Source organism: Chenopodium album, chromosome 13 (assembly GCF_948465745.1).
Source record: "Chenopodium album chromosome 13, dcCheAlbu1.1, whole genome shotgun sequence".
Lineage (NCBI taxonomy): Eukaryota > Viridiplantae > Streptophyta > Magnoliopsida > Caryophyllales > Amaranthaceae > Chenopodium > Chenopodium album.
This window is the reverse complement of record NC_137846.1, coordinates 25,820,669-25,892,757: the sequence shown is the minus strand read 5'-3', so window position 1 is coordinate 25,892,757 and position 72,089 is coordinate 25,820,669. Positions and strand designations below refer to the sequence as shown.

The following is a 72,089-nucleotide window of genomic DNA, read 5'->3' as shown; positions in this document are numbered from 1 at the left end:
CCCAAGCTAGCCTCCTACTATTTCAAGGCTATTCTTGGAGAAAGACTAGGTCATACAAAATCCATAGTGTTCAATGAATCCACATAGTGGGATTAATATAATAAACATGCTTGTAAAGCTTTTTTTTTTTCTTTTTAAATAAATAATTCAATAAATCCTCATAAAATTCCTCTTTGAATAAACCAAACTTCATAATAGGTTAACTCAAAACTCCTTTTGTATTTAATTTCAACATGCTTTAAAATCAACCTTTCAATAAATACTTGAGAATTAAATCTCATATAAACAACTTTTCAAAATCAATAACTCTTCCTTTGAAAACCTTTTATTTAATTCATCAAAATTTTGCAAATCAATTTACTTAATTCAAACCATTCAGAACATGATATGAAAATCAATCCTTTAAAAATACATTTATTAAAACAAATATTAAAATCAATACCTCCAACCATACTTTATTTCATAAATCATAATTCAAATCAATTTAATTCAATCGCCAATAAATCATATAAAACATGCCACTCAAACAATCACTTTCAAAAGTATCTAGCCACCTAAACGTACCTTGATTCCGAATCTCAATCAACACTTCGCACTTTCAAATTTCAATCACGAATACACCTTGCAATTAACATAACCATTAGGTTATCACAACATAAACCCAAATCTAATGTGCATGGACTATAAAACTCTTTTAAAATAATAATTTAATATAAAATTATAGCTTTGAAATAGGTATTTGTATTTTAGAAAACTAACCATGAAGAAGATAAAAAAAATAGGATTAAAGAGAATTGAATTTTTGTTGGAAAGAATAGACAGAACTTGCAGAGGCCATAACCCCTTCAATATAACTCCGAATTGGGTGATTTTTGAGCCTAACCTCAAGGAGTTTTTGAGAGCAACAATCTTTTGTGATACATCAAAACCCCAAAAACTGACCAGAAGTGCCCGAAAATTTGTTTCCAATGTGTACGGGTTGATTATGTATGAAAAGAGTAGAAAGAAAAGTATGAAAAGGTTTAGGGAGAAGAAGAATAAGAGAGAAGAAGAGAATTGAGTTTTGGTGTGAAGAATATGAGAGGTATGAGGGGGTATTTATCAGATCATGAATGAAAGAATTATGATAAAAAGAATTAAGGAAATTACTTGGAGAAGAAAGTTAAAGAATTGTGGAAAGTTTAATATTAAGGTGACTAAGAATAATTAATTTAAGGAAAGTGTTTTGTCATGAAAAATAATATGGCAAAAGATATTACTTGGGAATAATCAAGGAAGATATAAGGTAGGAAAATAAGATGATAAAATATTTAGGAGATGGAGAAATAAAATATTTAGGAGATGGAGAAATAAAATCTATTAACTATTACTAAAACAGACATTGTTGACATCATCATCCCTTAAATTATCCTACGTGTCATTCTCACATTAAAAAATTTCCCTCCATTTCTATTGATGATGACATTAATTATTGTTTTTATTTTAATCTTTTTTTTTTAACAATTATTATTTTAATCTACATTATACATTTTTTAATAAAAAAAAATTGTCACTCATTTTTACACAGATGATAAAATTAATTTTTTTTATGCATAATAACAAAATTATTTCATATGCATAATAACAAAATTATTTAAATTGTGCAACGCACGAGTCTAATCTAGTTAAGGAAAATAAGAGATTTTAAGGAGATAATTAAAAATACAATTTACCAAAATAAATCACCCAAAAATCCATCATGGTGGCCGAAAATTTGAGCTTTCCTAAGCTCATATTTTTGACCTCCCTTTAGATATTGGAAGTAATTTTCTAGTTTTAAGGAATTAAAAATAATTGTGTAAATAATATTTATTGTATAAAATAATTAATTAATAAAATATCAATTTTTCAATAAATAAAATAACTAAGAAAATCAGATTTTCTATACATAGAAAATCCGAAAATCATGGTAATTAAATTAGGAATTTTCGGCCATCTTAAATAAATAGTAAAATATAATTTTATTTAATTAAAATATCCGGAATATATATAAACAATCCGGTTTTTAAATAAAATAAATGGATAATAAATCTTATCCAAAATCTAAAATAATAATTGAGTTTTAAAATACTTTTGGTGCCAAAATTTAAATATCATTTTGGCTCCATAATTCAAATAGTAAAATAAATAACTTAAAATACCCTTTTTAGAAAATACTAATTAATTAATTAATTAGAAAATACGTTTCAAAAATACGGATTATTACAAATCTTCTCAAAAATTAAGATCTTTTTTCAAAGAAGTACAAGTATTCAAGACATGTATAAGTACTAACAATAAAAATTACTTTTCAAATTCAATTCTATTCATCGAAATTGAAATACTTTAATTTGAGTTAAAATCAAGTTTTATAATATTAGATTATTTGTTTAGGTTACTATATTTTCATCAGTTATTACTATATTATGTGAAAAATTAGCACATAAGACATATTAATTAAGGACTATGGGAAATAAATAATAGGAGTAATTGGTACAAAATTTTCAAGTAACAATTTATCAGTGGTCAAACCAATTTTTTTTTTTTTTTTGTTGGAAACAATGGTCAAACCAAGCTATTAATATTTAGCAATAACAAATATTTATTGTTCAGTGCATCGTTGGTTATTAATCTTCTCCTTACTAATTTTTTCAGTTTTTGTTACCGATTAATTACGAAATTACAACATTTAACTTATTTTGTCGTCGTCTTGCTTGGAAATCTACATTTCAACAAATTTTTGACATTTGAATGTTCCTTGAAGCTTCAATATTTAATTACTAAGATAAATTATAATGTTACCCATTATTGACGAATCTTATGTCCTTTTGATCTACAATATTTAATAATTCATTTGGAAAATTTAACCATTTGGGAAAAAATTTCTCCATTAAACTTAAATTTTAATAGATACAACAAACAATTGGCTAAGGACGGGATAAAAGGAAAGACAAAAAATTAACAAATCCACAACAAAACAAATTATTTAACCTTAACTCATTGTTCAAGACTAGATTCAATTGTTATTTTGAATGTAAATTTTGTTGATTAAACCCAGACAAAGCATCAATTATTGTGACTGAACATTGAGAAGGAGACTAGTATTTTCCAAAAACATAAAGCATCAAAGAAGAAAGGATGTTTAACAGGAAGAATGTTGAACAACATCTAGGCAAAAAAATAGATGAACAAAAAAAAAAAAAATTAGTTCTGGAGCCACTGCTAAAGATTTTCGGCGACAAAGATGAACAAAAAAAAATTAACTTTTTCTTAAAAAAAATGATAAAATAATTCTACATTAAAATCATGAAACAATTTCAATTTTAAATTTTAGGGTTTTAAATTTGGGTGAAATCCAAACTGATATTTTGTTTTAATTGAAAGTGGGCCCCAAATTGCTGAATAATGAGATTTTTACAATACATATTGTATTGGGGCTACCGCATACGCATACAAGCATTGTATGTGTATCCTTTTCCTTTCAAATCAATTGCATAAAACTCCGTGCATAAAACAAACTCCACTCATATCTTATTAAAAAAAAAAAAAAAGAAGCTCCATGCACTTACATAATATTTTTACATGTGCCAAAATAATAGGTGTTTGAGCTGAGTTTGCTAAATTTTAGTTTTTCAATGTGGATATTGTTAAAGGCAAATGTTTATATGTAGCCCTAAGGGCTACATATAAGAATTAATATTGTCTAGATTCTTTTATATTTTCAATATAAAAAATGAATGCTAATAAAAACAGAAGTAAGCAATACAAGGCACTTATTACCCTTGTAATTAATTAAAAGTTGCACATATAGTACCCCATCAATTACCAATGTTAATGACTCTATTCTATTCTATTCTATCTCTACAATTTTGCCGCCTAAAATTTGCTCTGATTTTTCATCCTTCTTCAATTACGTACTTTCCATGCACTTCTACAAAAGTTACCTTAGGTAACACCAAATGGTATCTCTTTGAAAGTTAGAACCTTAAATAATTCATAAGTAATACTTTTGTAACACTTTGACATTATGTAACAATTGATTGTAACATTTTGATATTAAGTAACACTTGATTGTATATTAAGTAACACTTTATTGTAACACTTTAATTATTGGTATCAATTGGTTATAAATAAATAAATAAAAAAAACGGGCTTTAAAGGGGTCGAACCCGTACCTTAGTTTAAGGACACCGTTTTTTCCCAAGTATCCCCAAAAATAATCAGAACAGCTCTCATTTTCAGCTCTCATTCTTCTCTCTCTATCTCTCTTGACTCCACCGTAGGCCCGGCCATTCTCTAGCTCTCTCTCTCTCTCTTTCTTCTCCCTCCTCACTCACAAGTGGTGGCGATGGTGGTGGCGATGGTGAAGGTGGTTGCAAGTGATGATGACGGTGGTTCGAATTCTAGGGTTTCGATTGGTTGTCATGATGGTATGAGTTTCTTCAAACTTTCCCCTTTAAATTCCAAATTTGGGGCTCTTTTGCATAATTACTCGTTCAAATCTTAGGTTTGTTAAATAAAGGTTTAGATCTTTAGTGTGGTCTTACCTATGTTTACCAGAAGTCTGGTGGTTAAATTGGTGATTAATTAAGAGTTTCACAAAATTTGGGGGGTTTTTATCTCTCTTCTCATTTGCAGTTTTAATCGAGGTTTGTTAAATTAGTATTTGGGTATTTAATTTTTATCGTCAAACTTATGATTTGTTGATGATTGAGTATTATTACAAAGATTATGATTTAAGTAATTTTCAATTAGTTTTATTGGGGTTTATATGGACCAACTTTTTTAATAGTTAATAATATTAAAGTTTTGTGAATTCTACTTGGTTTGAAGTGCTTAGTCCCATACTGCTGTCTATCCTATTCTGGCATGAGGAGAAATTAATTCAAAATGGCTATATGATTGCAAAATTAGACATTTCCATGATTGCAAAGTTAGGGTTTCAATTCCCTTTCTCTGATCTTGTTGATAATTTCTTAATTTGTGGTTGAATTTGCCTATTAACATTTTTAATTTCACTATTTTCATACTGAATTTTGCATGCATCTGAATTGTTTGAACTTTGAAGTATTTAGATGAGTTTGGAATTTTTATTTTTGCTCTTTTCGATTATTGTTGATTTGATTTACCTTGTAGTTTGATCTTTGTTAACTAATCTAATATGTACAATTAAAATATCTTGTATAGCGTGCTATAGCTTTGCCAAAAATGGTCTTTTATCTTGAAGGAACTACCTCAGTTTAATGGTAGGAATATATGAGAATTCTGCCTGCATTTAGAAGGGTAGTATTTGCATAAAGGCTATGTCTTGAATGAATAGTAGACTGTCTTAACGAAGAACGATGAGGAGAGATGACAAGAATTATATGGTAAATCAAGACATTCCCTTTTATGCTAATAAAATATTTGCCCATCAATGCTCATTTTTTCTTCATATCCTGATATCTTAATTGAGGAGGAATTTACTTGTTAACTAACCACCGTCCAACATGTAACATTCTAATTATAAATTTACAAATCATAGAAGAATGCGTTATTTGCTTTATTGAGTATTTTATTGTTGTTGCCTAAGTAAACTATCGTTTATCTTTAATATATTGTTTGTTGATGTCAATACATACTCATTATCCGAGTGAACTACAATAAATTACTAATCTAGCTCTATTGATTGCTTTAGAAGTCAATTTTGTTGAATCTGAAACCGAGTTGTGATTAAATAAAGAGGGTCCAGGGGACCTCAAACTTGCTGAGCACACTGTCTATTAAGCTAGAATATTGTAGAACAATATGGTGTGGTTGAGCATGATTGACAAGATTAGTATTCCTAGCATTATCTTGTTATTGGATACCTCCACTCTGACTGTCTGACATTAGTAGTTATTTAGTATTAGATGTAACCAATAACCTTTTGGAGATATAATGGAATTAATTAAGGTTTTGTTTTACTTCTAATATAATTCAGCTTAAGTGTGCCCATTTTTAATTTTGACTTGAAACATGATAACTTGCTAAAAGTTCTTGACAGCTCACCAGTCTACAAAATTTTGTGTTATTCATAAAAATTAACCTGATTTACTCTTTTATTGATTGCGTCTAGATCAAAATGTACTATGGCATAGGCAATAATCTATTGATAAAGTTCAAAGATGATATTATAGACGAGACCAGGTCATATTGCTTCTTGCCTTTGATTTTGCTGTCATGATTCGCGATGTTATGATAAATGATGCTCCCTCCGGTTTATGAAACGTATGATCTTGTACATCCTCATTTATTCTGCTTTTTACATATTATGTCTTGATTCTCTACTATTTTTCCATAGTTGGAAGTACAATAAACCTGGTCATCTTGTTGAAGATTGTTTAGTACCTAAACCTTGCCTCCAGCCTTTAAATTGGACTTAAATCTACAGTCAGATGCTCTATTTTTGTTCCTGTCTCTCTCATTTTTTTCTTTTTTTGGCTTTTGTTCCACCTCCTATTCATTCAAGACATAGCCTTTATGCATACATCATCATGTCAACATTTAATGTGCCTAAAACCCCTGTTCATACAATATGTAGGGTGCAGTTAAGCCGAAGAGACTTGTATTCATATCTGCAAAACTTCGTGAATTATATATATATATATATATATATATATATATATATATATATATATATATATATATATTGCTGCTATATTGTGGTTCATTGTGATTGCATATATACTCTTGTTTTTAAACAGATTTTTTCTGCTCATTGAGAATTGTGGATTAGTCACATAATGTATGTGGTCTTTTAATTGTGGCAATTTCCCTGTACATGTAAAATAGTGCAAAGAGAATCCAATATCTGATTTTTGTTCTATTAATTTGATATAGGCTTTTTGGCAGTGGTGAGTGTTGTCAAAGGTTTTTGAAGCCTAGGCTCTAAGTCATTTTGTACAGATATGATAAGTTAATTATGAGCTAGAATTTTAAGAATAACCTTAATCAATTCGGACTATTTTCTTTAACAGAATTCAGAGGATGTCATAATTAAATTCAAAGTTGCATTCCGAGCAACTGAGCAGCAAAGGAAATAAATTGCTTGTTTAATTTGTAGCTTGTTAAGCATTATGGTTGTAATGTTCTAAGCTGCAAATGGTGGTCAAGTCTCCCAGTCCCTCCTAGAAGACGGGGGATTTTTATAATGATGCACTCACTTAAAAATTTAATCTCTTTTGCTGTTTTTTTCTTCATAAATATAATCTCTTTTGTTGTTGAGGTGTCATCCCATCCAGAATTTATAGATCATTTTCCCGATGTACACTCTAATGAACAAGAGCAAAATGAGGTAATGGTTAATATATTCTCTGTTAGAAAGCGCTAACTCTTATTATTGCGTTATTTCATTTTTGTTCTAATTGTCTGCTCTACGATACTTTAACACATATATAGGATCAAATAAATCAAGATGAAGGATTGTGATAGCAAGTAATGATGCCACATCAAGCGTGCTTGCATAAACAAGGATTAAAACTTTCTGCTAGTTGTTCTGTTACGGCTTTGGCTGTATGTTGCTGGTTGCTGCCACTGCTATCTGCTACTATTGTTTGCCGCCACTGCTATCTGCTACTGATGTTTGCTGCTACATTCTGCTGTCTGCTGTTATTGATGTCTGATCTGTAGCTGCTGACGCTGTTACTATTGTTGTCGTTCTGCAAGCTAGCTGCTGCTATCATACTGCTACCGCGCTGACTTTTTTTTTTTTTTTTTTTTTTTTTTTTAAAAAAAATTTTGGAGCTTTTTCTTATTTCCTCACTTTTTCCAAGCTAGAGACCAAAGCTAAGTTTCTTTTTGTTTTGATTATTGCATTGTTTGGCCAAACATAAAAATTGGTGTTTATGAATATTTTTTTGTAAGAATTATGAAATTATTTTGATTCAAATTATTGTTGTCTATCATATATGTTAATTTCTCATTTATGGTTATGTTGTTGTACATATTAATAATATTTTTATATTTAAGATAATAATAGTAAAAATAAATGTACCTATTAATTAATAAGGTGTTATATTAGTTTACAAAAAGTGATACATAATGTCAAATAAAAAGCTACTAAATGTTAAAATATGATTGAAAAATGTTACCTTATAATTAACAAGGTGTTACATTAGTTCAAAAAAGTGATACATAATGTCAAATAAAATGTTACTATATGATTGAAAAATGTTACTAAAGATAAGTGTTACCTAAGAACTAAAAAGTAACAAATTGTTACATAAGAAGGCTTATAGTAACTCCTTTGAAAGTGTTACCAGATAATACGCAAAGTGTTACATAAGACCTTAGGTAACATGGGTGAAAGTATCACCCATAAAATTGTTACCTATTGTCTATGATAACACTTTTACTACTTTCTGTAACAATTAATAGGTGTTACTTATGGTTAGTTTTGTACTAGTGATGGAAATATAAAAGTAGAAATTTATTATGTATGCAACTCAACTCATATATATTATATTAGAGACACATACTCGTTCAATTATCCATGCCCATCAAAACAACGGCTTTCTATCAATTACTTGTGAAGGAAAAAAAAAATGAGCAAGAGGTGGAACATTGAAGTGCTTTGAACCATATTGGTAACCCTATAGCTGCAGAAGTAGGAATAATGGCACCCGAAATAATATTGTTTCCATAAAGTAGAGACCCGGAAACAGGGTCTTCTTGTCTTACATTGGATTAATATCCGAGTTTTAATAAAAAAAAGTTACCATGATAATTGATATTTTGAAATTAATTGAGAAAATTTCGTGATACGTATCCTCCCAAAGAGAATATATTTGGCTTCAATGGAATGGAAGAAGGTGCTCCATCTGCTTTCCTCCAATAAAAAAAAAAAAAACAGCTCGTGATTTAGGGATTAATCATTTATTCACTTTGAAGCTTTAGGTAATACTTGATAATACGCAAAGCTGAATTCCAATAAAGAGTTTTTCAAATTAACTACACATTACTATGACTCAATGAAGTGAGAGAAGGGTGATACATCCTCTCAAAAATTAAAAAAAAAAGGGTGATACACATAGGATACACATGGCGCACATGTGGCACCAAATAAAAAATAAAGGTGACACATGGCGTTAGGATGTTATCTCTATAAGTTTTAATAATAATATATATATAGATTGTAGTGAAGTCAAATGTATTTGATTTTTTTTATTTAGATGGTTAATTAACAACTCATCATATTTATTGCTCTGCTCCCCAAATGGAAATTTTGGGGGTTAATAGCATGCTAACCAAGTCACTTTTAGTGACACAAGTTGCTTGTGAGCAATCTGATTTTCCCACAAGTTCTTTCAAGCCAGGTCGTGAGATTACCACTATTCCGCTTCCATCTTCCTCGTTAAAGTTTCACATGGTTTCAAGGGATACCCGTTGTGTTTTTAGCCCTAGCTTCAACTCCATTTGCATTTCGAAAATCACTGCCAACTGTGATGGCACGCTATCTCTACGTTGTATGCAAGGTTACTTCAATAATCGAGGGCCAACTGGAAAAGAATCTACCACCTTCATATATAGTTATTTTTATTTCGTTTTTAAGATGGTTTGTGGCTTATGTAAGGGGTCTAATTAGCCTCAATAGTTTAGGTTGCCTTATGTTGTATTTGGTTACCTATTTTTAATTAAATGCATTCTGCTGTTGTCAAAAATATATATATATATATATATATATATATATATATATATATATATATATATATATATATATATATATATATATATATATATATATATATATATATTGCTCAGCTAAAAACCATTTTTATCTAGTATTAAATGTTGATATGTAGTTAATGACTTGGTGTTATTAAGTATGTCATAGATTCCATTGAGCTCGGACTTAAATTTACATTTATGATATGAATTATATATTTTTTATGCTAGCCCTAGGGCTATGTATAACAAAATCCTTGTTAAATATTATGTAAGTGAGATTTGTTGGAATTTAAAATTTTAAAAAGAGAGGTCGTAATGGGATATTAGTTTATCTCTAACTATACATAAGAGAATGGGGAAGGAATAATAAAAACTTGGTGCCCAAATCATGGTCTACAAAAAATGCAATTTATTTTTTTTGAAAATGGGTAACGTTATATGTAGTCCAAGCTACAAAAAAGCATTAAATATATTCCCTTATTCAGTTTTAGTTTAGGATTGCGTGACAAAATCACATGCAAAACAGTGTAATTAATGTAGATATTTCACTAATACTTTCATCTTTTAGCTTCTCATACATAGCTCTTAGGGATATGTGTTTTGGGTGTTTTTGTCCCTTGGGAGAGTTACAGCTCGAGGACTGATCCGACTACGCCCGTACCTGCAAAACAACGGAGACTCCGGGTGGTAGGAGCTCCGCCTTTGACGATCAAGTTAGTACTTGAATGTGGGTAGGAGAAGGTGCGGAAAATGAAAAGTGAGATCTTTTCGGATTCCGAGATCAGGTGCTTCTCTGATGGAAGAGAATGTAGGGTCTGCTGTAATAATTAATTCCTGTCCCGAAAATGGGGGAATCTCCCTATTTACAGGGTCATGGGGGAACGTGCCCCTGATTAGGTCACTCTGACCTAGCTCTGCGGGGCTGTGCCGTATTACGGCTTTCTCGGGATTTGGGCCCTTGAAGGCTGCTTTTTTCTCCCAAGCTCTAGGAGGGACACGTGTCAAATGGAGACTGGTCCAATTCGGACCAACTAGAGTATGACACGTGTCAGGACTTGATTGGCCCACGCGGCATGGGTAAAATTTCCCAAAACAATATGTATAACCTTTTCCTTTTAAAAAAAAAATAAATAAAAAATAAAAAAAAATTTTGCTTAATTATATGAGTTTCCATATATTTCTACAAAATTCTAGTACATTGAAAAATTGATGGAAAAATTGTGGAAGAGCCTAAAAGAACTGGTGAATTCTCATCTATAAATATTGGTGTTGGGCATTTTATTATGACATAGAAATCTTCCAAAAATAAAAGACGTAGGGGAAAACTCAAAACATAATTAATAATATTAATAAAATAATATTTACCATATCATAATAGTGGCTTTGCTAATTAAAACTTATTGTTTCAAAAAAAAAAAAAAAAAAAAAAAAAAAAAACTTACTGTTTCAATTTTTATGCATTTTTTCATTAAACATCTATCTTGATAAACAATACCATTAACTCATGGTTTATTACATGATTAGCATCTAAATAGAATCTAATATATATATATAAAGGGGAGTTTTTTCCCGAGTTTTTAGAGAATCTAATTTTCTCGGCGCGCCATGTAGGATTGTAAATCTTAGGAGTAGCCAATTAAATAAGAGATTATTAATTTCTTTTAGAATTAAATAATTCAAATGCCACGTAAGCAAAATTGGCGAATGAGATTTTTAAGATTAAATATTAAATATTATCTTTTAATATTAGGAATTTTATCTAAATATATAACAAATATTAGCTCATTAAAAAAAAAAAATCAAACAAACCGTGCATCGCACGGGCTTCATCTAGTACTATATAAAATTTCAAAAAAAAAAAACATAGATGAGAAGGACATCAAACTCGATGTCAAAAGGCTTAGTTAGAAGAAGGCATATAACAATCTCGTGCAATAGGAAAAAAAAAATTATAGTATTAGTAGTATTCATTACAATCACAATATGTTCATATAACAACACTATTATTATAAACACTTATAATCAAATCAGTTCTATTAGTGTTATACAAATAAAACACCATTCAAATTTCTATGGTGCTTTTTTTTTTTTTTTTTTCTTGGACAAGATATATAGTATATTAAATGTTAATTTAAGAAACAAAGATAAATTTAGAATTTGTTCTTTAGAGATAGTATGAGTGGTCAATAAACAAAGCAATCATTGTTTCGTCTTTCCATATCCTCAATTGTATATTTATGTTTTTGAGAACTTTAATTTTTTAAATTCAATCATACAAGAATTTTGGCATTGATTGAGATACTTGTCATTTTTGAATTAAAAAGAAACAATACAAAATAACAGCTTGAAAAAGTCTTATGAAAAGGAAAAAAAAAACACAAAAGTTTAAAAAAAGCGGGTTTACAATAATTTAATGAACGGCGGTGTTGAGCATGCAAAAGTTTTATGGAGTATTACAATTTCTATTTTTCTCTCTTCTCATGGTTTCTATTTGATATTTTTTTCCTGCTCTTCTTCTCTCTCCTCTGCACTTCTTCTTCTCTCTTTCTCTCTCCTTTGTTCTTCAATTTCCTTCTTTTTTTTTTATTTTATCTTGATTTCGTAACATAATTTTTCTATTTTGATCAATGAATCATCTTTCTACAGCCAATTTCGAGGTATGTATGTTCATCTAATTTTTCACCCACTACGAAAGCCACCGCCGCCGCGAGCTTGAGCCTCGTTAACAGAAAAATTGAATAGAAATTGATAGTTCATCTTTCACAACAAATCAAGTAACAATAGTAGCAATAATAACATATCAAAGTAGTAGAAATTTCGAATCAAAGTAACAGAATATTGGTTACTTTTGAAAAAAACAAAAAAAACTAATGAGATTTTGATACTTTGTTTTGCAATTTGCATATGTAACTTAATTACTTTTGTGATAAAAAGGGTCACTTTTGTGGAAAAAAGAGGTCACTTTTGTGAAAAAAGAGTCACTTTAAAGGTCACTTTTGTGAAAAAAGGGTCACTTTTATGAAAAAAAAGGGGTCACTTTTCGCAAAATGTTCGATATACAATAAAATTATTGAAAACCAGGGGCATGCAAAAGGTTTTGAAAAAAAAATGACTGGTATTTTATTTTCAACAAATTGTATAAGTTTTTGAAAAACAAATTTAAAGAATTTTTTTATATATTAATAACAATTTGTATAATTTTTTTTTAAAGAATTTAAAAATAAAGAAAAAATTAATTCAATTTTTTTTTTTATTGTAATAAAATATAAACATAAAATAAGATAGTATCTGGCAATCTTATGGTTTACATGATGAGAAAATCCAAGTTAATCTCCTTGATAAACATCAAACGTTTATCAAGTGGCATAATTGTAATAAAAATATCTTGAAATCCGCAAAATTAGAGAAAAAAAATTATTTTTCAAGCCAATTGTTCAACTCACATGATAAAAGACATTTGATAGAGTGAACAACTTTTTTACTAACCATCGTTAGTGTCATTAGCACTTAAACTCAAGGTGAGATAAGACAATTAAAAGTATCCGTACTTTATTCAGTAAAACTTGATGGGGTTTCTTGCATAGGAGAGAGAAAGACAAAGGTCATTAATGGGGTCTTCTAGTTTTTTTTTTTTTTTTTTTTTTTTTTTTTTTCTTGCTTCACCTTATTAGAGAAAATTATTTAGTTTCTCCATCTTTGCTGCCATTGTAGATTTTTTACTTGCTTCGCCATTAATGGAAGAATCTCACAAGCAAAGAAAAAATTAGCTTTAATGGAGAAATCAATGTAGAAGGGAAAATTCCCTTACCCTTTAAGGTTAACTACACCATTTATTTCTCCTTTTTTTTTCTTAGGTTTTTTCATTTAAACAGCCGAAAATATAGTGCATGTGTCAATGGTAATTCAACGCCGATGAGTAACCGACACGTTCACGAAACAACAAAAGTTCATAGGAAACAACAACGGGGTAACAACAACCAAAAAGAGAACCCCAATTCGCCCACCACACAGTCAATGACCACGAAACACCACCACCTAAGTTTTTGCAATTACAGAGGAAATTAATTATGGTTAAGGTTTGGAACCTAATGACATTCATTTTTGGGGCTAACATAAGTTATAAGAAAATCATATTGCAATAGTGAATGGATTGAGATCATACAAATATATACAATAAGTTATGTTTATATTGAGATCATACAAATAGGGTTTAAAAAATATCCAAAATGAATGAATCAAAGTATATTTTTCTATCATTTATAATAATTAGGCAAACAAACATGCTTTATTGGCGTAATATTAGATCCTTATCAGTTAGCTTTTTAGGTCACATTGCTCTCGCTTTTTGGGTTTAGTGTATAATTAGAAATAGAGTTTGCTATCATTGAAATCTTACAACTTTTATGGTATTAAATTTCAAGAAACTATTGATAACCTAATATAAACAACATAGCCATGTATTCAATGAAAGAAGCCACTAAATTAGTATAATTATTTTCCAAAATGCACAAATGCAATCATGGTGACTTAAATTTCTACTTTTCACCAAGTAGCATTGATCTGAGAATAGCTTCAGCCATACCTTCTGCATATGGAAATAAATGTCCTGCCCCTGCTAATTCATGGTATTGAATCCATTTAAGTTTTTGGGCAATGTATCTTTGCAACGGGACAGGTACAAGGAAATCGTCATCACCCTGCCATAAATGTACTGATCCTCGTTTTTGTTCAAAGGGATTTGTTAGGTTCATTGGACTAAATTCCCAACTCCCAAATCCAATCATCATGTCACGATGGAGTGACTCATATTCTCCTTGTTGCTTCACTTGCTCCTGTAAAAAACAATTTTCTTGATCACCTTAGCTATATTATCCTAGGATATCAGATAGTCTCCCTGGTAAAGGTAGTTACTAAATTGACATCAACTAACATCATTTTCCAAGTCCATAGTGTTTAACATGCATTAGAAATAACTACTAATCTTGAAACTATAATATCCGGTGTATCTAATTTTGACGTTATAGATAGATATAAATCATATGCAAATCCAAACCCAAATCAATGCAACCAAAGTTATACTTTGTACATAGTTAATCTAAAGCAAGAGAGAAGCTAGCTTTACCATGTGATGGGCCCTAAGTTTAATCTTCTTGCGTTTAATTTCAATATCTTGTTGACTTAATACAGCTTTTCCAGCAGCAACACTGGAACCAGGAAAAAGCTTTTGAGTGTTCCACCAGTAAGTAAGCCAAGGAATGTAGTGAACAACCCTTTGTGCCCATTGATCCTCTGCCGGTTGTCGTCGAAAGGCTTCATTAGATAAGCTCTCAGGGAAGCCACTCCACCAGTAGTTCACAACTGGTGTTAACAACACTGCTCCTGCTAGCCTGCAACAACATACCAGAATACTATTTCATGAAAAATTATCCACATATAGTATGACCTTACATCAGCATAAGAATATATGTCCATTTCCACTGGATAAAAAATAATAGAATAAAATCCTTAGGTGTTGACACAATATAATAGATTGTGTAAAGTATAGATCATTCAAAGGATCACATATCATCACATCACGTTAACAACCACATCATTTAAGGCGATAAGCTGAACATAAGACAATGAAGTACTTTGTATTATTTCTTTTGATATAGAGTGTGAAACCCTAATTTTTAGTAGTGAAAAGTGAAGATAATAAATTAGTGGGTCCTTAACAATTATAAAAAGTGCAAACTAAATTGGGATAGATGGAGGGATGATGGTCTTTGTGTGTCCAAATGGTCGATAGTCACAGACTGTTTGTTATCACATATAAAGTTAAGTGCATCAGCCTCCATTACCTCAAAGCAAGACCACGCACCTTAAACGGAATAAGAATATTAACATTGATGTTAGTATCCTATCATTATTTATTTATTTTTTTAGGTGAGGATCCTGATTAGGCCCTAAACCCTGGGTAAGGTAAGAGAAGCTATGTCGCCAAGTACCCTCACTTAGTAAGATTCGAACCTTAGACTTCTATTATCTAAGGTAAGTCCCTAACCTAGTGAGTCAACACTTTGTTAGTATGTCCTATAATTAATTGAATAAATATATCATATACTTTCTACTCTATACCTGAACTATTCCCGGGTAATTGTTCTGCCTAAAATTTACAAGTCTTTACTCTCAAGTAGGAATTTTCCAAAACCACACTTTTTGATTGGTAATTTAAGCTTGATGTGAGTCCATTGGTATAAGGCCAAGAATACTTAGTAATATCCCCGTCAAAAAAAAAAAAAAAAAAGTTAAATAATATCAGACAAAACATTTCAAGAAAGCCTTTAATCATAGGTACAAATGAAGATATAGTCATTTAAGTGATATCACTTACAAAGTGATAGACTAAAATATCACATCATTATATTAGGTTGAGTCTGAGGTGCTCACAAATGTCTCTTGCGGTACCATCACATAACTTATTATCAAATTGGAATTCTACTACAAGATAAGATATAATGATGAAGGTTTTGGTTGGGAACTATTACTACCTCCGTTAAATGTTATGTGTAACTTTGAGTGGGTTTGCGGTTACCAATGCAAAACTTAAGGGGCAAAGATTAGTGAAAGTTAAGGAAAGTAATTAAAGGTATAGGAGAGAGAAAGTAGGACCCTCCCACATGCAACTTGGTGGGGAAATCAGTCCTTTAAGGAGGGAGTTTGTTTTCCCTCTCAAATTTTCACCAAAATTTCAAATGGTTTGAAATTTTTGGAGAGTTTAAAATTCCCTCCTTTTTTTTTAAAAAAAAAAAAACAGGTAGCATTCATTTTGTCTCCTGCATTTATAGCAACCATTCTCCATAAACTCTTCTTAGGCTTATGGTCTGGCAGTTACCAAGATGGCAAGATAAACTCATAAACTTAATATGTTGGTGTTCTAAACTTCTAATTATCTGATACAATTTCATTTACGTTACAGGTTAAGAAGATGTATGAACATTTGCCATGTTTTAGTTGTGCTGAAGATATGCATAAGAGAAACTTGGTTACAACATGCTTACAGTAACTCTTATTTAGAATACGCTTATTTATTTTGTATTTTAGATAACTATAAATGATAAATTTGTGTTTGTGAATGCATTTGTGGCGTGTTCTAGATGGGTTTAAATCCTTGCTAAGTGATATGAATGGTATGGTAATGCATGTATGTATCAAGGGAAAAAGGATATGAATGGAATATATTGGTACGAGATGATGAAACTAAAAACATATGAACTACATATAGGAGAAGGGTGGGAGGACTTTGTTAATGACAATGAAATTGATAATGGGGATACTATGGTTGAGTATTAGGGTTGTTCAAAACTATCCGAGAATCCGAAAATCCGATCCGTATTTGATCCGATTTTTTGGATATCCGATCCGAAAAATCATTTCGGATCGGATATCCGATCCGAAAAAACGGATATCGGATACGGATTCAAATACTGATTTTCAAATTTTCGGATATCCGATATCCGAAAAATATCCGAATATTATCGGATATCGGATATTTCTTTCAGATATCCGAACTGATATCTGAAATTGTAAGCCTGATATGTATATGACAATACATCAGTACATATAAAATTTTCAAAAATATTTTTATAATAATATTATAAAATAATTTTTAGTGCCCAACAAACCTAGTGAGTTCTCAGTTCTCACCTACTTCCGCCTCTTTCTCATCTCTCTAAAAGGAACCCTATATTCCAAACTCCGCCGCTCAGTCACTCAGCCACCTCTCTGTTTTTTCGGTGATAACTGAGTCTAATTTTGGTTCGTAATCTTTGCTCTTTGTTGGTCTAAAGTCGATTCCTCGATCTTCTGCAACCCCTGAATACATGGGCCTAATTTTCTTTTTTAATTTTCGATCTTCTTCGTTCAGTCGCCAATTTGTTGGTTTGTTCTCCGTTGCTCAACAAATCACCATTCAACTCTCCTCTGGTAATTAAAAGATTATAAGGATCCATCTGTTGGGAATTTTGATTTTTAATATGTGTATGTGTCTCCTCTATTGTTGGGTTTGCTCACCAACTTGTTGGTCTTATCGCCAAACTAACAAAGAAGGCTGCTACTGTTATAGTTTTTTGTATTTGTGGTAATTAAATAGACTTTATTAGTTTATTATGTATGCCAATTAAATAGTCTTCTAAAAGACTACTATGCTTAACGATACAAAAAGCAAAACATTTAATGAGATTTATACAATTTTCATTAATATCGGATAATGGATATCCGAAACATCCGATCCGAATGATTTCGGATATCGGATATCGGATATCCGAAATTTTCGGATCGGATTCGGATATCAAAATCTAATATCCGAAGGTTTGGATATCCGATCCGAAATGTGATTTCGGATCGGATATCCGATCCGTGAACAGGCCTATTGAGTATTATGCTTTTGGTCGTTCATTTTACACAAGAATTTTTTCAGCACCTATGGTGAAGAGAGGACATGCCACACTGAGATAGGACATAGTAGTGTATGGAACCCAATTAACAGAGAGTAAAATGGTATTGCCTTTTTGAGAGGCAAACTTCAGTGGTTGTGGCTTTTAAAGGGTATACTTTGATAAGGGTGTGTGTGTAAATATATATGAGCCAAAACGATTCTCAAAAAATCTCTTTAAAAGAAAAATCAAAGTCAAAAGGACCCTAGGAAAATTCCCAACCTAGAAAAAGGACATCAAGCACAAGCACAAGCACATCACAAGTTTGTGTCGTTCCACTTCTGACACACTTGTCTTCGATTAAGATGAAGCCTCTGATGATCCTCAATTAAGAATTCAATTCGATTAGTTACTCATTCTACACATAGAATTTTATTAGAGGGTAAACATTAGAAATTGTACCCAAAATTATCATAATAATACATCTATATTAAGTTCATATTATTTTTTATTTTAAAATTTTTGCAGACTTATATCTCATGTACCAAAAAAAGGTGAACCCAATAAGGAGTATTATATGTGAAAGGTCTTCAAAGTTATGAAGGTCATATATAAATGTATTTGCAAAATGAATAAGAGCATGGAAACTTTGTCGTGGAATTTTATATTTGTTTCTGCTCTCATTATGAATTAAACTTAAAGTTGAGTAAAAGGTCAATTTTAGATATGAAGATTAGGCCAACACTTTCTAGTAGGTAGGGTTAAGAGATGCTCATTGATCATGCAATGTGATAGTTTGGTGATTTCATTCTAATTGTTGCTTTGTTTTCAAACATTTTCGTTAGTAAGTAATACAAATATAACTGCCAACAAGAACATATACAATGCACTGCATAAAAATTAGATTATACCTGTGGGGAATATATCTGAGGGAACCCCAAAATGCATGTCCACCCATGGAATACCCAATCAGATAAAATCTGTTCCCTAACTTTAACTGGTCGGCTAGCTCTTCAATATCGAAAGCCATGCTTTTCAATGTTCTTTTTGGATCAGGATCACTTTCTCCATAACCTGGCCTGTCAAATGACACTATATACAATCCCAACTCTTCAACGACTTCCTGCGAGGAGAGAAAGGGGGGAGGCTATAAGAGCCTTTCTTGTATTCAAATAAAAAAGGACATTTTTCTAAAATACATTAATGGCAGGAACTCTTCACAAGATAAGCGAACAAAATAAAGAATAGTTTTTTCTTTCAGTAGTAATCCTATGTTAGAGTTTGCTTTACCAAACATTCAAGAGATTTTGCAAAAATACACAATAAAACTATATGTAATAAATTTGCAAGAGTGATATGCAAATCAATGAGATGAACTGGGAGCACTATATCTGACGATGCTGTAACACTATTCATGACAATGTATCGACAATGAAGAGGATTATGTAAAAGCTAAAAGCATGAGTTTGGATATATTGATCATGAATGATTTTTGGAAAATCCATAACATTATTTATTTCAAAAGAAAAACCCTTTACTAAAACATGTTAGTTCTCAATAGTGAAATCCGACATCTATCATTAAAAAAAAAAATCACAATATATAAGGTATAATATACCACATCACTTAAGCAGTCCAATTTATGTGGATGATTAATTCTTTAAAACTTTTAATTTTGATATTGTTAAATTAAAAAAGAATTAAAAACATTGGTAATAAGAATAACCGAAAATTTACCCAAGGAAGATAAGCTGCAACAGCTACACTATGCCTGGAACCACCAAAACCATGAATAAATATGATCTTGAACTTGGCATTCTCCTTTGGTACACCAGTTTCTTTGTAGGCTAAATATCTACTATCCCTCAGCTTCACCCTTGGTGCAGTTATGGGTGGTCCACCTAGAAGCCCACATATCCGTGGTGATGGTGGCAAGTTGTACTGAAGTATACTTGTCACCACTATGACGATGAGTACGATCACTCCAACATTCTTCAACATGCCTAAGAATTTTTTTTGGAATGTTAGGCATATACTACAAGTTATATTAGGCTAAGAGATTTTCTTTCAACTTTCTTTGATTCACTTCGTGATTTGGTAGTGTAAAAAGGTTCCCTTACTTATTTGGATATGATGCATTGGAAAAATTTCTTGCCTTGACCAGCTAAGCACCTAGTTTGAGTCTATGAAAGATTAATGCTTATAAAGATGAGACATCATCAACACAAAATGCCTTCTCAAATTGCTTTAGCCTCTCTGACATTACTGCAAATAACTTGGTTGTTTTCTACATTTTTTTCCATCTGTACACATTACACAAACTTTCCTTAGCTTATTTCTATACAGTATACACAAAACTACAAACCTAATAATTACAAAATAAGAAAAGGGAATTCAAGGGCAGAAAAATCTGAATAATTACTACTGCATGAATCACAGTTACTTTATTAGAAAAAAAAAACAGCTTAATGAAATATAATAGGTACCAACAGTATGTGTAATAGAAAAATTTGCTTCCAGAGATGTGCAAGGGAATTTACTTACTATCATCATCATCATTATTCATTCCCATATATGAAAAAATAACTAAAGTATCATGACCATGACTATTATTTACTCGGGAGGAAGAAAGATGAGGGTAAGGATATTAGCTTAGGCCAGAAAAGAAGTCAAGGCTCCAACGAGTGCTAGAACAAAAATACTCTGCATTGATGAAACAACTTACATAAATGATAACAAGGTATCCCAAAAAAATTCTTGTTGACCAGGGAGGCGGGGGGTGGGGGAGACATTAACAAGGTAATATATAAAAGATGCAATAGCCAAAACCAAAGAAGTGGAGGCTGCTGAAAGACTACCTGGACCTCCTATCATCTAGAGGCACAATATAACAGAAAAGGCAGTTTAAAGAGGAACAAAAAAAACTCAAGCCAATGACCATGAATAGTGTCTACAAGACCACAAGGCTGGTCACAACAAGAGTCATCACTACATAAGAAAATGCTGGGAATATTAATTGCTTCTTGGCAGAGGCAAGGCCATAGAAGATTATGCACCCTTCCATAATATAATGCAAGCCAAAGTTGTTCTTGAGGCCAGGAATAAGCTTGATCCCCAAAATTTGGTTGTCATCTTAAATTACACACAGCTACAAAAGACTCTTTCCAAAGCTATTGTTAATTCGGTCCCTATATAACTAAAAGTAATTTGGGTATAGGATAAGATTGCTAGAGATTAGTATGAAAACACTAAGATTACAGCTAGAAAGAGATAGAAATGGCAGCCAAGGGATAGATTGTATTATCAAACAGAGTATTCAATAATAGAGGGCCTTCTTTCAAGAGGAAGGTGCTCTCCAAAACAACTTTCCTTAACAAATTTCTGCATGCATTCCCCTTGACCCCAAACTCCTATTAATACCCAAAAAATAAACCAGCTAACAAACTCTAGAAGCTGCTAGCAAAGGGAATCAAAATAACAAACTCAATAACTAACTTATTCATGAAGTACTACTTTACCCTCTCCCCAAAACTGATTTTCTAACAACTTCCCTCTCATCAATTGTTAGTATTCTTGGGACTTCTTGCCTAAGTGAAATGGATACCAGGCTTGGGCTGATCCCTTGCAAAGATACAAAGTGATCAAGACAAGATGAATGGAGTGAGCATGACTGGGGTCTTGGAGAACTTGAGGGAAATGAATAGGTGCCATTATAAATAAATAATTAGTAGTCCAGAAAATAAAATTAAAAAAAAAAAAAAAAAACCAAGTCATTGCATTTGCCAGAAAATGGAATAATTATTCTCCTAACTATAGGTTTTGTTCCATTAGCATCAACGTAGATATATAAGTCGTACTACACACACTGAAAAGATGTTAATTTTAACTTTTTGTTGTACATTTATAATTTCATATAAAATTGATGCTAATATAACTCTCTCATTTTCAATCTGTCATCCCAAAAATCGACTTAAGTGTGACAAAACCGTAATATATAAATAAGTGTGACAAAACCGTAATAAATAAATAAAATATAAGTGATTTTTTAAAATATTTGATACTTTTAATTGAATAGGAGATGACGGATGACCCTAATGTAAGTGTGTCAACTAAAATGAGAAGGACATAGGCCTTGTTTGGTAACGAGCTTTTTGAAAAGCTTTTGGCCATGTTATTCACTACATAATTTTTCTTATTATCACATCATAACTATCTACTCCTTCTCTATATTCACTTTCATTTTGCTTAGTTTGACTTTGATTACCCTAGTAATACATCTCCCTTAATCTAAGCATGCCAATGGGTGTGTTTAACACTAGCTTTTAAATAGCTTTTAGTAGTTTGACCTAGTTAAACAACTACTTAATAAAAAATAAAATAAAAAAATAAGGGCTTGTTTAGCACCGTTTTTATTTTCAGTTTTCTAAGTTTTTGAATACAAAAAACCAAAATAAAACAGGTAATGTTGAAGAATAGACATCCCAAAATCACTACAAGTAAGTGTCCCACATTGGTTAAAGAAAAAATAATTAATCACTTTATAAGGCTAAGGGGCTACTCCTCCTATTGCCATATGGTTTTGGGAAGAAATCTTCTTTGGACTTGTGAAGTGAACTTTCTCTCTTGGTACGGGTGCGGCGCAGACTCGTATTTAACATAAACAAGAAAAAGGTTTTTAAAATTTTAATAAGTTTGATTGGTTTTTGATTCATTATATAGAAAACAACAACGATACCAAACTTACCCTAAGTGTTTAGCATGATATTGGTACAATAGTGATAGGAAGTTAACAGCTAGTTTATCGAACACTCAATACATCAATTGCTTATCTTTGATAGCTAACAACTACTAATGGCTACCACCACAACTAAGAACCACTCCCACAACTATGTTTTGCCAAAAGAGACCTATATCTAATATATTAGCCTACCTAATATAGCTTTAAAACTATTTGTTTATTTAATTTTTCTTAGTCATTTGTGGCTTTCTTTTTAGCAGGATGAATTTCAATAAATTCAATCAGTTTTGGTGAATACATCAATTACTCCATAACATGCATACTAATACAAATACCGACCAGAAAATTCGCTTAAACTGTATCATTTAATTTTGTTAATAATTAAGCTACAATGAACAAACGAGATTAAAGTAACCAAAATGTCAATATCATTGATTGGAATGTATTGCCCAGTAATTTACAATGGTTTGTTTGGAAACCAGATTTTCATTTGAAATTCTGGATTTCTCTCAATCAACTTGTTTGGAAACATTTAGAATTTGGAATTGAATTTGACACAAATCCAACCCTTTAAACAAATCTGTCCATTTTAATGAATTTGAAATCCAATACCAAAAGCTGTCATTTCAAATTTTGGAAAGCTCATATATATGTTTATTGCTGCTGTTTTTGTTTTCCCCTCCTCTCTTTCATTCTCTTCTCAGCCACCATTAATGGAAGCTCGGATTTCTTAACTATGCTGGATATCTTTTTTTTTTTTTTTTTTGCCTTCATGTACATCTCATTTCTATCCTCCATTAAAAATTGAAGGTAATTATTCATCAAGTATAGCAGCACTTCTTTTAATTACCTTGAAACAATGTCGAGATTATCAATGTCGGCACCGACGAACACGAGGAAGATGACGAAGCAAAGCACATTTGAGGAGAGAGAAATTGAATTGAAATGTTAGAATATAAATTCTAGAATTTCCCAAACATAATATTTGGAATTGAATTTTCAGAATTCAAATTCTAGAATTGAATTCTTTCATTTCAAATGAAATCAAGGTTTCCAAACACAACCTTAGTGGAAACAAAAAAAACAGTAATTTGAAAAAAAAAATAAAGGCTGATTCTTCTATTGGATGGCAAAATAATCAAATTCAGCAGTTAATCAAATTCAAAAGGGAAGAGGAAAAACCTTATAAAGATGGATCGATGAATATGATGCATGGCCAAAAAGATATGAAAGTCAACTCAAAATCTCACTTGTACTTTGCAGAAATTTCATTTTTGAATTTTGTTTACCGGACTGCTCAAATAGAAAAGAAGTTGAGCATATATGAATAACCATTACCCATTGATTTGCCTTTTTAATGCAACATTTTTTATAATAATAATAAATAATAATAATAATAGTAGTACACCCCAACACACACAAACGTCTTAGTTGTTTAGAACATGTTTTATTCACATTTTAGATCTAATAGTTTAGATAAATTTAGTTTAGAAATAAGTTTTAATAAGGGTTACTCAAGTTCAAATTAAAACTAAAATAAATTTTACTCCGTAATAAATAAATTTTAATAAGTTCAAATAATCATATCCTATCCTATATATAAAATGAGAAGGGGGTTTTTGGTGATAAATTTCACTTTTCCAATATACCCCTCTCATATTTTCTTTCTTTTAATAAAAAACTTCCATCCTTATATATATATATATATATATATATATATATATATATATATATATATATATATATATATATATATATATATATATATATATATATATATATATATATACCATCTTGGTTATTAAAAAAAATAAATAAAAAAAAACCTTCCATTTGGATAAAAATTAAAATTAGGGAATCAAGCTTGATAGATTACCTACATGCACACGTACGAATTGCGTGCGTCTCTTAGCTTGTTTTAGATAAATTCAAATAAGTAAAAATTTCAAGTGAATATAACACATCCGTAAGGGGTATTTTATTCTACTCTGTATATGATCTACAACCTCCAAATTTTAAGAGAATTGTAGTGGGATTAGGGATGTTAATGAGTCGAGCTGCTCGTGTATTGTTCGAGCTCGACTCGAGTTCGGATTCAGCTCGAGACTAAAGAGACGATATAGGAGCAATGCTAAACTCGGCTCGAAAAGTTCGCAAGAGGCTCGAATTATTTTTTTAAAATTGTATGAAGTATATGTTTTCTTACATTTAAATAAAATTAATAAGTTAATAAGCACAATAACAACAACTCACTATTATACTTGGCTAATTTAGGCAAGTTATGTGACATAGATTACGCATTTATGGGACTAAATGAGCCTAATTTCAAAATCGAGCTTATTACGAACCGAGCTCCACTTTTGAGCACTCAAGCTCGAGCTGAGCTCAATTTTCAAGGCTTGATGAGCCATGAGCTCGAGCCGAACCTCGAACTTGAACACATAAGCTTGACCCGAGCCTACTAGTATTCGGGCTCTACTTGGCTCATTAACAGCCCTAAGAGCAAACACAATGGTTAACCACAATCTTTTGGTTATTATTTATTTTGTTAATTTCTCCATCTTCCACCTTATCTATAACCATTTTTATACCCATTTAATAACCAATATATCCCAATAGTTAACCATAACTTTTTGGTTATACATTTTTTCTCTCCTACTTTACCCAATCTCACCCCATAATCTCTCTCTTTCTCTCTTCTAATTTAATCCAACCCCACCAAAGACAAATATTAAAAGCAAAAAGTAGATTATTTTAATCTATAACCCAATGTTGATAACCAGTTTATTGTTGTAACCTGGTTACTACAGTTTTTCCATAAAATTTTCTCTCTCCTCATTTTTTTTTATTATTTTTCCACTTTCTCTCTCATAATAACCAAATAATGTGGTTATCCAATAGGTGTGCTCTAAGTAAGACATATATGTTAAAGGCAAATATATTATAAATCCATCCATAAAAATGCCCAAAATTGACTAGCTTCCTAATCTGTGGGGTATTAACCAAGTCATGAAATTAATTAAAATTGATATTCATGATCTCAATTTGTAAGTCTTGACCCAAAGAGCATTTGAACTCGTTATAGATGCACTCATTGACACCTTGAAATTGATTCAACCCCATAAATTTTAATATAATCCCCTGGGTACTTGAATAACGTAAAGTCGTAAACTGCTTTACAAAAATTAACTGCGAACCCACCTCAAGAAACATTATAATCCAAATTTCATAATATGTATAAGTATCAAAAGGTTTAATTTTATGAAACTTGACAAAATGTTTCCTCATTTATTCATGTTATCACTCTTTTTTTTTTAGGGCTATTAAAATTAGCTCTTTAGTATCATTTATTAATAGATGGTGACATTAATAGATGTTTATAATTTAACATGTACTATTGTACTACGTAATATCTTTGACTTAAATCATACTGTTAGCTTAAACGAAATATCTTAACTTCTCAAATATTGACCTGCTTTCAAGAATGATTCAATTCATCATTTCATCATAGTTGAATTTAAGCTCGACAAATTGGCCTCAAGTCCTCAACATCCGAATCTATTTTGGGTGCATCCAGCACCCTGAACATTGACTAGTAGCAGGCACACCACCAACTTCTTGCAACATACAAGGAATCAAACCTTGTTTGCTGGAATATTTTAACGTTAAAATAGGAGAAAATGCGAGCATATATTCCTGAAAAGTAGTATAATCATATTTAAACCAAATTCAACCATGGTAAATCCAAGAAACTCATAAAGCAGTACATTGTCCTTAAAAGGGATGAAATATGTAGATTTTACGACTGTTATTGCTAAGAATGGAAAAGAATGTACACGAGCTCCCCCACACGACCTTCAAGTTTAAAATGTATACGGAAAATGACCATTAGGCCACAACAAAAGGGTGGATCTGCCACTGGCTTCAAGTTGCAGCTTCAGGCCTTCAGCTATCTTTTAACAGTGTGGTTCCTGAATACTAGGCTTCTTTTGCAAGAGGAACATGATCTCTTTGAAGCAAAAAATTGACAAGAAACGAATCCAAAATGATTTGCAAGATAACAATATTTCGTAAGCTGGGCTAATGTAGAGCTGAAAACAAGATTTATGTGAGTGTTCCCTCAAAAATAGTAATGTGAGTGAGACGGAACACTAAGCAACCTGATTTAGATGTGCTGCAACACAAGGGAGAATCAACAAACCAGGAGCACCCAATGCACCACCAAGCTGATCTACAACTGCTACCATAACAGGCAGGGTTTTCTGCCAGCCAAAATACAATTACAATATCAAGCTATAAACAAAGATAACAGCTAAAGAAGATGAAAATTTTTATTTTGCCATCAATTTTAAGTCTTAAATGCTTGAACTTTGAATTGAAATTTGGAAAATTCTCATTAGTAGGCTCATACGTTTGCATATTTCCATTGGTAGCCACTTTGTATATAAATTATCTTTGGTAGCCTCGAACTCTTAACGTTTTCACTTCCGTAACCATATTTAATATAAGCCGTTATGTGGGTGTTAAAATTTAACTGAATTAATTTTAATTTAATTAATCTTTTTTTTTTGTTTCAAAAATATTAATTTTTTTAAAACACCCTTCCTCCCACGCACTAGCTCAGCCACCTCCCTCACCTAGTCCCCTCTCCCCCTCTGCCAGTGCTGCTACTGCGGCTGCCGCTGCTGCTGCCCTTCCACGCCCTCATTCATCCCTCCCCGTCCCCCCTAATCCACCACAATCACCTATACACCAAGAAATCACCTCTTTTTTCTTTCCTCTTTCTATGGAAACCCTCAAAACCAACGATGTTTTTCTTTCCTTTCTTTGGCTGCTCACGATCTTCCCCCATTCAACCATCATCATTCGTCCTCACCGACCATCTCCATCAGTTAGCATTATCATCAAAAAGATCAAAAACCTTGGTCTGGCCAGCTAGCTGGTGTTGCGGGGTTAGCCAGTTAGGTGCGCGAGGGAGCAGGGGCTGGGGTGTTCAGGAATTGGGGCTGGGGTCATCGGGAATTAAGGCTGGGGGCGTCAAGAATTGGGCGCCGGTGGGAGGGGAAGCTTGGGCACCGGCACCAGCGATGGCGGTGGAGGTGGAGGTGGAGATGGGAGGGGGTGGCTGCGCTGGTTAGGGAAAGGGTTGTTAAATTTTAAAGATTGATTAAAATATGATACAACTAACCTTAGTTAAGTATTTTTTAATTATTATAAAAATAACCTCGGTTAAATTTAACAGTCAGTTAACGGTTTTAGCTAACTAAGTTTATGGAAGTAACTTTTTAAAAGTTTGCGGCTACCAAAAATAATTCATATACAAAGTGACTACCAATGGAAATATGCAAAAGTACGAGCCTACCAATGAAAATTTCCCTTGAAATTAAAAAAAAAAAAATAAATAAAAAATTGAAAATCATCTTCAATTCTAAATGAATCTGAATTTAGAAAATTAATGAAAAACTTACCTGGCTTGCAACCATAAGCAGCACAATGGCGTTTTGTTTGTTGTAGAAGACAGATTTACTACCACCAGAGACGGATGATAAAATCTTTAAGGCAAGAGCATTAAAAGCTAACAGAATGATGTGCAGGAGACTGCAACACAAACACGAGTCCTTGTTTCATGATCTAAAGGACAGCGAAAATCTCATGCACATTATATACTCATGTTGTCAATCTTCTCATGCATGACTAGATGGGTCAACCCTAAACCTGGCTATTGGATCACTCATTCCTGCATGTCCAGCTAGGTCAGATTCTCAGATCATTTTCGAGTGAGGGGTTCTTCTGTTTGGGTTTGGTAGTTTGGAGCAGATCAGTTAGGCTCAGTTAAGTTTCTAGAATTTGATGTCACACACAATCTAACATTGTTCAAGCATGATTGCAAGTGATAATATAGCTCTTTAACTCATTTTGTATAATAGTAAAGTAATAATTACAATGGAATCTTGATATTGTCAGATTTTACCAAAGCACAATATATAAACTACCTATGAATATTCTAATGAGCTTACTTAAAAAAAAAAAAAAAAAAAAAAAAAAAGTATTCTAATGAGCTTTCATTTTGAGGGAAATCATCATTTTAGGATTTATAAATTTATTTCCATGTGGTAAAATTGGTCTAATTAAGAGTATGAGCAGAAGACTGAAGGATGGAACAGCAACCAGGTGACTTATACAACCTAATGATTTTTAGCTGATTAGATTGACTAAAAACACAAGGGAATAGAAATATTATAGTACATGCCCAGAAGAATATACACTCTATTCTAAATTTTAACATCTTAATGACTCAAAACTTATGGAACAATGAGGTGAACAGGTGACTGGCCTACCGCCTATATTTAGTGTATGTTCCGCTTCAGTCTTTCAAAGTATCTTGTCCATCAAGTTTATCATTGCAAAAGATATTACACAGATGTTACACTTTGCAAATGATGTATAATTTCTGTAAAACGAAATCACATTACAAATCATAAAGACACATATGTCATCAACATTTTAGCAATTACTATTAGTAATGTCTATCCAGTAAATATTCAACTTAGCAGCAATAGGTTATGTTCATTTCTGTAAGTCAGCAGCAAATAGCAGTGTAAGACTTTATGTAGTAGGTCAAATCAAACTTTGTTACTTACGCTCCAAGGCCTATGGCTAGAAGGAAGCTTGTAGGGTTAACCATCAATAGCAATGACCTAGATTTGCTCACTTGTATCCATGGGACCTGATACAATCGAGGGGAATAATGTCAAGTAATTAGTATTATGGAATGATAAGAGGCAGCCTCTACTTCTAATTTCATTTTTACCAACAGAAGAATGTGTGATTCTGCCGCAGCAGCTATAATCCAAAAGATACCACTAAAATGCATTTCATGTTTGATACAAAATATGAAAATACATAATTCTGGTGACAAGAAACAAATCTGACTATAATTAGGGATATAATAGGAATTATAAAATACAGAATTTATATAGAATAGGTGTCCCTACACTTGGCTTTGTTAATTCACCAATTCACTAGTAATAGAATCGAATATGATGCAATTTTTGCACATATTTTTCAAGACGGGTAGAAACATAACCTAACAAATGATGTTGTGAAAGTACTGCATCAACAATAAATTTAGAAATTGAGATGCGATTCATGGCAGGAAAAAAATATTCAAATCCTGACCACCTACATCTGTCACCACAGTTTTTACTCTTTTCTTTAGGGGAAAATGGCAGATGAAGTCAGTCGCCACCCCTTTTCACGAGTGGGATTCTTCATCCAATGCCCTTTACTCATTATGTAATGGACTGATACTACTCACGCTAATAACAGTAGAATAAAGGAGAAATCTTGGACACTTGATTAAACAAATTAATAGTTTCTTACAAACGTGGTAGTAGGTTTAGCCTAAAAAGCTCATATTAGTGACTTAGAGGTCACAACTCTCCAAATAGTGACTTTAGGTCACAACTCTCTCAAGGATTCACTCCAAAATTCTGCCTCCCTTTACAGTCACTCCTCTCTTTATTTATAGTAAGGCTAAAGACTCTAACCTAATAATATTAAACTACGAATATTACCCCCCTTAGGTTAGTCTATTACATTACGGGCCCCCTAAACTTCCACCTTGTCCTCAAGGTGGTTTAAAATCAGCACTTAGTATCCGGCCTCGACAATGATGGTCACTATCATCCTTGAAATGAAATGAAATGAAAATAAGATAAAAATGAAATGTGATGTTGTTCCTTTTGTAGCTGAAATACTTGGAATAATTTTAAGGAGTAGCCTTTTTAGTGCTAGCTGAACGTAATGTAATGGCTTTTGTGCAACATTGAAAGGGTCCTGATGTAGTAGGATCGTTCGGATTGTTACAACCTAGTGCATTAGTCATTACAGAAGGCTTAACATGTAATGTATCATAATTAATTCACATTATAAAAGGTTGAGTTTAAGAAAATTTATTTTCTTTCATTTACTATTTCAATCATAGTGGTTGTTGTTTATCCCAAATTAATATTTATTTGTGAGGTAACGATTTCATATTATCTAGTAGAAGCCATATTTCCGCTACGAGAACTCTAACAATTGGTATTAGAGCTTACATCAAAATTTTAAGTGGTAAAATTTTTTACGATACTTAAGGTACCCCTAACACAAGTTTATGCTTTATTGGAGATACATGTCAAATAAGTGACTTTGTTGACTCTAATTATGCTGGTGATTTAGATATACAAAGATTTACTAGTTATGTGTTTAAAATACATGGTGTTGCAGTTAGTTGGCGATCAATGCTACAAGCTGCACTAACTCTATCTACGATGGAAGCCGAGTATATGGCTATGGCAGAAGGAGTTAAGGAAGCGTTATTGTTAGGGGACTTCTAGATAATTTGGGGTTGAAGCAGAATAGTGTGAATTTGAATTGTAATAGCCAAAGTGCTATTCATTTGGCCAAAAACCAGGTTCATACCAAACATAAAGATGTGAAGTACAGTATTATTTTGTACGGGATGCCAAAGAGGAAGGTAGTATTTCTCTTATGAAGGTGCATACAAATAAGTACCAGGCAGCCATCTAAACCAAAGTTGACAAAGGAAGCAAGGTTCCAACATTATTTTAAGGAAATATAATTTTATTTTTAAGTAGTCTTTAACCATTATAGGGGCATATGAAAAGATAAGGGCAAGTTTCAAACTTACAAAACCAAGAAAAAGGGCATTCATGTTTGACAGAAGCTTGCGGTTATTATCAGCAAACTCTGCTACACCTGACCATCTCGAAATGACGACATAAAACACCATAGTTAATTCATGCATAAAATAATGAATGAGTATAGTAAAATACGACAAACAAAAATTACAAAGACCTGTTACATAAAATGAAAGGTGCAGTATGATAATGAAAATTCGAATAACAAGAGAAACTAGAATACCAACAATATCTGAGTCACATGCTCACACTAAATAGACTGTCCCTAAGGGGGAATATTGTCCCTATAAGTAGCTTAGAAGCTTTAAATGGCAACCCTCCTAGGATATAACAAATATACAATGTATACTTCCTCCATTTCTTTTTACGTACAACACTTTGACTTAATTATTATTCACATACTCTACTTTGATTATCTTTGATGATTTATAAAGGAAAATATAGCCATATGGGAACTTGTCAGATTCGCCTCAATTTATACTTTCAAAATGTCAATTTTTGATAATTTTTATTGATAATTAATTACATTAGCAATTGAAAAAATGCATTGGTAAGAATGAAATGAAAAGGCGTTGCAAGTAAAAAAGGAAGTATACTTTTGGAATGTGCTAGAAGTCCTTGAACTTTGTCTTTTAAACGCAAAAGGGATAAAGGAAAGCTATACATATAGTATATACTTCCTCTGTTCCCCTAATATTGCAACAACTACCATTTAAGGAAGTTTCACAAATATTGCAACATTAACATATATGCACATGTTTTCTCTCTCTCTCTCTCTCTCTCTCTCTCTCTCTCACTCTCTCTCTCTCTCTCTCTTTCCTCATCACATGGGTCCTCATCTTTATTTCTCTCTATATCTCTTCTCAACTTAATTTCCGTGTGTTCCCCCCTTGTTACAAAATTAGGGGAACGAAGGAAGTATTAGCTATTTCACTCTTATTAACAGAAAAGATTCAGCAGATAATATCCAGCATCAAAGAATTAGCAATAAAGAGTTTAAAAATTAAGACTAGTAATCTCCACAAATTGATAATGAAGCACAGGCTTACTCAATGTTTTCATTTAAATACACATAGCATTTGGCAGTCCAATAAGCATTTCACACCACGAAATACTTATAGAGTTATAGCTTATTTATGAACATAACTTCTTATTTTCATCTTCTAATTGCTAAATATCTTTGAATTCGTACAGCAAAAATTATGATATTTTTTAAAAACATTATGGGATTAAGGCTTTGATTGATTGATAGATTGATTATTAAGACAATCTAACAAGACACCACTTGATCAATATTGTTCTTTTTTACATATTAAAGTATAAAAATGGTTAGTGTTCAGTCAAATTAGAAGACCACACCAGATCAGACTCCACTCCTTCATAAATTGGACTGTGTTGCTTCATTTTAATCAATTTTTTCAAGGTCTTGATTTTTAATAAGATCTTTATTTATTGCTAACCACAAATGTTTCAACAAGAAATATAATCATCATCTACATTATACTCCCAGGGGGACAGAAAAGAATATTATCTACACAAAAAACACACACATACAAATATCAAATCTTCTAAAAGTGAGTATGGAACTCACCCTTGAACAATTCTCGGACTATCTGCAAAAGATTAATCATACTTCAGCTTTAGAAATAGAGGTTCAGCTACAGTTTTAATCACAAACACTTCAGGAAAAGAGATCAGTTACATATGGAGTTGTCCATAACAAAGCATCATCAGTTATATATGGAGTTGTCCATACAAAGCATAGAATTAAGAACCAAAAGCCAGAAGCAATTACTTAACAACTCCTAATTCTACAAAGAATGCCCTGGCCCTCCTTGGTGTGTGCAAAGGGAGAGGCAAGGACTTCATAGTCCTTCACTTCTTTTTTCATGCAAGTGATCTATCATGTCCACTTTCAGTGGAGCTATAAGATTCACAGTTTTAACAATCAATTGCAAACTGCTTTTTTTGTTATGTAGGGGTGTCACAATGTACATGCTACCCACTTGCCCCATCCTTAACTTTACATGAAATTTGATACTCCGTCATAGCTATCTAAGATATCTTCCTTGGAGTTAACTTGTTGCAATGGCTGGAGGTAATTCATGATTAACGCTCCCGCATATGTAATTGTATGTTTACAATTTAAAGCAATGAACATGATTACTTTATTGGACATGTTTAACATTTGGCATCAGAAGCCATGTTTCCCTCTGCCTTGCTGAATTAGAATCTCCATGTTTTTGCATACAGCTGTTGACCGATGATGCAACAAACGCAATGATGGTGGGGCGTTAATTTTTAATATGCCACTGTTTAATATATATGCTTTAGTTGTTAGAAGCATTATGTATGGACTCAGACATATGTTGCTGGAGTAATGGGAAGATATCAGAGAGGAAGGCTGCAAAGAAAGTGTTGAGATACCTTCAGGGTACCAAAGACTACATGCTTATGTATAGACAAACCAAAGATCTTGAAGTTGTGGGCTATTCTGACTCCGATTATAGTGGCTGCATTGAATCACAAAGATCCACCACAGGATATGTGTTTATGCTAGCTAATGGTCGTCTCTTGGAGTAGTGCGAAGCAAACCTTAACTTCTACTTCTAATTCTACTATGGAGGCTAAGAGTTCATATTTTGTTTTGAGGCTACCTCACATGGTGTTTGGCTAAAAAGTTTCATATCTGGGTTAAGATGGGTTAAGAGTTGTTGACGTTATCATTTGCCCAATAAGGATGTATTGTGATAATTCAACTACAGCGTTTATGGCTAAGAATAATAAGAGTGGAAGTAAAAGCAAACACATTAACATAAAATTGCAAGCCGTAAACGAACGTGTCAGTAAAAGAAAGTGATCATATAGCATATTAGCACTGAATTGATCCTTGACCAAAGGCATGTCAATTGATGGTTTCAAGGGTCATGTACAAAGGATGGGACTTTGTTCTATCATGTGAAACATTTGTTTGTTGTATTGAAACTTTTTCATTCAGTTAGAAATTTATTGGATTATTTGAATTATTTAAGTACTTTTGGTTATTTGGTTATTTCAATAAGATCAATTTATTTGGCCTAGAGTGAACATGGGGTTTAATCATTTAGTCATATGAGTGGTGATTGGTGAAAGACCGAATATATGTGATACATGGAAGATTAATTCTTGTTATTAGGGAATTCAACGCTATGATTTATATATGAAGTTTCTCTAATTTAAATGGACCAATTGGGATAATGTTGGATTATTTAGGAAATAATGATAATTTTCATTATTTCCTAAATAATCCAACAATATCATCTTTCCAAGAAGCACATGAATTTTCCCAGATATTACAAGTACAATACAGTACATTTATCAATTGACTAAAACTGATATTTTCAACAATACATTGAATTCACAACAGGATTGATCCATAACATACTTCCTCTGGTTTTTTTTTTTTTTTTTTTTTTTTTTTTTTTTTTTTTTTTTTTTTTGGATTATTTGGCATTTTACACTATTCACACAACCTCCTTTGACCTTATTTTGTGACAAATCCATGAACAAAAACATAGTCATGTGGGATCTAGTTAGATTCGTCTCGACGTCTACTTTTCCAATATCAATTTTTTATAAGTTTTACTTAAATAAGATCAAAGATATTTATGGCAAAGAATTGCCTTGGTAACCGTGAAATGACAAATGGTGCAATTAAAAAAAAAAAAAAAAAAAAACAAAAACACACACAAACAAAGTATATATATCAACCATGGACATTTGTATTCGAACCTCGCTAATTGTATGATGAATAGCAAAGTTTTAAGCAACCGGCAAGATATCCATAAGCCTGCTGTAATCATAATAAACTAACTACTTCAGATGTCCAGCAAAAATAGATGAAAAGAAAAGTACCTTTCCCAAGATCAATGGAATCAACAATGTGATAACAAGGCTCCTAAGTAATTGGTTAGTTGGAATGGACATGCCAACACCAGCAGCTACATATTTTGTGATCGTAAACGGAACCTAAAGAGTAAAAACAGGTAGTTTTAGCAGCAAACTGAGAACGTTTTTCTGGAAAAAAAAAATGGTTTTTAATATGCATAGATGTATAGATACATGTGTACAAAGTGGCACACATGCAAAGACACAGGACTTTGGGTGGTGTGTTTGCAAATGTATAAATTCTTATTGATGATATAATACTTTGCCTACCATTTCTCAGCAAGTGACTAAAAAGCAAAAACTCCAACTGCTGTGGGAGCCTTTTATGCAAAGGACCAGCAAATCATATGATATATGAAAATGATGTTATCACCCCTAAACTCCTTTTGTTTCCTCTCACTACTAAAATAAAATTGATGGGTTGAGCATATATAGAAGTATAGAACATCCCTAAAAAAGATGAAATAAACATGAAGTCCATTACTTGAAAAACATAAGCTGAACTATATACAATGTTCTTACAGTGACTTTCATCCTCCCACTCTTTTTCATTATCTCCCCACCCACTCTCTTCTTGATAAATTATTCACCGGGAATTGGTCCATCTCGAATTACAAGAGTGCAGATGTTCTACAAAACCTGGCAGAGGCATCACCTCCCGTCCTCCCCTCTTTTTCCCATTCTTTTCTCACATACTTTAGGAAGTAAGCCATCTCGATTTACAACCCAGATCATAATCTGTCAGAGATAGCTTTGTCAGGACTGACAACAAGAGACAACAAAATAAACACCAAATGGACATATAGGCCACCATATCAGTTGTTTCATACTCATCACTCTACATTTCTCCACCTAAGAAATGGAAACAGAACACCTATTTTCTTGCTCACTGGAAGGCCAAACGACCTGGTAGAAAAGACTGAAAGTGATAGTCAATCAATCAAAGCCTTAATCCCATAAGTGGGGTCGGCTACATGAACCAAAAATTATTATTCCGTATAATCATCCACAAAAATCTTCCTCCTTCATCCCTTACGATCATATGTCTCATGCTCATGCAAATCCATATACTTCATATCTTTCCTAACTCCTTCCAACCAAGTCATTTTGGGTCTCCTTCTCCCTCATTTAACCCCTCCATGGTCCCACTCTTCGTACCGGTGCACCCTCGGGTCTCCGTTTTACATTCCCAAACCAACGCAGGTGATTTTCCCTTAGTTTGTGTGCAATGCCTGCCACGCCCACTTTCTTGCAAATAACCTCATTTTTTATTCTATCTACATTAAAAAAAAAAAAAAAAAGCCTAAAAGATTTCCAAAAGCTCTACGTGGCAGTAATTTCCCTTGTATGATTAAAACCTTACAAGTAGCTATAGTCATCCTTCTCCAAACCAATCAAAATGTTTGAATAAATTCCATAATTGAATCAAAATGTTCTAAAATTTGCAACCATGTTTGAGTCAACTGTTGAGGATCATTACACGTTTATTATAAGACTATTTTGATTCTCTTCCCATGATTGGAGGTCAGCAATAACCATAATCAACAAACAGTTTGTAAATATTCACAAAAGAAACTACAGTTTATGTGTTGGAGATGCTAATTGAATTACAAAATCAAAATTTTTTATAGTCATTTTTTAAGCTGCTAAGATATAAAATTTTAAGCTAGGCCACAGTCTACATCACAAACATATGAAAAAACAACTAATGAGAAATTTCATGACGATGAAAAAGGTTCACACAACTTACAACTAAGATTCCTAGTAAGTTCGATATCACAGTCATTGCCAAAGCCAATGCAAAATTTCCCCCAGCTAGCTGCACTTGATCCAAAAATGTCATTAAACAAAAAAAGGGATATAAAAGATTAGATCATATGAACGTCAAAAGTTATACCATACTTGAGTAAGTGAAACTCCACTCGACAATGTGGTTGGCATGCAGGCAAAAAGGGCTAATCCTGTAAAAAAAAGTATAGATTAGTATTTTTGAACAAGCCAAAAACAGTTTTCACTATAACTGGCATGTATACATGTCCACATAAGGAATACTAAGCTCGGCCTTCTTAACAAAAGGCCACAACCAGTTCCACACTTCAAAAAAATATTTAACACTACCTACTATATAATCTCTAAAGTCTAAACTTGGCCAAAATCCTAAAATTGAGTGCATTCCAAACAATTGTGCTTGCTGACAAAGATATAAGAAAATAAATTGCTGCTGCCTACTGTGTTACATGGACAGGCCAAAAATGCTGCCATGGATCATGAAATATGTTCTTGATAAACCAGTTTACACTAGTGTACGACTACCTAATCTATCCAAAAGTCAGCGATATAACCCTAGCTAAGGGCAAAGTAGTATTAACAAGGAAAAGACACAAGTACATCTATCAAGGTTGTTAGAACAGAAAATATTCTTGAGATCAATTATGTGAACATATTCTGTATTATCTTGATGATATTGTGCTTCCATAAGGACTCTACTCTCAATGTACTGATATGTTGAAGACAATATACATCTCCTAACCTACGGAAATTTACACCCATCTTACATGGTATTGCAGCCTAAACCTACCTCCCATGTACATTCTTTTCCCTTCCATGCAACACCTTTCTCTACCAAAACTTGCTGTTGCTTCAGCATGGGCAAGGACAATGTCTCTTCTACTACTCCTACTTCTTCATTGCCTACCTTTCATCCTGTCTTCCTTTAACAATCTCAAAATTCACATTCCCCTAACTCCTGAAACTGAAAATTTGAAAAAGTCCAACAATCTTCTTGAACGTAACTATCTTACAAAGGTATCCTCATTCAAAGCTAAAGAAGGAATATTGCATAGTTGCATACCATGAAAGCTGAATTCCGTCCAAACCTCTGCCCCTGAACATTTTATATATTTCAACACAATGAAGCACAAAAAAGAAAAAGAAATCCCATTTCACACAGATTCCAAACTAGAAGACCTTGTTCTAAGAATATACTAACCAGATGACCTAGAAACAGCAATGCTACTTAAAGGCCATGAAAATTCCTCCCCTTAAGTGTTAAGTCTATACTACATCTGATCTAGACATTTTACAATAAAACTAAAATCTCCCCAAAATAAAAATATAAAATCAGAATTCAGAGCTTTTGAGGTGATGAGATGGGAAAAGGTAATAGAGAATGGCTGAAATACACCCAAAACGAATTAACCTAACCATGAGATAACAAAGACATCTGAGACACCAATTTTCACAGACTAAGTGCCTAATATTATGAGTATATAAGTTTTCCCTCGTCATAGAAAACTTTGTAGTCCTCATCAATCAATGCAGAGGTTTCAGTAACGGTAAACACACCAAAAAGGCCGTCAACAAGAATCCTTTTTTTCACCATACTTGATTTCTCTAAAATTCGTGCCACTTTGGCCCACGTAAGTTTTTTTAAGGGAATTGTTACAAGACTCTTAACTATTTAGTTACCTTAGACATGCACTCACACCTCATGACAGCCAAAACAAATCCTTTATACATGCAATTATACAAAGAGATGCAGGACAAAAGGATTTAAATAAAAGTACTAAGCCTGCCCAATGAAATTATAGTGTACACCTACTTCAACCATTAGGTCCTCCTGAAGATAGGTTCTCTGGGAATACACTTCTAAGAGATCATCAAATATGAGACAAAGTCACAGATCAAACACCCAGTAAAGTCTATGTCCCATTGAATTACATACCAGCTCATATTTTAATATTGTAGAGCAAATGTGGTTCTCATGAAAAACAGGTAGATAGTGTACTGAATGTAATACTTTACAAGACCAGCAAAAATTTGGAAGCAAGTACCAGTAACAAATTCTGGAGGTTGAAAATTAAGTTGCAAAATAATCCTTGCAAATGCTGGTGTCAACAGTAAAATAGATGCCTGCATTTACAGACAATGAAATCACTAACACAAGAAACTACTCACAATCCTGCATATTCATTTGATATCAAAATTACAAAAACTTCAGCCAAGTGTCAGCGCATTGCCATGAAGTAAATTGTTTTAATCCATGAAGTTAGACAATTTCTAACAAGCATTTCCATCATATATCACTGAACTACATTTAAATAAGCAGATAATAGAGCAAAAAAGGAGACGTAAGGGGGTATTAGATAGAGAGTGTTCCAGAACCAAATCCAACTATGCTTCAAATTGTATTCAAAAAATAATCCAACTTGTAATTTGTTAAGTTAGCAAAAATCCAGAAAAAATAACTTCCTAAGAGCTGCTACTAATGAAGCTGATTGCCTAACCCCTCCAATATAAATAAAACTCCTTGCAATTTGCAAGTTCTCCGAAAGCATAACCAATCAAATTGATTTTAACACTTAGTGAGATATGTAACTCTAAAATCCAATGAGACAACCACCTACACAATATCTTAGTTATTCGAGAGAAATACCAGGCCAAATAACCCAACAGGCCATGCTTTGGTAGCTGCTCCAATTTCTTGACTACGTAATGTTAAACCTACAAAATCAGAAACAAGAGAACTCCATCAACAAAACAACATGAAGTTCCAGAACAAAAAGTACCGACCCTAACTCACCTGAGATTATGAATATACAAAATGTGCTCACTTTTGACAAGTAGTATCTATCAGCCGCACAGCCAAGGCCAGGATTTGCTAGTCCAAGAATAACACCGCCAATAAGAGCTGCAAAGATTGAGAAGAAATTATCAGCTCCCATGCAGCTTAAGACACATGTTAACTAAAAGGAAATAGATGTAAAGATATAACTAGCTGACTATGAAATTGATTACAAAGGACATAAACCATGCAGAGATATATGCAGCACTATTGAGCTAAAAAGGGACATAAATTTTTTATTTTTTTCACATGTTCAAAGGGAATTTTTCAAGTACTCCCCAGTTTTTGCACTTTCTACTTGGGAGACAAAAGTAATTTGAATTTCAACGATAACCCTTTGTTGTTATTTCGAAGTTATTACAATACTATATTCCCTAAAAAGGCTAAAATCCATTATAGAGAACAGTCATGCTAAAATTTATATATAAAAGTAAAAAGAAGCTTTAATTATTATACATTCGTTTCCCTTCCCTCATTCACGACTCATGATGTATTGATTTACATGAGGATGAAGCATTGGATCATAAGGGATGGAGGAGGAAGATTTATATTGATGACTACACGGAATAATCAAATTTGGTTCATGTTAGCCGACCCCACTTATGGTATTAAGTCTTTGATTGATTGATCGATCGATTGACTGCGCAACTGTCAACCCTCACGCCATTTCCTATCATTTAATCTTCTATCCCTCTCAACATGATGGTGATGGTCCGATTAAGAAGAACCCTAAAATCATTACCTAAGTTGTAAATATGAGGTCAAGTCGGTGTGGAAATATGAGATTTAGAGTTCTGTCAACTATCAATTCAAAGTCACTTCTTAGAGGTTCGGTTATCAACAAGGCACACCATTGCGGATGAATTATTTACTCCCCTTTCTCCAACGTCTTCTTCATCAAAAATTCTCCAAATTAAACATTTTTTTTACTTCCTACTACCAAATGTCCAAATCTCTCTTAAGAGCCCTTTTTGTCCTATTGGCATCCAAACCTATTTCCAACAACTTTATGAGTTTGCCCAGGTTTAAATTCCTTACAAAGGGCAAAATCGTGATATATTTAAGTCAAAATTTGGTAAAGTCGCTAACACCAGTAGCAGAATTAATCCAAAACCGCTACTGATGTTAGCAGTTGTAGGGTAAAAGTGATAATGGTGTTAGCAGTTTTGCCCTATGAACACTGCGAAATTATGCCTTTTAATTATGACTTTGCCACTATAAACTTGTATTTTCCGCGTCTTTAGTATCATTTTTTGTGCACAGCACATCCAACAAGGTTTAAGTTGTGACAATTATTCAAGGACGATGAAGTACAAATTAGACAATTGTGAAACAGCATAAACAAAATGATAAAATTCCCATATGATCATAAACTTACCCTTAACAATCAAGACTAAAATTACATTTTTACAAAAGCAAAAGCATGTGAAGAAAATTTGACATTACCCAACGGCAGAAAATTGTTGCTAGCAAACTCAATCAACGGCCTCGCCCATTTCAACACATTCCCAGATTGTTTACCTTCGCCATTATCAGCCTTTATTAAATTTTAAACCCAAAAAAAAAATTAATACCCACCAATTTTAAGCCAAAAAATATAAGAAATAATTCAACAACAACAACAAATTAGAGGACAAGGATACATACAGTCTCAGAGGATGCAGCAGCAGCACGGATAGACGATAACCGATATCGCGGTTGCAAATGAGGAAGCAATGGAATACGAAGGGAATGAAAGGGATTGAGGCATAGATTAATCTTGGGAAGTTGGGAATTGAAAAGACTAAGTTGAGTAGGAATTGAAGGAAGAAGGAGTGAGTGTAAGTGTGAATTTGAGGGAGAAAGTGAGATTTTGTAATTTAGAGCTTTGATTGTTCCCGCCATTTCCTTACATTGAGGTTGAGGTGAAGTGAGAGGAGGGGCTGAAGGTAGTCGTGTGCGGTGGTTGCTACTGTCTACTAGACGTCGTTGCACCATATGTCAAGATATTTAAGAAAAAGCAAAAAAAAAACAAACAGAAACTAAAGCAAAAAACAAAACCAGACTAAAAAGCTTAAATTAAGAAGCCCAATCAGAAACCATCCTCGTCCAAGACACAAGTATTCCAATAAAACGGCACCAAGATCCGAAGGGACCGCCTCGAATAAAGTAAAACTCTGATTCATCGTAGCACCACAGTTAGCAAGCCAGTCTGCCTCATGATTGGCTTCCCTAAAGCAATGGCTAATTATAACCTCCCATTCTCGTTCAAAAACAAGAGTTTTACAACGACGAATTAAATGAATATAACGAGATTGAGAGGGAATGACTCCCTGCAACAATCGAACTACTACCTCCGAATCCACTGTCAATTGCACCTTTCTATGCCCTCCATTACATGCAACCATAAGCCCCTTAATGACACCCATCAACTCAGCTTTGGTACACGTATAGCTACCACAATTCACCGCAAACACTTCAAATACTTCTCCATCGCAGCCCCTGATCAAGCCACCAGCCCCTGCAATACCTGGGTTACCTTTAGCAGCCCCGTCCGTATTAAGTCTAACCCATCCTACATTCGGCTTCACCCAACTGATCAATCTTTCAACTCGCTTCCCTTTTCTGATATCCCCAGCCAGTTGGCGCTCTAAAGCAGCCCAAATCAGCCCCACACGAGTGAAGATAAAGGCTGCTTGGTCAATTGGAATATTTGAGTTTCGATTGAAGGATCTCTCGTTTCGCCATCTCCACAACCACCAACAGGTCACACTAAAAACTTTCGGCCACTCATCTCCTAGGCCAGCCCCATCTCCATCAATATTCTCAATAATCCAGTGCCAAAATGGAGAATTATTCATAATCTTGTGCATAGGCACTCCAACCTTACGCCATACAATGCGTGCAGCAGGGCACCTTCTAACCACATGTTCCGCATTCTCATCTACTTCTCCACACACCAAGCAACGAGGATCATCCGTGAGCTTTCTCACAAACCTATTACCATTCGTCATCAATCGGTCTTGAGCAGCTAACCTAATGAAGAATCTCATTCTCTGAGGAACCGGGCATCTCCAAATTTCTTTTCATCCTTGAGCTATCTCTGCATCAACCTCCTCTTTATTTCTTATAATTTCAATTGCTGATTTTAGAGAAAATCCTCCCGAGGGAGATCTATTCCAGTATACTTCATCAATTACCTTATCATCCTCAATTACTTCGTGTGCCGCTATTTCCTTGAGAATGCTAGCTGGAAGGTAGTCATCAAATTCTTCCAACTTCCACCCAGAATTCGAGTCCCACATTTCCTTGACTGTTCTATCTTGCAGTTCTATCGGAGGTTCAACACTAACATGCTCCAATAAAGGCTTCTTAGTCGCCCAATGATGATGCCAAAAGAATGTACGAGAGCCATTTCCCACTGCCATGTTTACCCATTTGCGAATGATGTCCACACTGCTTAAAATACCTCTCCAAGCATTTGAGGCATTAGTTTTCTCCTTGAACATGTCCAAATTGCAGCGATTATCACAATATTTAGTACGTAAAATCCGAGACCAGAGAGCCGACAGTTCAGCTAACAATCGCCAGCCCAATTCAGCCAAGAATGCTGAATTTATATGCCTCATAGGCTTGATATTTAAACCTCCTTCAAGCTTGGGGGAGCTGACTTTTTCCCATTAAACCATATGAGTCTTCCTCTTACCCTCCAACTCTCCCCAAAGAAAGCTTCGAGATTTTCTGTCTATGGCATCACAAGTTGAGCGTGGTAACTTTGTTGACTGCATCGTATACATGGGAATTGAATTCAAAGTAGATTGGATCAACGTGGCTCGGCCAACTATAGAAAGTGTTTTGGTTTTCCACCTCGCTAATTTACCATTGATTTTATCCACCAAGTATTGGTACTCCCTTTTCGACATGCGTCCGTTGATGGTAGGGACTCCCAAGTACTTGCCAAAGTCATTAGTTTCCTCCATGTGTAACTCATCTCTAATAGCCGAGCGTACACCATGATTAGTATTATGAGAGGAAAAAATTCGGGATTTATCAACACTCACCCTACTGCCAGAAGCTTTGCAAAACTGATCAAGGCAGCTTTGAATAATCTTTGCTTGTTCCACCAAAGCTTCTCCAAATAGAATTAAGTCATCCGCAAAAGCAAGGTTAGAAATACTTGGTCCATTCCGACTAGCTCGAACCGGTTTCCAATTACCCACTTGCACTTCACTTTCAATTAGATGAGCTAACCTCTCCATACATATGACATACAAATACGGAGATAAAGGGTCGCCTTGCCGAATACTACGAGACGAATTAAAGTACTCCATTGGTTCACCATTCCATAAAATACTCAACCTTGCCGAAGAAACACACTTCATAGTGATGTCTACCAAATGTTGGGGGAGTATTAATTATTCCATTAAAGACTCACGTATGAAACTCCATCAAAGTCAATCATATGCTTTTTCGAAATCGATCTTCACCGCCATAAGCCCCTTTTTCGCTTGCTTGTACCTCATAGTATGAAGCATCTCTTGAAAAATGATCACATTATTAGTAATTTGCCTTTTCGGAACAAAGCTGCACTGAGTAGGTGAAATCAACTCTGGGAGGATCGGTTTAAGCCTATTCACAATAGCGTTAGTGACCAATTTATACACAATATTACATAGACCAATAGGTCTAAATTGGTTAGCTTTCTCTGGCACCTCAACTTTCTGTATAATTACAAGGTGAGCATCATTCAAACCATCTGGGAAATCCCTCCCCTCAAGCACATCATGCACTAGTCGAACAACATTAGGATGAACCAAATCCCAAAACTTCTGATAGAAGATTTGTTGCCTTGATGTTTTGATGATAACACAAGTCAAATAAATGGACTAATGCCTTGATAAGTTGTGTAGTTTGTTTGACAAGTTACAGGTTCATTCGAGGTAAAGGAACAAGAGCCTAAAGAACCAAAAGACTTGTTGTAGTGTTCCTTTGGAGGAACAGGAGCTTTGGAGTATAAGCTGGAGAATGAAGGCTCGGAGCAGAGACTTCCAAGGGAACTATAAAGTCTAGAATATTTTATGTTTTAGATTTTGTGTAAGTGAAAATAATTAGAAGTTGATGGCTAGTAGAATGTGATTTGAATTGAGTTTAAAGATAGAATTTTATGGTTGCTTAATTATAGGAAAATCAGTTTTTGAAAAAATATCTTTTCTGTTTTGATATTTAAGTAAATATCTTTTTATTTTTCGAAAAATATCTTTCAAAAAGATTGCAACTAACTTCCTATACTTGCGCCACTGGTGTTTGATTAAGTCTCCCACTAAACAAGGAAACTACTTGTTATGTAGTTTAACGTGCCCTGGGTTTTAGGACACGACTAAAGTACTGGAAGTGGTGGAGTTGAGTGGCGTTGATATGCAACAGTAGTGGCGTAAGTGGAGGAGGTAATGGCGTTTTCTTTAAGCCAAGTTTTTCTATAAATACTGCAGTTAATTTCTGGAAAAACTTAACCCTTGCTCAATCATATTTTTTTATTTACTTTGTTTTCTAAAGAGTCAAGAGTCGCATTCTACTTTAAGTTGTTAACTTTCTTAATTACTTTCATTAGAGTATTTTCTTTCACGAGTTGTAATTAGGGATTGGGAGTTTGAGTGAACTCTAAGAAAAGTCGGAAGAGAAAGAGAGAGAAGAGAAAGAGAACAGAAGAGTAGTGAGTAGAGGGACTTACTGCCGGGAACTTCAAGTTCATTGAGGAACTTGAAGATAAAGTCTTTAGCTTGTAATAGGTTGATTTCCCTATTCTAGTGAAGAATCTTTCCTAAAATCCCAAGTGGTCGTGGTTTTTCTTCTTGTTAGGGCTAAGAAATTTTCTACGTAAAATTTCTTTGTATGACTTTCAAGTTCTTTTAGCTTAGTTTTATTAATTTCGCAAAAAGTTAGCTAATTTCTCCCAAACTACAATTCACTCCCCCTCTTGTAGTATTCTTCTAAAGTAACAAGATCGGTTGGAAACCATCGGGTCCTGGAGCCTTGTACGGTTTCATATCCTTAAATGCAATAAGAACCTCAGCAACACTAAAATGCCTAGTAATTTTTTCAAAGTCTGCTTCTTTCATACGAGGAAAAGAATCCCACAAGAGCTGGTACGAACCATGGTTTGAATTCTCTTCTTGAAACAATTCTTTCCAATAATTCATCACCATAGCTTGAACTTTTTTGGATCCATCTCCCAATCCCCGTTGTCATTCTTTAAAGTTTCAATTTTATTTCTCCTTCGACGAATAACAGTGGAGATATGAAAGTATCTCGTATTTCTATCTCCATCACAAATAGCATCCATACGAGATTTTTGAAACCATAACATCTCTTCATCATTGAGGACTTCCTCCATTTCTCTTCATAACTTTGCCTCTAATTTAATTAGATGTTGTTGATGGCCAGCAGCTAGCTCTCTCTGAATGCCTTCAATTCTTGCCTACAACTCCGATTTCTTCTTAAATATATTATAAAACTTCTCCTTATTCCAAGTCGGCAGTTGACTTGCAAACTAGAAAGGAACAAGGGGGTTAGGGCCTCACACTTCCAGTGACTATAAATAAAGTTAAAAAAAAAAAAAAATCTGATGATTAAGCCACGCCGCTTGAAAACGAAAAGGCTTAATAGCTACAGGTAAAGGGGCGAAACGCGTAGTACTAATAAGGATCGGACAGTTATCTGACATAGCTTTAGGAAGGTTTCGCGCAGCCACTTCATAAAATTTGAGTCTCTAATCTTCGTTGGCCAAACCCCTATCCAGTCTTGCCGATTTAAAAGTCACTGGAGAGTTCCCTCAAAACCACATGTGGGCTAGACCTAAACACCCCAGGTCTATAATACCATTATTCTCAACCCAATTAGAAAATTCACGACAACGCCTCTGCATTTCAGTACCACCTATTCCATTCCTTTCCTATGAATACAGTAAAAACTACTCCGTAGATTAGTCTTGTGCAATGCACGGTTTGAACAAATAATTTTTTAAAAATTTGTTTATTTTTGTAATACCAAAATTAAAAATAAAAAATTCTCAAAACAAATAATACATCAAATATTAAAAAAGAATAGAGCACGCTGAATAATTAAATGATGAGAGGGGTACTCGGCGAAGAAAAATTACATTATTATTGTTAGAGAGAATAGAATGTTTTTCGAAAATCGATACTAATAATAATATCGCTTATCAGAATTTTAATAAAATAAAAAAAAGTGATGACAACATTTATAACTTTGGAGATAATTGTAGACACCCAAATGTGTCTCCCCAAAACCAAACCCAGTGATGAATACCTTTTGCGTCGAATGATTATCGAATGAGGTGAAAGTGTGAAAGGTCAAGTGTTGCGGTTGGTTTTTATTAAATTCTTTCTTTACAAATTGATTTTGATTCATATGTGGACTCCGTGTTGAAAGCGCGTAGAAATCTAGGATGTCGCCAGACGACAGGCCTGTCGCCGCGCGACAGACCCTGTCACCTGGCGACATGGTCGATTTTGCAGCGACAGCATGGAGTTTTATTCCTTATCAAATTCTACCTATTTCCGGATTGTTTTCTTATAAATAGGGTCCTAAACCTCCGTTTTTATTCATCTACAATCATTCAATTATCTTCAATCATTCATATTCTCTCTCTAAACTCTCTCTAACTTTTCACAAACAAAATTCCGCATTCACGAGATCTAGATACACCTAGCCGAGTTCGAATTTGCCTTCGCCCTAGACGTGAAAGGTTATAATTTCTGAGGGTTTGGTCCCTAATCTCTCTTTCAATTATTTGATTTAATTCTTTGATTTATATTTTCCTTGAAGTTACTAACACGTGTATTTTGTTATTAGAAAGAGGTACGAGGCATCAAAGTATGTAATCTTATTGCTCTATTCTTGTAGAAAGCATGTTTAAATTTGTTTGATTCCTAGTATCATGTTAGGATGTTATTATTGCTTTCTAGTATCATGTTTAGGGAAAAGGTTATAATATCAAATATGCTTATTATGATTCCTGCGATGCTTCCTATGCTTTCTAATATTATATCAATAGCATGTTAGTATCATGTTAGGGATAAAGCTTTGATCTTTATTGCTTAGTGACATGCTAGGGTTTGTTATTAATCTTGTTAGTATCATGCGTAGGATCTTGCTATTATTATGCTTTAGCTTTAACATGATTGTTATTATGATTATGATAATTATGATTATTGTGGTTATTATGTTGCTTGATATATTTAGGGCAGGTTCAATCTCTGTTAGGTTGGATTTGTACCTTCATCCCCGAACCTTATTTGGTTCAAGACCTTTTGGAGTTGACAATCTCATGGATCGTTGAGGGGTGTAATCTTCACCTTGTGAACGGTTTACAAGTTCCTAAAACTTGTTGGCGACTCTTTTGCTCTAGCTTCCTTCCCTTTGGACGCCACCATGCTTAAGTGTATGATCACAATGGGGTTCAAGCTTGGGGTTAATGGCTTGTAATATTCCCTATAGTTTTTGGCGACTCCACTGGAGAGGATTTCTATTTTAATTCCTGAAATCTATTTTGGCAATTATTTAGAATGAGTGGATGAGACTCGAAAAGTTCTAAGTATTTCATGTGCGTAATTTGATTAGCATTATTGTCATATGCATAAAAAAGGTCCTCATTGGATAGACCATCCGAAATGAGTAAAAAACATAGGATTTTTACACGTAGGAAATTTGAGAAATATCTTTCACAACTAGAATTGAAATAATACTGCGAAATCTGGAAAATTCTAAGAACGTAGATACCTGCTGAGGCATGTAGGAACTAGCGCCTAGAAAACAAGGCTGTCGCCTGGCGACAGAGGCGCTTTTGCGGCGACAGTCCCTGTAGTCTGGCGCCAAGTTCTTCCAATACCGAGCCAGAACTCTGCCTTCTTGTTTTGACCATTTCTAGCACTGTTGGCTCGATTCTACTTCCTGATTGAGTTTTTCTCACTTTTCTGAAACCCATATGTGTTCTACATATGGACATAACCCTCTGGGGGTTCACGCTCCATCTACCCAATCGAACGCTCCTGGCAACGACGGGTACATCCGAGTTTGTGAATCCACCAAACCGTGGAAGCAAGTTTTTAACTTGCGGGGTCCCATCCACTCGCGCCTACCCTTCCAAAGGTAAGGCTTCCGCGCGGTGCATCCGAACTCATAACCATGGACCCTCTTTGACTAACCCATATCCCGAACTTTAGAGAACTAGAGCCATGGTTAGGTCTCAAACTCATTGCATCATGTTGTGACTACTTGACTATTTATGCATTCTTTGCTTGTGCATACCTTATATGTGCTAACCGTTTGTGTGACTTGTGTTTAAGTCTAAATAAACCAATTAATGACTAAAAAGGATTTTGTCTAATTAATGAATTAATTAATTAATCGGCTATTTCACCAAATGCCACTGAGTAATTTAAAAATTCACCAAATGCCATAGGACTTTTCAGAATTCACCAAATGCCACCCAGTTTTTAAAAAATTCACCGAGTGCCATTAATGACCAATGGCCGTTAACTCCGTTAGTCATTAGGGGTTAATCATGACACATGTCATGATATAATTGGTCAATTTATCTTAATTCATAAAAATTAAAAAAAAACAAAAAATTAAAAAAAAAAAAAAACAAAACCCCAAAATTTTCCCAGCCACCCTCACCACCACCAAACCCTAGCCCCACCCTTATCTCGCCGGAAAACGGCCGGCCACCACCTTCTGAATCCCCTTCCCCTGCGCGCAACGCTACCCACCGCCAAATCCCAATCGCCGGCGACCCTAAACTGGCCCCCAACCCCTCCCTGTCCCGACTCTTTCTCCACCTCGACCACCACCTGAAATCGCATCCCCCATTCCGCTTGAAAACCGTAACCCATCCTATCCCCTTTTGTTGAAACCCGTAACACCCAAAATTAGCCATTTACTTGGGTTTTAATCCAATTTCAACAAAAAAAAAAAACAAACTTTACACAAATTAATTCATGGGAGAGGGGGTGGTCGAATTTTGCAAGGGATGAGGAGGGATGGTCGGATTTTTCATGGGAGAGGGGGTTGGGGTGGTCGGTTTTCATGGGATAGGGGTTAGGGTGGCTCGAATTTTGTTAGGGGTTATGAATGTGGATTGCAATTGTTGGCTGCTAGGTGGCTGTTGGTGTTGGTGGATGCGTGAGAAGATGAGAGATTGGAGTTGGGAGGTGTTGTTTGGTTTGGTTGCTGCGGGGTGGTTGCAAGGAAAGCAGGGGTGGAGTGCGTGGGAGTTTGTGTTGTTGGCGTTGGCTGATGGAAGTTGTTGTTGATGTTGCTGTTATCGTTATTGTTGTTGTGGCTGGTGGTGGTTGCGTGAAGGTTGTAGGTGGAGCTGGTGGTTGCAACTGCTGTTGTTGATGGTTGTTGTCGCTGCTGTTGGTGTTGTTGATGGGGTGAAGCAGCAGTGTGGGCTTATTAATGGCTGGTTTGGGCTGTGGTGGTGTAGTGCTGGTGGGAGCAGGGGATTGTGGTAGGTGGTTTGCGTGGTGTTGGGCTGGTGTGGTGGAGGTTAATATGTAGGGTGGTGTATGATAAGGTGGTGGCCGGCCGTTTTCCGACGAGATAAGGGTGGGGCTAGGGTTTGGTGGGGTGAGGGTGGCTGGGAAAATTTTGGGGTTTTGTTTTTTTTTTTTTAATTTTTTGTTTTTTTTTAATTTTTATGAATTAAGATAAATTGACCAATTATATCATGACATGTGTCATGATTAACCCCTAATGACTAACGGAGTTAACGGCCGTTGGTCATTAATGGCACTCGGTGAATTTTTTAAAAACTGGGTGGCATTTGGTGAATTCTGAAAAGTCCGATGGCATTTGGTGAATTTTTAAATTACTCAGTGGCATTTGGTGAAATAACCGTTAAATAATTTGACTAATTAAAGACCAATGACATAATTAATCTAACTTAGTACGACTTTAGGCATGTCCCCTTAGAGTAAACTTACTGGAAACAGTCCCAGATTAATGTTCCAGAAATGGCGCAGGAGTTTGGGTCGTGGCACCGCAGTTTACTGTTTGTCGCCTGGCGACAGGTTTATCGTCTGGCGACAAGCTTTAAATTGTGACGACAGTTCTGTTGTTCCGTCGACAGTCCAGATTTTTACTCGAGTCATCACGATGAGTCTATTTAACAGTCTGCTAATCAGTTTAATCAATTTGTTAAGTCATTAATTGAGTCTAGGCACCTAGTCCCATGGTCATACACAAGAGTCTTAACATGTCACCTAAACTCACTAGTGTTAGCACACACTTTATATAGTCACCATGACCATGTCTTAGGTTCATGCATGAGTCGGTTTTTTCCGTCATTTGAGTTGGGGGTACATTCTATTCCTAATTTTTTCATATCTTTCCATCTACATCACCTTTCCATTCTCTACATGCTTTTCCCATATCACAATATTCATTCTTCCTACCTTCCTTCCATCTATTGCATGTTGAATAGAGTTGAGTCGAATAATTAACAACGAATATCCCTTAATTTCCCTTTCCACAGTACTTGGTCAAGGAGAGAAGGACGATTAATCAAAGACAACACCTTTATTCAAATTCAACTTTTTGATAAGACAATCGGTCGAAAAAGGAAAGTTAAGAAGATAATGGCAAGTCAAGAAGAAGTCAACGAACTCAAGGGACAAGTGGCTAACATTGCTGAAATGTTGAAGAATCTGACTCTCCAAATCAATGACCCTGTGAGATAACAGCAAATGGAGCTCATCCAGGAAAATTTGGGCAAATTGTCCAATGACTATAGATTGCAAGGTATTAGCTCACAAGGGGTCTCGGTGGACAAGGATCTTCTTCCGCAGAAGTTCAATGCCAACGACATCCCGAAATTCAAAGAAATGGATAACCCTTATTTTCATTTAAGAGCCTTTGAAACTGTAATGAATATTAAGGGAATAGACAAGAAAGCTTTTCATTCTGTGTTTTCCCTATCTTTAGAAACCGTTTGTTAGCAATGGTACTTTTCTCTTGATAAGGAGAAAACCTCTACTTGGGATGCTATTGTAAACGCTTTCATTGATAGATATAAATGTAATATTCAAGTCAAAACTGATTATAGACAACTTGAGATGCTGAGACAAGAAGAGAATGAAGGCTTTACTTCTTTCCTTAATAAGTGGAGGGAAACTTCTGCAAAGATGGTTGAGGTGCCTAATGAGAAAGAGTTCGTGAGGATGTTCATCAAAAATCTACAAGAAACGTATTCAAAGCACTTAAAATATCAACACAACTTGAATACTTTCAAGGCCGTCTATGACATAGGCATCGAGATCGAAGATGACCTCGCAAAACAAAAAGCTGCTAACAATAGTAACCACAGTGGCTGGAAAGGAAAGAAGAACGACAATCTTTCTTCTTCCGAAAACGCCCAATCTAGTAACAATGTTAGTACCTTTGATCTCAGTGAAGTCTTAGCCATGGATAACCAAGGATCTAAGAAACTAAGGAAAGACTTCACCCCCATTGGGATGGGCTATGATGCTGCCTTCGATCGACTCTATGCCAAGGGACTCATTACTCCCATTGGACCTATTCAAGATCTCGCGCCCGAAAAAAGATTGCCTAGTTGGAACCCCGATTCACATTACAAGTACCATCAAGGTAGGGGTCATACTACTGAGAGCTGTTGGAAGCTAAAAGAGGCCATCCAATACTTGATTGATAATAACAAGCTTCCCATACCTCCAGCCAGCAAGAAGAGCGAGTGATGATAAAGCAAACAATACAAGACAAGAGGCGAGCTTCAACGACAAGATTTCATGACCTCTTTTTCTATTTCTTTTTCATTTTCCCTTTCCCCAATAAGTCTAGTAATAGGCACCTTCTTCCTTAGATTTTTTATTTTGTACGTTTCTTTTCTCCCTTTAATAAAATGAGCATTTGTTTCCTTTCATGTGATCATTACATTGCATTGCATTCATTAAAAAAAAAAAATCCATGTCAAACTAAGCACAAGATATACCAATGATTTGAGGCACCCCTTGTAGCCACATCATATCACCTTTCACCATTCAAATATGCAATCTTTTTTTGATAAACCACTTTGAGCCTCGTCTAACGATAGACCTTTCATTTTTCAACCCATATCTACCTAACCTTGGGATGGGATGGTGTGCAACTTATGCAATTTACAAAGAGCGAAAACTTGAGTGATTTTACATAAAACTCAAAAATTCAAAAAGCAAAAATGATAAAAGTGTACAAAAGGGCAAGTGTTCCAATGTCTTTAACATGAACATGTCTTTGATATGAACACATCTCAGATTGCGTCTCTTATCGAGTGCTCGGTACCGTGCCTGAGAAACATGAATTCCAAGTGAGTGATAGACCGCATGATCGGGATCGCCCACGCTTATAAAAAAGAGATTTGAATTTGAAAAAATGATAAAGCAAAAAGAGAGCGCAAAATATAAAGAAAAGAGTTCAAAAGTGAGAAACACTCGAGCAAAAAAATACAAAGGTTCAAAAGCAAGGTTGCACACCTTGGGGGCTTACCTAGGGTGTTGAGCCTTTATCCCCCTCTTCTTCAAACCTTTAGCCTAACCATGTTACAACCCTTAAAATACCTTTTTGAGGTATACACACTTGTGCGAGGTTCGGCTAGAGCTACGTTCAGCCTGATTCCTAACGGATACGTAGGCAACCTCACGTCGAGGTGCGGCCGTAATAAACATGCATTCATATTGATCATATCAAAGGATCTCCAATGCTCATCCTTATTCATTTAGAGCTAGACTTGGGGGCTTGATCCTTTCATTATTAGCTTACCCAGCCTAAGAGTCACCACCATTGGACTCTTTTCAATATTTTTCCACGCACTTAGCCCTTGCGGCCTAACTTTAGTGTCACTTTCACACACTACACAGATACATGACCAAATAGTCTTTCCCTTTAGGAACCCTTTGTCATGAAATCTTAACACAACACTGAAGCATGTCATGTCAAAATCACTCATCACTCATCTTTGCATCACAAAGTATGAAGTACTTAGCCTTCGTGCCTAAGTTACCCAAATATTTTCATCATTGAGTCAACAATTGAGATAGCCTAGGATGAGTTAATCCTTGCACCTTGAGAGATAATATTAAACAACGTTTGACTAAGCTCATTCAACATGCACCATGATTCAACATGCACTATGATTCAAGAAAAAAAGCTCGAGATGTAGCAGCAATGATAGACGACGTTCCCTAGGATGTGGAAGATGGTCACAAGCGGAAAGGAATGACTACAAGCAGAGTCATCTTCGATGAAATAGGAGGCAGCTACAAGCAGAGCGGTCTTCAACAAATGCAACAAACCGGTTACTTCAGAGACGTGTGCTCGACGGTGCAAGATACGCGTTTCTTAACTCTTTTATCTGTTTTAACTAACTCTAGTTTGCAGGTATCGGTATTACAAGAATGATTTAGGATCGCAGAACGTTCTGAATCATTCTCCGTCCCTATCGCTACTTTGACTTTTGTTTTCGAAACTTGCGTTTCTCCAAACTCAGTCAAAGTGGGGGCTTCTGTAGACACCCAAATGTGTCTCCCCAAAATCAAACCCAGTGATGAATACCTTTTGCGTCGAATGATTATCGAATGAGGTGAAAATGTGAAAGGTCAAGTGTTGCGGTTGGTTTTTATTAAATTCTTTCTTTCTATTTTCGAAAATAACTCTATTTTATGAAAAACAGCCAATCCAGTTTAGTTTGGTCCACGACAAGGGTCCAATAATAGTGTAGTTGGATGGTTCTTGCACAGAGCTTTCCAACGATATATTATAAGCCCAATTCCGATGAGTAATGAGGAAGTTATGGCCAAAACACTAAACTGGGCCCGGTTTGATCTTTACATGCAGCCCAATGATCTAAGGGAGGGCCCAATGTTAATTATTATTCCTAAAGTTATTAGAATTGATTATAGTCTTCTAGAATTCTCTAGAAGGTTCTCTTTAATCCTAATAGAATTAGAATTAATAATTATATTTTGATAAAGTTTTATTTGGAATAAAATATTATTTTATGAAAAATACGATTTCAGTTTCATACGGACTTTACAAATTGATTTTGATTCATATGTGGACTCCGTGTTGAAAGCGCGTAGAAATCTAGGATGTCGCCAGACGACAGGCTTGTCGCCACGTGACAGACCCTGTCGCCTGGCGACAAGGTCGGTTTTGCAGCGACAGCGTGGAGTTTTATTCCTTATCAAATTCTACCTATTTCTGGATTGTTTTCTTATAAATAGGGTCCTAAACCTCCGTTTTTATTCATCTACAATCATTCAATTATCTTCAATCATTCATATTCTCTCTCTAAACTCTCTCTAACTTTTCACAAACAAAATTCCGCATTCACGAGATCTAGATACACCTAGCCGAGTTCGAAGTTGCCTTCGCCCTAGACGTGAAAGGTTATAATTTCTGAGGGTTTGGTCCCTAATCTCTCTTTCAATTATTTGATTTAATTCTTTGATTTATATTTTCCTTGAAGTTACTAACACGTGTATTTTGTTATTAGAAAGAGGTACGAGGCATCAAAGTATGTAATCTTATTGCTCTATTCTTGTAGAAAGCATGTTTAAATTTGTTTGATTCCTAGTATCATGTTAGGATGTTATTATTGCTTTCTAGTATCATGTTTAGGGAAAAGGTTATAATATCAAATATGCTTATTATGATTCCTGCGATGCTTCCTATGCTTTCTAATATTATATCAATAGCATGTTAGTATCATGTTAGGGATAAAGCTTTGATCTTTATTGCTTAGTGACATGCTAGGGTTTGTTATTAATCTTGTTAGTATCATGCGTAGGATCTTGCTATTATTATGCTTTAGCTTTAACATGATTGTTATTATGATTATGATAATTATGATTATTGTGGTTATTATGTTGCTTGATATATATTATTGTTATTGCTTGATCACGCCCTCTCTTGCAGGTTTAAAGGGAATTTGTACTTGTAATCACGCTTAATAAGATAATTAATAATCTTGTTTAGAGCTAGTATGATTACAATTCAAGTGATCGCCAATAATAGTTTTCTTGTGCATTAATATTCAACCAACATAGATAAACAGGTTTAGGGTTAATCTGTTGATTGCATGTTAGTCAGAAAGCGCACATGAATACGAGAAGAATGAAGTAGAGACCTATTTAGGGCAGGTTCAATCTCTTTTAGGTTGGATTTGTACCTTCATCCTCGAACCCTATTTGGTTCAAGACCTTTTGGAGTTGACGATCTCATGGATCGTTGAGGGGTGTAATCTTCACCTTGTGAACGGTTTACAAGTTCCTAAAACTTGTTGGCGACTCTTTTGCTCTAGCTTCCTTCCCTTTGGACGCCACCATGCTTAAGTGTATGATCACAGTGGGGTTCAAGCTTGGGGTTAATGGCTTGAAATATTCCCTACAATAATAAATTTCTTAATAACAACATGACATGTGTCTAATTTTAGAAAAAGATGATGTCAATGATGAGAGGGGTACTCGAAGAAAAATTACATTATTATTGTTAGAGAGAATATACTGTTTTAAAAAATTGTTACTAATAATAATATAGCTTATCAGAATTTTAATAAAATAAAAAGAAAGTGATGACATCATTTATAACTTTGGAGATAATAAATTTCTTAATAACAACATGACATGTGTCTAATTTTAGAAAACGCAAACTATTGGGTGCGTCCGCCCGCACCCAACAATTTGTGCGTCTGTGTTAAAATCCCGGCCCATTTTATTATTTTAAGTTTTTAGAAAAGGCCCAAATCAACTCTCAGCCCATTTATTTCCTTCCCTTATTCCGCCATTTTCTTATTCTAAAAAAACCGCCATTTTAACTTCTGCAATTTACTATTCTTCTTCTCTTCTTTTTCTACTACTCTTCTCTCTTTTCTTCTTCACTTTTACAATTTCTACATTTTTCTGTTGTTCATTTATGAAAGATTTCTCAATTAAATATTTTCGTCAAAGAAAATAGTTAAACATGAGGTCGAAAAATGCCAATCATCCACCATTGAAAGTTCCAAAAGAACATGATGGCGAGTTACCTCTTTCAAACATTAGGTATTCAGTTTTTTTTTCAACTTCTTTATTTCTTACTTTAAAATGTTTTGATTTAGGTTTTTCACTATTTTTTTTAACTTTGATTCATTTTATTCTTTGTTTGTGTTTTATTAATTGAATTTTCGATTTACGATATTTGAAATTGAGTTTAATGTATCTGTTTATTATTTTTAGCATTTGTTTTTGTTTTTAGGTTTTGATGATTCCGTATTTTGTACAGAAAGTTCAATTAGGTTTTTGTTCAAATATTTATGTATTTGATGTTGTTTTTTGATTATTTATTTTTATTTACAGAAAATCTGAAGCGCGAAAAGGGACTTTAAAAAGAAAAAATCAAACAGATTCTAGGTATGATGTTTTAGTTTCTTTGACTTTTGTTTGCTTGATATTTTGATCGTTTTACTTGACATTTTTTGTCGTTTGAAATGTTTTATGAATTGGCTGATATATTTTTGGTATGGGGTTATATATCTTTTATACAACATGATAAGATTTTCTTTGATGGCTTGTATATAGTGATATTGATGAATGATATATGTATTTTATTGTCTTATATAAACATATTAATGGATTATATAATCTTCTTTATGAGCTGTTATACACTAATTGTTAGCTTATATGTTTTTAAGTTGGTTGATATGTTATTTTAGTTAGCTTATATGATTTATTTGGTTGGCTGATATGTTTTATATATTTGGCTTATATGTTCTATTTGGTCGTTTTAATTCTTTTTTGTTTGGCTGATATGTTTTATTTATTTGGCTTATATGTTCTATTAATTGGCTTACATGCTTTTAATTTGGCTGAATTCTCAAATGCTATAACCTGAAATGTTCCCTTTGTGGCTGATATTTTCTGTTTAATTTTTGATATACTTTATTTGTTATCTTACATGTTTTTTAAGTTAGCTTATTTGTTATCTATGTTAACTTATATGATTTATTTTGTTGGCTGATATATTTTTATTAATATTGATGGCTTATATGATTTTCTTTATTTGCTGATATTCTTTGTCTGTTAGCTTATATGGTTTTAAAATGGCTGATTTGTTATCTTATTTAACTTATATGATTTATTTGGTTGCCTGATATGTTTTTATATATATGATTTCTTGTCTGATTTTATTTTCGCTTGGTTGATATTGTCCTTGCAATTGGCTTATATACTCTATTTGTTGGCTTACATGTATTTAAGTTGGCAGAAATCTCAAATGTTATAACCTGAAATGTTCTTTTTGTTGGCTTATATACTCTATTTATTATCTTACATGTTTTTTATGTTGGCTTATTTGTTATCTTAGTTAGCTTATATGATTTATTTAGTTGGCTGATATATTTTTTTTATCAATATCACTAGTAGAAAAATAGCTTATTACGACGCTTATTTAGAGGCGCACATTATAAAAAATGTTGGTGATGGACACGCTTAATCATTGGAGTACTTTTTTAAGCCCCGGTTAAAAGCGTCGTACATGACTAAATTTAAAATCCCGTGCTTTGAAATGTTTCAACCCCGTTATTAATATTCTCTGTCTCACACTCCCAGCCATAAAACAGAACACACTAACCTAACCTCCCTCTATCCGCCGTCTCTCTCCAATATCCCCCCCTCTCTTTCTTCCCCACTCGATCTGGTTGGGTTTTTCTATATTTTCCTCTTAATTCTCATAGAAAATCATAGTTTGTCCATTTTAATTTATTTCTCAAGGAATTCTTTGAGTTTTGTTATGATTTTCGTTCTTAATTTCTAAATTTTTGCTGTGAATCAAAGAATCTTTTGATGAATTACCCCCACATGCATGTGAATTTCGCCATATGTATACAAGTTGTGATTTATGTAGGTGGAATATTACTGAATTTCATTATTGGTGGTTTTTTTTTCCGGCAATTGTATTTGATTTGGTAAAAGTGTGTTATTATTGGATGAAAATGATTAATTTTTTAGATTTGATTTGTGGAATTTGCTAGTCTTTAAAGTACCTGATTACTCTCATAATTATAAATTCTATGAATTTTTTGCTTAATGTCATTCACCGTATATCGAATAACTGCTGGGTAAGATTTATATATACTACCTATATTTTATTTTATTTATACTTTAATCTAACTCTAATTTCATTTACTTTTTTTTCTTCAAGTTATCACTCTAAATTTTACTCTATACATTTTATCATCTTATCACGCAGGTTAGAAGTAATTGGTTTTCTATGTAGTATGTTGTTAATTAGTTGATTATTTGCACCCTGTATCTTTTTTGGGTACTCTATATTATGTAAGGGGAATTTTCATTATTAACTTTTTTTTTTCTTTTATTTTTGATACTTGTATTATTTTTGTGTCAAATTGTAGGTTAATCTTCAAAAATTCTTCAAAGGACTAGGAAGGGATGATCATAATGAAGATTCTTAGTACTTGTACTTTAGTTAGGGTTTAGAATTGAACTTATGTATTTTAGATACATTGTACATTCAGTATGAATTGCCTTGAATAATTTGTACATAGACAAAACTTAGGCATGTATTTGTTTATTTGATTAGAATACTAAAAAAAAATGGTGTATGTTTAATTTTTTTATCAATAATAAAATTATACTTTTCATTTCATGAATTACTTGAATTTTATTAGTGTTAAATGGTGCTAAAAAGATCCTACTATCAAAGCTTATAGATAGTGTACCAAATTTGTTAAGGCACTTTTAAAGTGCTGTGAGATTTTAGCGACGCTTTAATTTACTTATACTGACGCACAAATATTGCGCTGCAATAGGGGTAGTGGCATAGGCAAAGAGAGCGCTTTTGTAAGCGTCGGTATAAGGGTTAGCGACGCTTTTTTTGCGCCGCAATAAGTGGTTTTAAAGCATCGCTAAAAGGCTTTTCCGTGCTAGTGTATTGATGTTTTATGTGATATTCTTTTTTGTTGATATACTCTATTTGTTAACTTATATGGTTTTTAAGCTGGCTCATTTGTTATCTTAGTTAGCTTATATTATTTATTTTGTTGTCTGAAATATTTCATTGTTGTCTTATATGATATTACTTTTCCCTTTTTTTAATACTTTTCTTGTTTTTCTTAGTGACAATCTAGTGATGTTCCCAAGGTTGGAAAGAAAAGCAAAATTAAAAAAGAACGATTTGATTTTAGGTATTTCTTTTTTCATATTCCTGATTCAAAATGGAAATGTGTTGTTCTTTATTTAACATTTTTTTATTGATTTTTTTCAGCAATATTACAAAAGATGATTTGTGAGGTATTGCTATTGGAAGTCAATCTAGTGCTTCAACAATCACCAACATGGTTAAATGTTTCACTAAAGAACAAAAAGTTGTTGTTTTTGATATTGATTTTGGTGGTTTGTTGATGATTAATTTATCTGAAGATCTTAACAGAAAATTGTATCCATACTTGGTTTTACATTATAATCCTACAACAATGATATTATTTGTTGGAGATCAAAGGATATCATTTAATAGTGTTGATCTTCATAATGTGCTTGGGCTTCCTTACACCTCAACTCTTGTCATTGAGGTGTCTAAGATGAAAAATGAAAAAAATCCTGACAAGGATATAATGAAGAAATGGAGGGATTATTTGGGTGTGGCCCTATTGAAAAAACTGATGATGTTCTTGCTAAGGAGCCAAGGAAAAAGAAGTTTGATTATAAGGTTGGACAAGTTCAATATCAAGCTGAAAGCCTTAGATTAAGTAATTATGTATGATATGTTGGGTTATTTGTTTTATTTTTGGCTTACTTGTTTCTATTGTTGAATTATTTGTTTTATTTGTTTGATAATATTCTTGTAATATTTCCCGTGTTTTTTGTATCTATTTCAGGTACAAAAAAAATCAGCTGTTGTAGAGAAAAAAACAAAGATCCAAAAGAAAATGATGGTATATTTTATTTTCTTGATTTTTTTTTCATTTGACTTATATGGTCTTTTTAAATTGGCTTATATATTGTATTTATTGGCTTACATGTTTTTTAAGTTGGCTGAAAACATAAATGCTATAAGCTATGATGTTCTCTTTGTTTTCTGATAAGTTCTGTTGTATTTGCTGATGTACTATATTTATTATCTTACATGGTTTTTACTTAGCTTATTTGTTATCTTTGTTAGCTTATATGTTTTATCAGTTGAGTTACATGTTTTTTAAGTTGGCTGAAATCTCAAATGCTATAAGATTAAATGTTCGTTCTCTTTGTTGGCTGATATGTTACGTTTTTTTTCCCTGATATACATTTTTTGTTATCTTACATGTTTTTTAATTTGGCTTAGATGTTATGTAAGTTACCTAATATGTTTTATTTGGTTGACTTACATGTTATTGTATATATTATTAGTTGTTTGAATAATATGTTTTTATATATATTATTCCCTTTCATTTAATTTGGCTTATATGACCTTTTTTAATTCGCTTATATGTTCTATTTGTTGCCTTACATCTTTTTTAAGTTGGCTGAAATCTCAAATCCTATAAGATAAAATGTTCTCTTTGTTGGCTGATACGTTCTGTTTTATTTGTTTGTATATAGTCTAATTGTTATCTTTCTTGGCTCATATGTTAAATGTTTTTTTTCTTCTTATTTTATAGGTAAATCTGTGAGTAAAAAAAAATATATTTCTCTTGATGTTTGGAAGGGGAAACTTTTTGAATTCAAAGATGGTGGAGACGAATTTAGGAGGATTTTTGTTCTCTTTGCCGTTACAAATTTCATTACACCTTTGAGTGACAAATCTCTGAACCTTAATGCTGTTAAGTGCTTGTCGAATGTTCAGAAGATTAAGGGATTTGATTGGTGTGGCTACATTATGAAGGTGATGTGTCATTCAATTCAAGAATTTCATAATTTTTTAGTTGATAAAAAGAACAAAGGCAAAAGTACGGCCAAAAAATCTGGAAAAATTGTCAAAGATATTGATGGATGTTTCCCTACTTTGTTGGTGGCTTTTTTTCAAAAAGTTCATTTTGGAGAGAGGCAAGTGGGTGATAAGCTGCCATTCATAAGCAATTGGGATTCTGAGTCTTTAAATGCTCGAATTAAGGCACAGAGTAAAGACACTTCTGTTTTTGGTTTAGGAATAGTTAAGTGAGATATTGCTCTATCTTTGTAGACACCCAATTGTGTCTCCCCAAAACCAAACCCGGTGATGAATACTTTTCACGTCGAATCATAATCGAATAAAGTGAAAGTGTAGAAAGTCTAGTGTTGCGGTTAGTTTGGTCCATGGCAAGGGTCCAATAATAGTGTAGTTGGATTGGGCTCAAAAAGAGCTTTCCAACGATATATTATAAGCCCAATTCCAATGAATAATGAGGAAGTTATGACCAAAATACTAAACTGGGCCCGGTTTGACCTGTATATGCGGCCCAATGATCTAGCGGAGGACCCATTATGATTTATGATTCCTAATGCAATTAAGATTGATTATAGTCTTCTAGAATCTTCTAGAAAGTTCTTTTGAATCCTAATGTGATTAGCATTGATAATTGAGTTTTTTTAGTTTTATTTAGAATAAAAGAAGTGTTTTAAATAAAATCACAGTTTTACCCCTCGTGCGCTTAATTTTATCAAAAATATGAAAACGTGTGAAAAACTGCCTGCAGCGCCGCACCACAGGCTGTCGCCTGGCGACAGGCTCTGTCGTGCGGCGACAGAGGCTTGTGTGGCAACAACATCGTGTTTTATTCCTTTTCGAACTCTGATTCTTTTTTATCATATTCCGGCTGATTTTCGTTATAAATTGCCTCCTTGAACCTCCGTTTTTAATTACCAACTCTCATTAAGAATTTCTTGATACTCTCTCTCTCTCTTTCTAAACCAATTTTTCACAAACAAAATTCCACATTCATTAGCACTAGACACACCTAGCCAAGTTCGAAGTTGCCTTCTCCCTAGACGTGAAAGGTTATAATTTCTGAGGGTTTGGTCCCAAATCTCTATTTCCATTATTTAATTTAATTGTTTGATTTTATACTTTTCCTTGAAGTTACTAACGTGTGCATTTTGTTATTAGAAAGAGATACGAGGCATCCAAGTAAGTGTTTTAATTGTTTAATTGATCTTATGATATAGAAATCATGTTAATATTGTTATTTTGGTTCCTAGTATCATGTTAGGATGCTTTCCTTTGTATGATATTTAGGGTGATTTGCTTATATCAATTATGATTTCTATGATGCTTCCTATTTTCTTTCCTAATAGCATGATAGTATCATGCTAGGGCTAAAGCTTTGATCTTTATTGCTTAGTGACATGCTAGGGTTTGTTATTAATCTTGTTAGTATCATGCCTAGGATCTTGCTATTAATATTATGCTTTAACATGATTATGATAATTATGATTATTATGATTGTTATAATGATTATTATTATGATGATTATTATTTTTATTATTATGTTGCTTGATATATTTTATTTGTTATTGCTTGATCACGCCCTTTCTTGCATGTTTAAAGGGAATTTGTACTTGTAATCACGCTTAATAAGATAATTAATAATCTTGTTTAGGGCTAATATGATTATAATTCAAGTGATCGCCAATAATAAATTTGTTTGTGCATTAAATTCAACCAACATAGATAAACAGGTTTAGGGTTAACCTATTGATTGCATGTTAGTTAGAAAGCGCACATGAATACGAGAAGAATAAAGTAGAGGCCTATTTTTAGGGCAGGTTCAATCTCTTTTAGGTTGGATTTGTACCTTCATCCCCGAACTTCCAGTCTTGGTTCCAGACCTATTGGAGTTGACGATCTCATGGATCGTTAAGGGGTGTAACCTTCACCCTGTGAACGGTTTACAAGTTCCTAAAACTTGTTGGCGACTCTTTTGCTCTAGCTTCCTTCCCTTTGGACGCCACCATGCTTAAGTGTATGATCACAGTGGGGTTCAAGTTCGGGATAATGCTTGAAATATTCCCTACAATCTTCAACTGTGTTATTTGCTAAAGATTCTCCAAAACCTAAAGAAATTGAAAAAGAAGTTCCTTTAATTCTTGATAACAATAAAGGATTCCAAGTGTCTGATGACAAAGATTCAGAGCTGTATGTTCAATACAAGATTTCAAAAGGAGTCAAAACTGACAAGGAAATTCAAGCTATGGATATTTAAACAAGTATTTTTATTCAATATTATCATAAAATAAATCTAGTTAGTAACTTCATCTATTTATAAATCTAGTTTGGCTTACATGTTTTATTTATGTTGTTTATGTTTTTTAAATCTAGTTAATAACTTGTTAGGTTGAAATGTTATCTTTGCCGGCTTTTATTGTTTTTATATTGGATGATATGATGTGAATAAAGAGGCTAATTCTTTTGAAGGACCCAAGACACTTTTAGAAGGTCCAAATAGCTTCATTATAAGCAGCTCAAACAAAGAAATAAACAAGGAAAGGTCTACTAGATCAATAGAGAAAGAAGAAAGCTTGATCACCAAGGAAGAAGGTGTGCAGCAGTTCGATTCCGGCGAGGTTGACGGAGGCCACGCGCCGAGATGGGGCCCACGCTCCACCTTCCTCGGAATTGCTTTGAACCCAGCTACAACCCGAGCCGGCGCGTGAGGCAAGGGGCGGTGCGTGAGTTGGTTTTGTGGCGGCGATGTGAAATGGCTAATATTTTATACTTAGGGCCTGTTCTGATTGACTGAACTCAGATGAACTGAATTGAACTGAGCTGAACTGAACTGAACTGAACTGAACTTATTAATTAGTGATTTTTAACTACGGATTAGTGATCTTTGATTATTTATTGATTATTTATTACTATGCATATGTGTATATACAAATGTACATATTAAAATATTTAAGAAAAATATACTATATAATTATAAAAGTTATGGAAAATATATTAAAAACTTGAAACCCCAAAACATTTTAAACACATATATTATTTAATTTAAAAATAAAATAGTATTATGACAAAAGAACACAAAACACTTACATGTATCTAACCCATTTAAACAAATTTTTTTAAATAATAATAATAATAATAATAATAAAAAAAACGAAAAAGATGGAACGAAAATCTAACAGAGCCAACGGCCCAACAGTCCAACACCCCAACCCACTCTCTTTATTGTTTTAATTAATACATGTATCTAACTAGTATCTAACCCCAAATAAAGAGAAAAAAAACCCCAAAAAGCTGTCTCCTTCCTCTTGTAGTCACCAGATCGGCGGTGCCCCAAACAAACACAAAAAACCCCAAAGAAGCTTTCTCCTTCCTCCTTAGTCCACCAGATCGGCTGTGCCCAGCCGGTTGATTGGATTTTTCGGCGGTTGTTTTGCTACCTGAAGGTGTCCAAGCTAAGGTTAGTATCATTCCTCTGCCTAGTTTGTTTTAGATAGTTCTGTTTTAGATAGGTTAGTATCATTCCTCCTTTCGTATTAGATAGATCTGTTTTGTTAGCTGAATATTCTTCCTTTTGGTTAGTTTTTATTTATTGTTGTTGGTTACAATTTTAGTATGAATTGAATTATGAATTGAATAGTTGTTGAATTAATTTCTAATTGCCTAGTTTTTGAATTGCAGTGTAGTTATTTTTTTTTTTTAAATTGAATTTAATTTGTTAGGTTCATTGCTAATTGGATTTGTTACACATGTTTTAATTGCAAATTGAATTTGTTGTTAATAGAAATAATTCATCAGAGGATTGCTATTGACTTTCAGTGATATATATACAAAAAAACAATATATGCTATTGGCCTAAAACTAGGGAGTACAGTAGCATGTTCAATGCCTAATTCTAGGGAACATAAACTAGTCTTATCTAATATATAAAAGACTAGGAACAGAAAACATATTCACATAACCGAAAGATATATATGCACATATATCACATATATTTAACAGTTGTGAGGCATAGTTTGTGGTGTAATGTTTGTTTTGTTACTTTGGTTGATGTTTAGCCATATCTTGTTTGCAATGAGTACCAAACGGGCATCATTCACTCCGGACATTGTGACCATACTTTTGGGAATCCTGCCGGAACATGTCACCCCAGCTGGGGGGAAAGTTGATTGGGATAATGTTGCAAATATTTTAAACACCCGAACAGGAAAGACATTTTCAGCCGTTTCTGTTAAGAATTGGTTCTCGAGTATGAAAGAAAAACACAAAGCTTGGAAAGAATTGAAGAGATGGACTGGTCTTGGATGGGGGCCGAATAATTGCCCTCTAGTTGATCTTCAATCAGAAAATGGCTAGCCTTTTCTAAGGTACTTGTTGAGTATTTTTTCCTTTTAAATTTCTATAATGTACACATATGTTTTTTTTCCCAACTAATGCATCTCTTTGAAACGGAATCCTTTTTCAGAAATATAAAGCCAACGGAAGATCCCTTCTTAGGACTCCATTCGAGAATTAGCAAGAATGGAATAACATTTTGAAAGGTGGTTATGCAACTGGTGATTTAAGTTTTACACCTGCTTCACTTGGGCAGAAAGAACAGGAAGATGTTGCTGAAGTTGAAGATGAAGGAGCAGGTGACTCTGATGATGTTCAGGGAGATGAAACCCAAACCCCCAACATTGCCATCCAGCCTCCTGTTGCCCGAAGTGACTTAAAAAAACGTAAAAGCATTGACAGCCAGCCTTCTAGAATATCTGGTAAAAAGTCTAGGGAAGAGGATATTGATGCGTGCCTTAATGTACCGAGGCGATCCTCTTTGAGTCAATCTTCTAAACCCAAAAATGCTTTTGATGAAGTTCTCAGTATCTTGGACTCCATGGGGATTTTAGAACAGTATGGGGAAGCCTTTGCTGTAGATATTCTTGATAGCTTTCGCAAAACTCCCGGTGCCATTGATCTTTCCACCGCTTTGCATTCTGATGAAGGGAGACTTCACTTCATCAGGAAGCATTGTACGCTTCCAGATACTACGTATAAGCCAGACACCTCTTTCAGTTCATTGATATCTGAAGATGTCTTGATGTATGACAACTAGTATGTTAGGTTGGAATTTTGTGACTTTCTGCCGGCTTTTATGTTTGTGATCAGATTTTCATTGTGGATTTTAGTTACAACATATGTTGTTGTAATATGATCGGATGATTTCGATTAAATTATTTCTGTTATGTGTGTTTGTATCAAGTTTTGTGACCACTATGTATCAACTTTTATTTATCCTTTTTATTTTAAATTTCGTATAAAGTAATTTGCGTTAAATGTTTTATTGGTTATGTAGAATGGATGATGAGTTGGTGCAAGAAAGTTTGACACATATAGCATTGTATGAGCTACGGAGATTGACGTCCCAAGTTAAACGGATACCTATGCATGTTGGTGGGGAAACGGGGAGGCAATGGATTCATAGGATGCTGACAGGCCATCATAATTTGTGTAAAGAACAACTTCGGCTAAGTAGAGAAATATTTTTAGGTCTTGCTAATTTTCTCAGAGCACAACAATTGTTGACAGATGGTACTGGTAAACATATGCACATTGAAGAGCAACTTGGGATAGGTTTATACATGCTTGCCAAACCTGCTTCCGTTCGTGATGCTGCTGAAAGATTTCAACATGGGGTATGTACTATTTCGAGGTATTTCCACAAAGTGTTAGAGGCATTGCAGACATTGTCAACTCAAATAATTCGACCTTATCAAAGTTTGAATGAAACACCTCCTGAAATTCAAAACAACAACAAACTCTGGCCTTTCTTTAAGGTACTCATTCACATTAAATTTTCAAGATGATTAGTGTCTATGTAATAACCATGTTAACTTTTGTGCTTAGGATTGTGTTAGTGCCATTGATGGTACCCTCATACATGCAGTTGTTGCCGATGCTGTGGGCAAGGCCTACAGAGATCGAAAAAGGGACAAATCATGGAATGTGATGGCAGTGTGTTCACATAACATGTTGTTTACTCACATCAACGTAGGCTACGAAGGCAGTGCATACGATAACATCGTTTGGAAGCGAAGTTTAGGAGAAGCAAGAATGGGATTCCCTCATCCACCGCCTGGTACAAACTAAATTTCATGAATAAAATGGGAAAATCTATTAGTTTCGTTAACTAACATTATCATTATTGCACAGGAAAATACTATGTAGTCGATTCAGCGTATCCTAATACACTCAGGTACTTGAGTCCCCATACAGGACGTGATTTGAGGTATCATTTGCCTGATTTCAAGAGATCAGGTCCTCCACAAGGAATGTTTGAGCATTTCAATTACCTACACTCGTCTGGTCGAAATGTAATTGAGCGGATTTTTGCAATTCTGAAAAATAGGTGGAAGGTTTTACAACCTAAATTGATGCCGCAAATGGAATTACGTTTTCAGTTGCAAATAATTGTTGCTTGTTGTACTCTACACAATTTTATTCGTTTACATGAACTAGGGATTCCATTCACGCACCAAGTTGAAGACATGGAGCGAAGAGAAGATCATACTATATACGATCTTAACAGAAAAGCAGCTATGGATATTGTATGACAAGAAATAACTGATCAGATATGAGAGTCAGTTCAGAGGAATGCCGAGGTAATGGAGGAGCTTGATGGACAAGAAGAAGACGAAGAACTAACTGACTATGAAAATTAGTTTAAGTTGTGTAGTACTCTAATTTTCTCAATGAGATTAACATTAGAAATGTGTATAAAAAAAATAGAACCATTTGAACAATGAATTGTATCAATATTATTATTATTATTATTATTATTATTATTGTTATAATTAATTATTAATTATTATTATTATTATTATTATTTATTGATTATTATTATTATTATTTATTGATGATTATTATTATTATTATTTATTACTTATTGATTATTATTACTATTATTATTATTATTATTATTATTATTATTATTATTATTATTATTATTATTATTGTCGTTGTAATAAGAGCTTGAAAGAATGAAATTTGGCTTTATATCATTAGCAATATCATTAGACATAAATTAAGAGCTGAACTGAACTGAACTGAACTGAACTGAGCTGAACTGAATTGAACTGAACTGAATTTCAACGGAAGAGAACAGGCCCTTAGTTTTTTTTCTAGAATTTTGCTTCCAGGTTTTTACCTTTCACTTGAGAGGGTTTTTCTTGGTTTAAGCATTTAGGATAATGTTTAATTTATGTTATTTAGTTGCTATAAACTTCCTAAATAAATTAGGAAAGTTTCTTTAGTTAATTAGAGTTTGTTTAGGATTAGTTTTCCTATTCTAATTAGAAGTAGTTTTCTATTCTTCTTAGGATACTTGGGGGGCAAGGTTAGAGGTTTGTCCTAATCCTTGTAGGGATGGAATTAAGTAGTTTTCTATTCTTGTTAGGATACTTGGGGGGGCAAGGTTAGGGGTTTTTCCTAATCCTTGTAGGGATGGAATTAGCTTATTTTTAGTCTATAAATAAAGGATTTTTGTGGCCTTTAGAGTCACAGAAAATCAGATTAATTTCAATAAAAATTGTTTAGCTTTGCTTAAACGTTTTCTTGCTAGTTTTTAATTCAAGGAGTTGTTTTGATAATAGAACGTGCAATTCTTAGTTCTAGGAGTAGTCTAAGATTTGTTCATCAAAATACTTAGTTCTAGGAGTAGTCTAAGTAGTTTGATTAGGCATTGAATTCGTTCCAGGAGTGGTCGTTTTCAAGGTCATATCCGGTTACTTTCAATTGTTTTTGGTTCGAATTTCTGATCAAGAACGAAACTTTATTCTAAGGGTGTGATTTTAGATTCTTTATTAATTTAAGGGGTTTAAATCCACATCATGATATCTTCTTTTATTTTTCTTATATGATTTATTTGCCCGGCTGATACGTTTTTTATAACAATTTTTTGTTCCAAATCTTTTTTTTTTGATATGCTCTGTTTCAATTGTTGATAATTTCTATTTGTTAGCTGAAATGTTATCTTTACTGGCTTATATTGAATTTGTGTTGGCTAATATATTATCTTAGTTTTCTGATATGATTTATTTTTTTGGCACATAAGTTTTTGTAGTCTTATACGTCTTTGGGTTTGGCTATCATGCTTTATTTGTGTGGCTGATATGTTTTACCTGTTTGCTTATATATTTTTAAAATAGGCTAAAATCATATCTTTCTAAGGTGAAAAGGTATCTTTAAGTTTGCTTGTATAATATTTATTTGGCTGATATACTTTCTTTGATTTACAAATATAATCTATCTGTTAGCTTATATTTTTTTCTTACTTATATTGATATTATTATATTTTAATATGTTTCAGGAAGTTGATAAGAAAGTGTAGATTCTTGAACGTAATAAGCAGATAGCTTGTACAGTGAATTTGAACTACTTAAAGACTTTAAGGAAGATTCTGATAAATTGTCACAGGAAGCTTCTCAACCTGAATCAGATTTTGATATGAATGAAGAATTCTTTGATATACTCTATTTGTTGGCTAAAGTATTGTTATTTTGGCTAATTTGTTATCTTAGTTTGCTGATATTTTAAGTTAGTTGATACATTTTTATTATATATTTTTACTTTTTTTATTTGATTTTAATTTGTTTGATATGTTGTTTCATATATGCTGATATAAACTTATATATCTAATAATAGTGTTTAATTTAAATTATTTTTTAATTTTTTTTATATAATTATTTCATTTATCATTTACTCTATTTTCATTATTTTATATAGGAGGTTGATGGTGACAATGTTATCAGTGAAGCTAATCCAGAAAAGAGTAGTAAAGATGGATGTACTGCCGATAAAATTGAAAAGACTGGGATTAATGCTGATGCTGCTGAAAGTGTTACCCTTAATCAACCTGCTGAGGATGTTTCATCATTGAGGATGCTGAAGCTAATCTTCGTTTGCTTATATTGGTATGTGTTGGATGATACATTATCTTAGTTGGCTTATAGTGTTGGATGCTACGTAATCTTAGTTGGCTTATATGCACTTTATTTTGGCTTATATGGTTTATTAGTTTGGCTAATACGTTTTAGATAACAATTAGTTGTTGCCTTATATGTTGGCTGATATGTTATCTTACTTTACTGATATGATTTATTTGATGCCTGATACATTGCTGATATGATTAATTATCATATAGTTATGTTTGTTTCTATATAATACCAAAATTTCAAATGCTATTAACTGAAATGTTATCCTTGTTGGCTTATATTGATTTTATGTTGGCTGATACGTTATCTTATTTTGCTGAAATGTTATCTTTGTTGGCTTATATTTATTTAATTTTTGCTGATATGTTATCTTACTCTGCTGATATATAATAGGCTAGCTGATATCTTATATGCATTTTACTTTTGCTGACATGTTTCTCAAATTGGATGATGTGATTTTTATAAGCTTATATATATTTGTAAATAGCTTATACTTACATAACAATTGTTGTGTTCTTATTTTTTTTTATTTTTTTTTACTGATATGCATGCTTTGTTTTAAATGCTAATATACTCTATTTATTGACTTATATCTTTAATTAAGTTGGATGAAATGTCAAATGATATAAAATGATTGCTATCTCTCTTGGCTTATATTAATGTTATTATGGCTGGTATGTTATCTTACTTTATTAATATATATTAATTTGCTAGCTTATATGCAGGGTCGGCTAAGGGCCTATGCAAACAGACCCTTAGCACAGGGCCCTAATATTTTAAGGGCCCAATTTAATTGGGAGCCCATACATGTATTAAAAAAAAATAATTTTAAATCATATTCTGAAATTATTTATATGCCTTTATTTTTTGCTTATATGTATTATTTGTTGGCTTACATATCTATTAACTTGCCTAAAATAATCTGAACTTTAAAGGATATGTTCTTTATTGAAGCATAAATAAGCATTAATACGAAACAAAATTTTATTATCAATTATATATATAATCCGAGTACATTTTTCTTACATCATTCAAAATATGTATATAAATAAAAAA

At 33.5% G+C, this 72,089-nt stretch overlaps 2 protein-coding genes and 1 long non-coding RNA gene across 3 annotated transcripts; 1 reads left to right on the top strand and 2 right to left on the bottom strand.

The window, feature by feature from the left end:
• The first annotated feature begins 6,672 nt into the window (after positions 1–6,672).
• Positions 6,673–7,945, top strand: LOC145574715 (uncharacterized). Its single transcript, XR_014098154.1, has 2 exons — positions 6,673–7,333; positions 7,438–7,945. It is a non-coding gene; the product is annotated as an uncharacterized LOC145574715 (long non-coding RNA).
• A 6,105-nt stretch (positions 7,946–14,050) lies between these two features.
• On the bottom strand, positions 14,051–24,262 carry LOC145576542 (uncharacterized). The gene is made up of 6 exons (XM_081634286.1): positions 24,040–24,262; positions 20,240–20,422; positions 19,857–20,122; positions 19,031–19,242; positions 14,828–15,092; positions 14,051–14,537 (listed from the first exon to the last, which is right to left on the bottom strand). Exons 2-6 carry the CDS (start codon positions 20,256–20,258, stop codon positions 14,241–14,243), a joined length of 1,059 nt encoding a protein of 352 aa, XP_081490412.1. The 5' UTR covers positions 20,259–20,422; positions 24,040–24,262; the 3' UTR covers positions 14,051–14,240.
• Positions 24,263–26,835: 2,573 nt separating this feature from the next.
• LOC145576541 (putative sodium/metabolite cotransporter BASS4, chloroplastic) lies at positions 26,836–42,469 on the bottom strand. Its single transcript, XM_081634285.1, has 14 exons — positions 41,761–42,469; positions 41,560–41,650; positions 40,072–40,179; positions 39,925–39,992; positions 39,323–39,401; positions 37,392–37,450; positions 37,240–37,308; positions 35,457–35,570; positions 33,154–33,175; positions 31,553–31,620; positions 29,499–29,584; positions 28,326–28,455; positions 27,021–27,119; positions 26,836–26,910 (listed from the first exon to the last, which is right to left on the bottom strand). The coding sequence occupies exons 1-14, from the start codon at positions 42,088–42,090 to the stop codon at positions 26,836–26,838; spliced, it is 1,398 nt and encodes a 465-aa protein (XP_081490411.1). The 5' UTR covers positions 42,091–42,469.
• Between the last annotated feature and the right edge of the window lie 29,620 nt (positions 42,470–72,089).

Coding starts and splice junctions, on each gene's coding strand:
- LOC145576542 (XM_081634286.1), bottom strand. Junction 19,243..19,856: donor TTGCAGCTTATCTTCCTTGG/GTAAATTTTCGG, acceptor CTCTCCTCGCAG/GAAGTCGTTGAAGAGTTGGG. Junction 15,093..19,030: donor CTCAGATATATTCCCCACAG/GTATAATCTAAT, acceptor ATGTTGTTGCAG/GCTAGCAGGAGCAGTGTTGT.
- LOC145576541 (XM_081634285.1), bottom strand. CDS start 42,090: ATGGTGCAACGACGTCTAGTAGACAGTAGCAACCACCGCACACGACTA. Junction 37,451..39,322: donor ACCTCCAGAATTTGTTACTG/GTACTTGCTTCC, acceptor TTTTTTTTACAG/GATTAGCCCTTTTTGCCTGC. Junction 27,120..28,325: donor TGCTTATGGTTGCAAGCCAG/GTAAGTTTTTCA, acceptor TTTGGCTGGCAG/AAAACCCTGCCTGTTATGGT.